The sequence below is a fragment of the Lycium barbarum genome, chromosome 10 (genome assembly GCF_019175385.1).
Source record: "Lycium barbarum isolate Lr01 chromosome 10, ASM1917538v2, whole genome shotgun sequence".
In the NCBI taxonomy this organism is placed as follows: Eukaryota; Viridiplantae; Streptophyta; class Magnoliopsida; order Solanales; family Solanaceae; genus Lycium; species Lycium barbarum.
The window spans coordinates 50379690-50451778 of record NC_083346.1 but is presented as its reverse complement, the minus strand read 5'-3'; the positions used below and the strand labels follow the sequence as shown (position 1 = coordinate 50451778).

The 72089-nt window shown below is 39.2% G+C and overlaps 1 pseudogene; it reads right to left on the bottom strand.

Moving 5' to 3' along the window:
- Nucleotides 1-43008: 43008 nt before the first annotated feature.
- On the bottom strand, nucleotides 43009-50709 carry LOC132615459 (serine carboxypeptidase-like 26; annotated as a pseudogene).
- Between the last annotated feature and the right edge of the window lie 21380 nt (nucleotides 50710-72089).

Below are 72089 nucleotides of genomic sequence, written 5' to 3'. Positions count from 1 at the left end.
ACGAGGATGCTGATAAGTTCATAATGGAAATGCATGAAAGGATTTATAAGATGGGCATTGTAGAGTCTCACGGTGTGGATTATGTGTCCTTTCAGTTTCGTGGCGACGTGAAGACTTGGTGGAGATATTATATTAAGGGTAGCCTATTGATGCACCTCCACTCACCTGGACCCAGTTCCATGAGGCCTTCTTGGGGAAGTACGTGCCGCGTACTTTGAGGGACGAGCATAGAGATGAGTTCTCCCATTTACAGCAGAGAGGGATGTCCGTATCAGAGTATGAGGCCAGATTTTTATTTTTTGCTAGGTATACGACCCAGTTGATTCCCATTGAGGCGGAGAGCGTTCGTAGATTTATTGGTGGACTTATGCTTCCACTCCATATTGCTTGTCTCTAGCTTGTGGCTATAGGTTCTTCTTTCCAGGCAGTCATTGATCATGCCGTGTGTGTTGAGTCTTCCAAGGCTCGTTCTTTGGGAGGATATAATGAGAAGAGGCCACATCTGCATGGTGATTTTAGTGGTTCCAATTATAGGGGCAGGGGATAGTCCGATAGGCCCTATCAGTCAGCCCCCAGCAACCCCGTTCAGTCCACATTGTAGGAATCTTCTGGTGGTCTTTCTAGACCCAGTGGTTATGGGGCTGGACAGTCTTATTGTGGATCTTACTCTAGACCAGCTGACCGAGGTTATCCCTTTATTTCATCATCTTCTGTGTACCAGCCTCAAGCTCACATGTCTTGCTATGTATGTGGTGACCTCGGTCACCTGATGAGAGACTGCTCCAGACCTAGACAGAGTGGGCCCCAGTAGGGTTTTTTATTTCAAACCCCGACGACTCCAACACCATCTAGTAGCCGGGATAGTTCTTCAACAAGAGACGGGGGTAGACACCAGTCAGGTAAGGGAGGTTCCCAGGTCCCCTGAGGTAAAGCGCAATCTGGCTAGAGTAGCTGTGGCGGGGCATATTACTATGCTTTTTCGGGTAGGGCCGAGGCCGAGGCTTCTGATGTTGTGATCTCAGGTACTATTTCTATTCATCATCGGCCGGCTTCTGTCTTGTTTGATCCCGGGTCGACTTTCCCTTATGTGTCTACTTATCATTTTATTGGTTGGGATTTGATTAGTGATCGTCTTGATATACCTATTCATGTGTCTACTCCGGTTGGAGATTCAGTTTGGGTTGATCGAGTCTATCGGTCTTGTTTAGTTACTTTTATGGGGTACGACATGTGGGTAGACTTAATGACTTTGAATATGGTAGATTTTGATATTATCCTAGGTATGACTTGGTTATCATCGTATCATGCGATCTTGGACTGTCATGCCAAGACAGTCACTTTAGGTATGCTTGGGATTCGTAGACTTGGGTTGAGGGGTACTCCGAGTCTCGCTCCGAAGAAGATCATCTCTTATCTCCGCAAGAAGAAGTTAGTCGACAAGGGGTGTTTGGCTTTCCCATTTTGGTGATACTAGCATTGTTTCTCCTCCCCTTGAGTCCGTGCCTATTGTGAGTGAGTTCGTGGAGGTCTTTCCTTCTGATTTGTCGGGTATGTCACCCGATTATGACATTGATTTCTGTATCGACCTATAGCCGGGCACGTGCCCTATTTCTATTCCTCCTTATAGATGGCACCTACTGAGATGAGAGAGTTGAAAGAGCAGTTGCAGGATCTTCTAAGCAAGGGGTTCATTAGAACGAGCGTCTCCCTTTGGGGCTCTCCCGTTTTGTTTGTGAAGAATAAGGATGGTACGATGAGGATATGTATAGATTATCGTTAGCTAAACAAGGTCACCATTCGTAATAAGTATCCGATTCCTTATATTGATGACTTGTTCGACCAACTTCAGGGTGCTTCGGTATTTTCGAAGATTGATTTGAGGTCAGGCTACCATCAGCTGAATATTCGGGCTGAGGATATTCCAAAAACGGCCTTCAAGACTCGTTATGGTCATTACGAGTTCCATGTGATGTCATTTGGGCTTACGAATGCCCAATAGCTTTCATGGAATTGATGAATGGTATTTTTAAGCTATATTTGGACTCCTTTATCGCAGTGTTTATTGATGATATCATTGTTTATTCAAAGAGTAGAGAGAAGCATGAGCGTTATTTGAGGATTGTCCTTGGTTTATTGAGAGAGAAAGAGTTTTATGCCAAGTTTTTGAAGTACGAGTTCTGGTTTGATTTGGTGGCGTTCTTGGGCCATGTTATGTCAAAGGACGGGATCATGGTTTATCCTAAGAAGATCGAGCCTGTTAGAGATTAGGCGAGGCACACTACCGTGACCAAGATCCGTAGCTTCGTGAGTTTGGACAGCTGCTACCGTCGATTCGTGAAGTGATTTGCTTCTATTGTTTCCCATTTGAGAAGATTGACTCAGAAGGAGGTTCTCTTTCAGTGGTCCGATGCTTGTGATAAGACCTTTCAAAAGCTCAAGACCCTATTGACAATCGCTCCGATATTGGCATTACTCGTAGAGGGTAAGGATTTTTCAGGTTATTGTGATGCGTCCCATGTTGGTTTGGACGCTGTATTGATGCATGAGGGCAAAGTCATTTCCTATGCTTCCTATCAGTTGAAGATCCATGAGAAGAACTACCCTACTCGTGATTTGGAGTTGGCATCGGTAGTCTTAGCTTTGAAGATTTGGAGGCACTATCTATATGGGGTCCATTGTGAGGTATTTACCAATCACCGCAGCCTTCAGCATGTGTTCAGTCAGAGAGATCTCAATTCTAGGCAGCGTAGGTGGATGGAGCTTCGGAAAAATTATGATATCCCTATACTTTACCATCCGGGTAAAACTAACGTGGTAGACGATGCCTTGAGTCGCAAGGCATTGAGTATGGGCAGTCTAGCTCGATTGGTTGCTTCTGGGCGTCCTTTAGCCATGAAGGTTCACACTCTAGCTGACAGTTTTGTGCGACTTGATGGTTCAGATCCGGGCAGAGTTTTAGCATATGTTGAGGCGAGGTCGTATCTCTTGGAGCAGATTAGGGCTCAGCAGTTTGACGATGCTTAGTTATGTAAGATTCGTGATAAAGTTTTTAGAGGTGAGGCCAAGGAGGCCATGCTTGATAGTGAGGGGATTCTGAGGATCAAGCGACACGTGTGCGTTCCTCGTGTGGGTGGTTTGATTCGATTGATATTGGAGGAGGCTCATAGCTCAGGATATTCTATTCATCCAAGGGTGACGAAGATGTACCGTGATTTGAGGCAGCACTACTAGTGGGGTCGGATGAAGAGAGGTATTTCAGATTTTGTAGCTAAGTATGGGCATTGTCAACAAGTCATGTATGAACACCAGCGACCTGGTGGGGTACTCTAGAGGATGCCTATTCCAGAGTGAAAGTGGGAGAGGATTGCCATAGATTTCATTGTTGGTCTTCCGAAGACCCTAGGCAAGTTTCACTCAGTTTGGGTTATTATTGATCGGTTGACTAAGTCTGCTCATTTCATCTCTATTCAGGTTACTTATAATGCAGACAAGTTGGCTAGGATTTACATCCGCGAGATTGTGCGATTGCATGGGGTTCCTATTTCCATCATCTCAGATCGAGGTCCCGAATTTACTTCCAACTTCTGGAGGTCATTGCAAGCAGAATTGGGTACTTAGTTGGACCTGAGTGTAAATTTTTATCCCCAGACTGATGGTCAGTCCGAGCGGACTATCCAGGTGCTCAAGGATATGTTGCGAGCATGTGGTGTTGACTTTGGTGGTCATCGAGACCAGTTCTTACCCTTGGCAGAGTTCGCGTACAACAATATCTAACATTCGAGTATTGATATGGCACCGTTCTAGGCTTTATATGGTAGGAGGTGTCGTTCTTCCATTGGGTAGTTTGATGCTTTTGAGGTTCGCCTGTGGGGTACAGATTTGATTAGAGAGTCCTTGGACAAGGTGAAGCTTATTCATGAAAACCTTCTGGCAGCTGAGAGTCGGCAAAAGATGTATGCGGATCGAAAGGTTCGGGATTTAGAGTTTATGGTGGGCGAGCAGGTTCTTCTGAAGATTTCACCCATGAAGGGCGTAATGCGATTTGGGAAGAGAGGCAAGTAGAGCCCAAGGTACATTGGCCCATTTGAGATTATTCGTCGATTTGGTGATGTTGCTTATAAGGTTGATTTGCCACTAGGCCTGTCATGTGTTCATCCATTTTTCCATGTTTCTATGCTGAAGAGGTATCATTCAGATGAAACTTATATTGTTCGTTGGGATTTTGTGTTACTTGATGAGAATCTATCCTACGAGGAGGAGCCTATTGCGATCTTGGATAGGCAGGTTAGAAAGTTGAGATCTAAGAAGATAGCCTTTTTTAAGGTTCAATGGAAGTATCGGCCTGCTGAGGTGGCCACATGGGAGGCCAAGTCAGATATGCGCGCTAGATATCCCCAGTTGTTTGCTGACTCAGATACTTTCTCCCATTTCCTTCATTGTCACTCGAGGATGAGCGAGTGTTTAATTGGTATCTGATGTAACGACCCATTTGGTCGTTATAGCGTTCCAGACCCTTTTACCCCCGTTTACCCTTCTCCGAGCCTTATGACTACGATTTGGACCCGCAGGGATTGCTGGTATAGTTCTCGAGATGATCGGGCTAGGTTTATGATGACTTGTGTGATATAGAGTTCAAAATTGAAAAGCATTAGACCAATAGTTGACTAGTCGATAAACGGATCCTTTTCGGGAGTCCATCGATTATGAGAGGTCTGAATGGTCATTTGTGACTTGGTAGGGTGTTCGGTTAGGTTCTCAAGGCACTAGGGAGCATTTTGGGCTATTGGTTGGAAAGTTGGTCTTTGGCCATTAGGTGTTGACCAGGTCAAATAGACCTCTGTTGGGAATTTTGAGACCACGAGTGAGTCCCTAGCATGTTTTTATATGTGTATGCATGTTTGGTTTGTATCTATGAAGACTCGGGTGATTGTCGGATTTCGGGGTTTGACTTATGAAAAACCATATTTTTCTGGTGTTTGGTGTCCACTGTAGCAGCACCAAGCCCGCCATAGCGGGTCTTGGCTGCTATAGCGGGTAATCGATGTTTGGGATTGGGTGCTACAGCGGACTGATATCTGTTGTAGCGGATGCGCTGCAGCGAGTGTGGTTTCGCTAGTGCAAGCCCGCTGTAGCGGACTCGTGACCGCTGCAGCGGAATTACGGGTGTTCCAAAATCATTAAAGGGTTTGATAAAACCCTTAAACCCCTATCATTTCATTCATCACTTCTAAGCATATTTGGGGCAAATTGAGGAGCTCTTGGCTAAATTTTCATTGTGACTTTGAGTATTTGGATGCGCAATGAAAGGGCAAGGCAAAGGTTTGATTGTTCTTGGCTCCTGCTCGGCTACCCAGTACGTTACGGTTTACATTATGGTTAGACTTCGATTAGCGAGGCATATGTAGAGTTAGTGATTGTTGAAGAAAGCATGTTACGCCTTCGGGTATGAAGTTGGGATAGATTACATAGGTTGGTATTGTTGTTTGATTGTGGCTTGTTACCTTGTTGTTATCTATTGGCTTGTTTCCCCGTTTTTGATACTAGACTCGATATTGATAGATCCTCGTGATATGTGTCCATGTGTGGAACTGTTGACATCCTTAAATTCTCGTGATATGTGTCCATGTGTGGCACCGTTGATATTGATAGGTTCTTGTGATAGGTGTCCATGTGTGGCACAATTTGGCATTGGTATACTCTTGTTGACATTGATATCATACATGCATTCATACTTATACATTGGGATCGGGTTGCGTGCCGCAACACATATATTGGATCGAGTTGCATGTTCCGCAACATATATTGGACCGATTGTACGTTCCGCAATAGCTATTGGATCGAGCTGTGCGCCACAGCAAGTACATGGACTTCGCGAGTCCCTCATTGGTCATGACTAGCAGGCGTGGAGGTATTCGCCATGAGCGTGTGTGTATCATTGCATTGCATTCTTATTTACATATTCCTACTGTTGGATTTGGATTTGATACTTGTACTTGTAATGATATTCGGACTTGGTGATCTATACTTGTGGAGGTATGTGGAATTGGTATTCTCTACTTATGGTGACATTTGACCTTGGTATTTAGTGATTGTGATTCCGTTCTTGGACAGTGTTGTTTTACTTGTTGTGAGCATGTCTACCTTTCAGTCTCTTATTTATATATATAGCTAACTGTTGTCGTCCTATGATGCCTACTCAGTACGTGTTGTTGTACTGATTCTACCTTGCTGCATTCTTTTATGAGTGAAGAGTACGGGGCTGGATCTACTTCTTCCCCTCGAAACTGACTCCCGAGGCATTGCTGACGAGCATCTAGGGTGAGCACATGGTCAAATCCGCAGCCTGGATGTCTCCTCCTATTTTACTTGTCTTATTCGGTACTTCTGAGACAGTATTTCATTTCGAGATTGTATTCATACTTTTAGTTATGTAATGGCTCTTGTACGGCCTAGACCAGATTTTTGGATTGATGTAATATTTTCGCACTTATTTACTTATCTATTTAAGACTTGCTAGATATTTATGTTGGTTGGGTTATTTTATTGTTGATTGAATGTTGATTAAGGGGCGTTTTTGCCTTCCTGGTGGGAAAAAGGTAGGTGCCCGCACGTTCCCCGATTTGGGGCATGACATCATCAGGTGAAGATCTGAGTAAAGGATATTCTGAAGACAGCCTTCAAGACCCGTTATGGTCATTATGAGTTTCTGGTTATGTCGCTCAGGCTTACCAATGCCCCCGCAGCGTTCATAGATTTGATGAATGGGATCTTCAAGCCGTATTTGGATTCATTCATGATTGGGTTTATTGATGACATCTTGGATTATTCTCAAAGTAAGGAAAAGCATGAGAAGTGCTTGAGGATTGTGCTTGGTTTATTGAAGGAAAAGAAGTTGTATGCCAAGTTTTCTATGTTTGAGTTTTGGCTTAGTTCTGTGGCATTTCTGGGCCATGTTGTGTCTAAGGAGGGGATTATGGTTGATCCCAAGAAGATCGAGGTTGTTAGGGATTGGGCGAGGTCTACCTCAGTTACTGAGATTCATAGTTTCGTAGGCCTTGTGAGCTATTAGCGTCAGTTTGTGAAAGGGTTTTCTTCGATCGCTTCGCATTTGACCCAGTTGACTCAGAAGAATATTCCTTTCCAGTGGTCCGACGAATGTGAAGAGAGCTTCAAAAAGCTCAAGGCTTTATTGACTTCAGCCTCGATTTTGGCATTACCCGTGGAGGGTAAGGACTTCATCGTATATTATGTTGCGTCTCGCATCGATTTAGGTTGTGTTTTGATGCAAGAGGGCAAGGTAATCTCATATGTTTCGAGGCAATTGAAGGTTCATGAGAAGAACTACCCCACTCATGACTTAGAATTGGCGGCGATAGTCTTCGCGTTGAAGATTTGGCAGCATTATTTGTCTGGGGTCTATTGTGAGGTGTTTACCGATCATCGCAGTCTTCGGCATATGTTCAATCAGAGGGATCTCAATTCAAGGCAGTGTAGATAGATGGAGTTGCTTAAGGATTATGATATCACCATTCTTTACTATCCGGGCAAGGCAATGTAGTAGTTGATGCGTTGACCCGAAAGGCGATGAGTATGGTGTCACGACCCAAACCGATGGGCCATGACTAGTGCCCGAGCTGGAACTCGTATACGAACCTACTAGATATAATCCGACTGAAACCAAGGAAAATATGGAAATTTGTAAAAGCATGCTATAGACTCACAATGCCATATATCAGAATGAACATGTCTTCTGAGGAGTTACAGCTAACCAAATATGCAAGCCGACAAGGTTGCCACTATATACAGAAGTATCCAAAATGAACTACATCGGTATAGCTGACCAAAACATATATGCAACCTACACATGTCTACAGACCTCTAAGAGTATGACAGTGAAGTATGACGGGATAGGGCCGTACCCCCGGATATGCATAAGTCTATATCAAAAGGATCTGTACTAAAATGACTCAAGTTCCGGAACGATGGAGCTCCCTAAGCAGCTGAGCAGAAGTCCTAGGCTAGAGGATCACCAAACTGAGTCTCTGTACCTGCGGGCATGAAACGCAGCCCCCGAAGAAAGGGGGCCAATACGGAAAATGTACTGAATATGTAAAGCATGAAGCACAGCAGTGAAGATCATGACTAAGTGAAAAGATGACAGGAGATGAGTATGATAATTAAGGGATACCAATGCATCTGTACCTTATGTGGTGAATCATGCATATATATACTCTGTATACCGTACCTGGCCCATTATGGTACTCAGTTGTATAAATATATACCGTACTCGACCCTTTAGTAAGGGACTCTGTTATGTAAATATATACCGTACCTGGCCCTTTAGTAAGGGACTCGGTTATGTAAATATATACCGTACCCGACCCTTTAGTAAGGGACTCGGTTATATAAATATATTTCGTACCCGGCCCTTTAGTAAAGCACTCGGTGAAATGATGCAATGAAAATGTATACAAATGCCAAGCCTTTCATTAGTAACTCATAATATGGTATGAAGACTCTTTTGTGAATGCACAACCATGTTATTCAGGATATCCTTTGAAAAAGTCATTATCGAGGTGAGAACACTTAGTATTAGGGGCCATCATGTACAAGATGAATCATCATTTGGGATTTGAGAGAATAGGTAGGATGAACTAACACTTAGGAGACCAAATACAACTATCATGTCAAGTACTACTGAGAACTAGAGTTCATTGGAGTCACATGTGTTCGTCGCTTGTTCACTTTATGTAATTCATGCCAAAGAAGGAAGAAGGGATAGCTTTACATACTTTTCCGGTCACCTTACTCTAATTACCGCATTGTCTTTCCAAGCTCGTCAATATATATTTAAGAAAAATAATACAACTGTTTGGACCGTTATCATACGCTTACCTTAAGCCCTTAAATTAATCCCTTTTAAATTCTGCGTGATGTGGCTATTAACTGGTACGAGTCCTGGGTATTATCTAGGGCCGAGGATGCTCCTCCAGCAGTATGGGACGAGTTCGTGCAAGCCTTTTTGGGTCATTTTCTGCCTCCGGAGATGAGGCGGGCCAGAGTTGATAGATTCCTACACTTGAGACAGGATGGCAGAAGTGTTCGAGAGTATAGTCTCGAATTTGATTCATTGGCTAGGTACGCGCCCGCTATTATAGCTGACATGGCAGACAGGGTCCATCGTTACGTAATGGGGTTGGATAATTACTTGATTGATGGTTGTATGGCAATGGCTTCTCAGCCCGGTATGGACATCGCTCGAGTGCAGGCATATGCACAGGGGGTTGAGGGTCGACAGAGAGGGCGTCGATTTGATAGGGATCAGGATAGGGGTCAGCAGAAGAGAGTTAGATCAGCTGGGTATTCTGGTGAGTTTTGGGCCAAATTTGATTGGCTCTAGCCTTGAGTGGGACACTTGTCACTCTTAGGGGCTGCTTATATAAGTGAAAAAGCTGCACTAAGGAACCATTTATCATCTTCAACATTACAAGAAAAGAAAAAAACCCTAGAGATAGAGAGAGGTGCTCACGGCAATGTGGAAGAAAAAATCAAGTTCACCAAGCTTGATTCAAATTAATTTTTCCATGGTGTTCTAAATCAAATGAAGGTATATGGTGATGTGAATTGGTCCTTGAGGGCAGCAAGGGTGGTCTTTAATTGAAGCCATTAAATTCAGAAAATTAAGGAGCCAATTTGCTAAGGTAAGAGTTGATCATTTTCTATATGTTTTAGGATGAATTTGCATGTGTTGTGGATGGTTTGAACGTGTTATGGTGTGTAGAAATGAAAGAGAATCATGAAATTATGTATCTTGATGTTGAAGCATGGTTGATGGTCACGAAATTATGTATCTTGATGTTGAAACATAGTAGTAACTTGGTAACATGAATTGTACGAATGTTGGAATGTTGTTGAAATGTTGTGGAATGCCGTAGGACTGTTTTTCTTAAAATTTAAATGAGCCGTGTGTTGTAGGCTTTAATGGAATCATGCTTAATCTTCTTGTACATGTATTGGAAATGGATTGAATGTGTTGTAAGTATGGATAAATGGATGAAAATCATGAAGATGTTGTAGTTGTGTTGAAGCCGTGTAAGGGGGCTGTTTTAGAGGAATTTGTGGACTGTTTTGTGTCACATTTTGATTGTTGTTGTTATGGACATTGTGGTGTATTGTATGCGTGTTGAATATGTGAATTGAGGTGTTAAAGAAATGAATTATGTTGAAGTATACAAGCAGTCCAAAACAGTGGATTGTTTTAGTGCTAGAGGTGAAATTGTATGTGTTGGGTGTTGATTCTTGTTATGAACGTTTAGTGGAAGTGAAGCATAATAATTAAAGTTGAAATTGAGATGAATTGTGGGCTGTTGTAAGAATGGAAATGATGCTAAAACAGTTCCAAGAATCATGAAAGTAATGTCATTAAACATGTTGTTGTCGTTGTAAGGTTTTAGTGTCGACAATGTAGCTATTTGCGTACGAATTTGGTGATATATTTATCGTGTGACTGCTGGTCGTATTTTACTGAAATTATGTGAAATGAAGACATGAAATAATGTGTAAGAATCATATGTGGTTTGCTTGGTATGTTCGTAAACGTTTGCAAGAATTCCGGGCACCTTTATGTTGTTGGTTAGGGACTGTTTTGGGCGTGTTGATTGGTTAGGGACTGTTTTGGGCGTGTTGTGGTTAGGAACTGTTTTGGACATGTTGTCTTCTTTAAATTGGAAAGACTAATGATAGTTAAGAATATATATTGTATTTACGTTGTTTGGGTTGTTCTAAAGTTGTTATACGAAAACGTTAAGGCTACGGATTATTAGGAGTAACTTGAGAATGTAGTAGCCGTATGTGAATCGTTATGGAATGTTGTGAATGTGGGCTATTTGGAATGTTATGTGGGCTGTCCGGATTGGTATTGAACATATGATTATTGATGTTGGGGTGGTTGTATGTAGTTGATTTGAATGCGAACGAAACGTCGTCTAAATGTTTGAAAGGGATTGTTGACGTTAAAGTACGTATTGAATTCCCTCGTAGACTAATTGTAGCTCTTGATATCTTGATATAGGATAAGTGTTTTTGGGCAGCAAGTACAAGTTATAATACGACTAAACGCTAAAGGTATGTAAAGCCTATTCCTTCTTTCTTTTGGCATGTCCTAGACGTAAGTATGAAACGATATGAACCTTGGGGTAAATTCTATTCTCTAGTTCCATGTATGACTTATGATTCTATATTTTATTAAGGTTGTTGTCATGTGCCTACAATATGAGTGACTAATGAATAATGCATGAAAGTTCCTATTCTTAAAGAATTGCACAACTAGAGACATACTTGACTTTTAAAAGCTACATCATGTTAAAGTGATACATGTACATGAAATCTGAAACGTTTCTTGTAATAGTTTGTTATGAGACTTAAAATGAACTGAATATGAATATTATTTTGACACTTTAGAGCTGGTTAGTTGCTTATCCATTGAGTCTAAAAAGATGAATTGCATATATGTGGTTGCTCATTATTCTGCTCGTGCTTACCGCTATATCCTTCACTGAGTCCCGGGCCAGGACACGTTTTCATGCGCATGTTTACTACATTATTCACCGAGTCCCTCATTAAAGGGCCGGGACACATTATATATATATATATGATGATATGATGATATGATAATGTGATGATATTACGATATGGAGATGGCGGCCAGGAGGGCATATATTCCTTATTACCGAGTCCCTCATTAAAGGGCCGGGACACGTACATGTTTATGTTTATGATTCTATGATTATAATTACCGAGTCCCTCATTAAAGGGCCGGGACACGATATATATGTTATATACAGAATGATTATGCAGCTTTGATTACAAAACTCTATAATGACATTGATATGAGAATTATATAGATGGAATATGTTCAAAGGCAAGTTTTATGAAAATTCTGGTTGTTGCATTGAGTCCTACATACCTTGTCTCAATATAAGTCTATTATTATGTTTCAAGCTTTACATGCTTAGTACATATTCCGTACTGACCCCCTTTCTTCGGGGGGCTGCGTTCATGCCCGCAGGTACAGACGCTCGTTTTGGAGATCCGCCGGCTTAGGATACCTATTCAGCTATTTTGGACTACTCCTTTGTTCCGGAGCCTAGCTTGTGGTATAACTTCCTTTGTTGTATATATAAGTGTTTATTCGGGTACGGCGGGGCCCTGTCCCGCCATATGATAAGGTCATTACTCTTAGAGGTCTGTGGACATCGGGGTGGGTCTGTTTGTAGTTGTTGATGCGTTTTACGTCTATGACTTATGTTTGGGGCGTACCCATTCGTAATGGCAACCTTGTCGGCTTGCATATGTATGTATGTTTGTTATTTCGTATATCGTGGCAGCCTTGTCGGCTTGCGTAGGAATATATATATATATATGTTGTTGTTTAAAAAGTGCAACTCCTCAGGAGACAGGTGCCTAAGACAAACAAAACTTGACAGCTTAAAGATAATGTCCTATTTTTTTTTTAGGTACAAATGAGATCATGACATGCTAATTGCAAATGACTACAGTTAATAGATAATATGAGTGTCCAACTCGGGCACTAGTCACGGCCTACGGGGTTGGGTCGTGACACTATATCACTCTACTCTTAGAAGTACTAGGAGATCTCAGTTCTTGATGATCCTATACCCCTTGTTATGATTGCTCCTTCTGTTCATGGGTCCTGAGTTTTATATCATGATTATGTTAGTTCACATTCATGCATTGCATTCATTTACATATATGAATATTGACCCGTGACCAGAAGGCGTTATATACGCGTATATTATGTGTATATATATATGGGGTATGGGGAAATGGGCGAGGCGTTATATATGCATTACCACCTGATCAGCTGGTGCACAGTGATGATGAAGGGGCTTCCGGAAGGGGCCATTATACTATTATGCCCGAAGGGGCCATTATGTTATTATGCCCGAAGGGGCCTATATGGGATATGGATCGGGCCATACGTTCCTCGGCATTTTGACCTATGCATATCATACGCCAGCAGAGGCAATTTCAGTAAGAAGACATATAGATGTATTCATACAGATATGTTCAGATAGTCAGACATACAGATGCATTCATACAAATGTATTCAGTCAGTCAGTTTAGTTTATAATTTTTAGATTTTCTTCATGACTCCGGTGTATGTTACTCTTCTACTTTACATACTCAGTACATTATCCGTACTGACTCCCTTATTGTACGGGGAGGGGGGGCTGCGTTCATGCCCGCAGGTTCAGATAGCCAATAAGACAGATCGCATCCTTAGGCTGCTTCTTCAACTTGATAGTGGAGCACTCCTCTCTTATCGGAGTTGCTGTCTAGACCGGGCATGTGTCCTGATGTTATGGGTACGGTGGAGGCCCTGTCCCATCCACAGCATGTCCAGTATGTCAGTAGAGGCTCATAGACGCTTGTACTCAGTCAGATAGTATGGCCCGCTCAGCACATGTTTGGTTATCTAGTTTTATCGGGTAGCCTTGTCGGCTTGTACCCCGGTTCAGTTTAGTGGTGCATGTATATATATCTTTTGAGGGCTGTGACCCTCCAGTTTATGACATCTATCAGTCAATAGATCATGTTGTGAGTGCCCTCAGGTGGCCCAGAATAAGCATGAGCAAATATGTCATGTACGTTTAGTGCCCTCTAGGAGGTCAGCTTCTGGGTGTCCATCATAGTCCTCCGATTGGGCTGTGACATATCTCCCCTGTTTATATGTCTAGCCCGAAATTACAATTCAGTAACCAACAACAACAACAACATGACCAACATCAACCATGTTATTCTCAATACCAAATACTCCATAAAACCTCCCATTTAATATTTATCCTGTTCTTCTGCCAACAAAATTGTTATACGGCTATTTCATAAATTCTATTTCCGTAAATAAACCAAAATTAATACTACTAATACGAGATTCATACCTCTATCTTGCTAACACGATAATAGTCTTCAGTGTTCGCCTAGAATCCAAACCAAATCCACTGCAAAACGATATCATAGTCACAACTACGCGCTATCCGAACCTAAACTAATATTCTGCCACTTGAAAAATCACTCAATTTTTGATATCCTCACACCCTCATCTATTTTATGAGTTTTCTTGGGAAAAATCTGGTAAAAAAAGTGGTTTTACCCTTTATATAGGGGGTCAAATTTCGGTCGGGTCACTGTAAAAGAACTGTAGCAGGTCGGTTACTGTAGTAGTTACTGTAGCACGCGTTTCTGCTTTGTCAGTCGAACTTGTAACGTCCATAATTCTCTACTCCGATGTCTTATTGACCAGCGGTTTGTGGCGTTGTAAATTAGACTCGACGACTTCATTTTAGGTTTTTGAAACACCTTAAAACACTTCATATGCTAAGAGATATCCTTCCCTCAAGTTGGACCAAAATTTTACACGAAACTTTACCCATCCTTTCTCCAAAGTCATACTACTCCATTTCTTCCACTCATTTCCTTATAAAACCCTCCGGTATACCTTATGTACATCCTTCACTCATTAAATATACTTAATAATGCTTGCTCCTTACATTCCAAAGTGGTGTTACTTAACCATAACTCAACATACTTATGTTTCAAATTTGCTATGTTCTTCTTCGAAGATACGGGGTGCAACATATGGGTAGCTTAGCCCATTTAGTTGTTTAGGAACATCCTTTAGCCATAGAGGTTCAGACTTTAGCTAATAGCTTTGTGAGATGGTATATTTCGTAACCTGGCAAGGTTCTGTCTTGTGTTGAGGCGAGGTCGTCTCTCTTGGAGCAGATTAAGGCCTAGCAGTTTGATGATGTGAAGTTGTGTAAAAGTCAAGATAATGTGTTGAGTGGCGAGGCCCATTTGAGGCAGCACTATTGGTGGAGTACTATGAAGAGGGACATCGCAGATTTCATCTCTCAGTGTTTGAATTTCTAGCAAGTTAAGTATGAGCACCAGAGACCAGGTGGTGTGCTTCAGAGGATGCCCATTCCCGAGTAGAAGTGGGAAAGGATTGCTATGGATTTCGTGGTTTGTCTTCCGAAGACCTTGGGCAAGTTCGATTCGATTTGGGTTATTATGGGTAGGTTGACAAGTCTGCGCACTTCATTCCGGTTTAATTGACTTACAATGTAGAGATGTTAGCGCGGATTTACATTAGAAAGATCGTCTGATTGCATGGGATGCCCATTTCCATCATCTCAGATAAAGCCAATCAGTTTACTTCTCATTTCTGGAGGAACTTGCAGTAGGAGTTGGGTATTCAGTTAGATGTTAGCACCGCGTTTCATCCACATACCGATGGTCAGTCCGAGAGGACTATACAGGTGTTTGAGGACATATTGAGGTCTTGTGTTATCGACTTTGGTGGTCATTAGGACCAGTTTTTGCAGTTGGCAGAGTTTACGCACAACAACAGTTATCACTCGAGTATTAACATGGCATTGTTCGAGGCTTTTCTGGTAGGAGATGTCGTTCTCCGATTGAATGGTTTGATGCTTTCGAGGTTAGGCCTTGGGGTACGAATTTGTTGAGAGAGTCATTGGACAAGGTGAAGCTGATTCGGGAAAATCTTCTGGCAGCTCAGAGTAGGCAAAAGGAGTATGCGGACCGGAAGGTTCGTGATCTAGATTTTATGGTTGGCGACCAGGTTCTGTTGAAGGTTTTACCCATGAAGTGTGTAATTCCATTTGGGAGAAGGGCAAGTTGAGTCCAAGGTTTATTGGTCCCTTCAAGATTCTCCGTCGTGCTGGTGAGGTGGTTTACGAGTTGGCTTTGCCACCGGGTCTATCAGGTTTTCATCCAGTATTCCATGTTTCCATGTTAAAGAAGTACTAATCAGACGATTCTTATATCATTCAGTAGGATTCGGTGTTGTTTGATCATAATTTGTCCTTCGAGGAATAGCCGATAGCGATTTTGGATCGACAGGTGAGGAAGTTGAGGTCTAAGGAGATTACTTCAGTCAAGGTGCAATGGTAGAACCCTCCAGCTGAGGAGGCTACTTGGGAGACCGAGGTCGATATGCGAGAGAGATATCCCCAGCTTCTTATCGACTCAGGTACCTTTCCCTTCGTTTCCTTTCTTCTCCATTCGAGGACGAACAGTTGGTTAATTGGTATATGATGTAACGACCCGTTTGGTCGTTACGTGTGTTTTGATCCTTTTACCCCTGTTGATGCTCCCCCTATCCCCGTTAGCGTGATTTTAACCTGCGAGGATGGGCGACACAGTTCCCGAGGTCATCAAGTGAGATTTGATAGGATTTGAGGAAGTTAGGACCTTAAAGTGAAAAACGTTTGACCAATAGTAAACTTTTGGGTAAACATATCTTTTTAAAAAATTTGTCGATTCCATGAGGTCTAGAGGGTCGATTAGGACTTGGTTTGATGGTTGGTTTGGTTCCCGAGGCATTCGGGAGCATTTTATACCTTGGGTTGGAAACTTAGTCTTGGCCTTTTGGGGGTTGATCGAATCAAGGTGACCTCCGTTGGGAATTCCAAGGCCATGGTTGAATTCGTAGCATGTTTTTACTTGTGTCTGCATGTTCAGTTTGTGCCCGGGAGATCTCGGGTGGATATCGGTATTTAGGGTGGAACTTGGTGGAAACCAGATTTTCTAGTTTATGGTGTCTCGCCTCTCTGGGAGTATGTCCGGATTTGCTGGTCTGTCCACGCGGTACCTGGCTTGCAGATGCGAGAAAGGACGCATTTAATGAAACTCGCCTCAGTGGACGGTTATCCGTAGAGGCGGAAGCGCGAAGCGGAACCTTAAGCGTGGAAGCGAGGATCGCTAAACAGATTCCCCTTTTATTTCCCAATTCAAACCATTCTTCATTCATTCACCAAATTGAAACCCTAAGAGGTTCTACAGGTGATTTATAGAGCTTAGGGGTGATTTCTTCATTGGGTAAGTTCCCTTTTACTTCTTTGTGGTTATTTTATTTATTTAGAAAAGAATCCATGGTGGTTTTTAGGTGTTAATTGGGGAAGATGGGTTTACAAACCCTATTGTGAATTGTTGAGTCTTAAGCTGTCAAAATGGGTTTATTTGGTTAATCTTGCCTAATATAATCATGGAACCTTGTGAATACTAGACTCTAAGCTTGAATCTCAATTTTGACTAAGAATTAGATTATGGTAAGTTAGGGTTTCATTCCAATTTGGGGGTTTTCGATCTAATAGGGGAATTGATGGTTAATTGAGTCTAATTAGCAATTGGGGAATATTATTAAACTTCTAAAATGTTGGATTACCGATTTTAATCTCGAAATTCCTATTTTGCCCTTGTGGGCCTGATTTTCCTTCAATTAAAGAGTTGTTTTGATTCGGTTAGTAATATAGCTTATTGGATATCGTTAGTCTCTATTTCTCATATAGAATGTGTTGTTGAATAGACTTCGATCTTTCGGAAGCTCTTGGGAAGGGAAAGGCTCAAGTTGGATAGTTCATGGCACCTGCTCGGCATCGAGGTAGGTTATGGTTTACCTTTCCGTTAGACTCCAACTAGTGAAACATATGTAGGAGTTAGATTGATGGGGCAAGCATGCTAGGATTTCGGGTATGAAGTTGGGATGTAATTCTATTAGGTTGGTTGTTGTTGTTTGTGGGCTTGTCGCCTTATTGTTGTGGTTTGGGCTTGTCGCCTTATTTGCTATGTGCTGACTTGTGTATGCATTCATCTCTTCTGTTTATGTCACTTATTATCGAACAGGGGAAGAATCATGACAATTAGGGCTGAACTATGATGTGTGCTTATGATAAGACACGAATGAGACTTGATTTCAAGTTGTTTTTTTATTATGATATCTTGCATTGCATACACTCTCATTTGATGTGATGCATTGATATGAACTGTGACTTGGTACTGATTATGATAAGTGAGATAAAGGAACATCTGAGGTCTTTGCCGGATTGTATATGAAAGAGATGAGAATTTGTGATCCGAGGTTGTTACCAGAGCGGAGTTTGATATACCCGCTGCCCGAGGTTTCTTATCGGGACGAGAGAGTACATGGACTTTGTGGGTCCCTCATAGGTCATGACTATTAAGACGTCGAGATTTTCGTCCTTAGCATGTATGTACAGGTTTGAGGTTTTGGCCAAGGCATTACATTGCATATGCATTTCACTCTCACGTCCATTATTCATTGATGAGTTGTACTTGGTATTGATATTGAGATGATTTCATTATTGATTGGCTCGTTAACGTACTTGTTTGCTTTCATGTCTACTTTTTTATTCTTTCTTCATTTATGTGAACTAATTTTTGTCGGCCTATAATACCTACCAGTACATAGTGTTTGTACTAATGCTACCTTGCAATACTCTTTTCTTAGTGCAGAGTTTGCTACAGGTTCCACTTCAACATCTTGTGAGTGATCTTTCCGTGGCTTGAGTACAAGTTTCCAAGGTGAGCCATGTTCCTGATCAGCGGCTCGAAAAACTCTTCTTTATGATATCTGTCTATTATTTCGAGACAGTATTCAGACTTTGTTATTTGACATTTTAGAACTTATGTACTGTACTTAGACCAGATTTAGAGGCATTTATAGTATTATTCTACACTTAGTAGTATTTATATATATTGAGACTGCTTCTATACTTCTGTTTCTTATTGATATGCTTAGAATGAATGTTGAATAAGGGAAAGGTTTGCATGTCACACCCCGACCTTACTAGGGTGTGATGGGCACCCGACCCTTACTTAGGGCCGAGCGAACCCTCAGAGTCTCGCTTCACATAAAATCGCGTCAAACTATTTAAATCAAATAAGATAAAATACATAGTAATTTTTTTTTTCCGAAGTATTTTTTTTTTCTCGTACTCTTCTAATCAAACAATTCTATAATCATACAAACATCAATACATAGCGCAAACTGACATATCGGCTGATGGAGCCGCTTACAGACTGACAACCAATACCCACGACGCTGTCTCCAAAGTCTCTAACATAAATCAGAAATCGTCACACACGTACTCAGACTCGGCAACGCTCCAGGAAAATGTGGAGCCCGCCAATCCCGCTGGAACGTCTTCTGTGATCACTTCAGCTCATCTGGGAGTACCTGCGCGGCATGAAACGCAGCCCCCGAAGACAGGGGGTCAGTACGGAAAATGTACTGAGCATGTAAGGCATGCAATACAGACAACAGAACCGTAACAAAGAAAGACAGGACCAAAAGGAAGGTACATTACTCAAAATGACAGACGCTAATTTTTTTTTTTGACGCACATCATACATACCTGCCTCAAATATCAGAAGGGGTACAGAAGGTAAACAAATCGACCAGGATACCATAATGCGCATTTTACAATCACAGATCGCATGTCCGAAGAGGTGCAGAAACACAGAGGGCACTGGAGATGTCACACGTCAGACGGAGTACAGAACGTACAGGTTATTCGGGTGAGGTCATATAACGGACGGAATACAGAATGTACCGAATGTTCAGATACTGACATATATCGGATGAAATACAAAATGTACAGAAGGCCCAATTGATATCACATGTCGGACAGCATACAGAATGCGCAGAATGCTCAGATGATGTCATATATCACATAGGCGTCTAACATGTTCCGGCCCTCCCGTGAGGGACTCGGTGGATGGACTCATTAATGCATGTCAAAATCATAGATCACATATGCGTACAACGTGTCCCGGCCCTCTGATAAGGGACTCGGTGAATAGGATCATGTATAACAAAATTATATGTCATATATGCAAATAGCGTGTCCCGGCCCTTTGTTAAGGGACTCGGTAGTATGGAACCATGTATGTCAGAATCATGTACCAAGCATACATAGCGTGTCCCGGCCCTTTACTGCGGGTCTCGGTGAATAATCATCGGATGCCGTCCTGGCCGCCATCCCCATATCATCATAAACACATACAGATAATGTGTCCCGGCCCGCAAGTAAGAGGGACTCGGTGAACAATGCAGTAGATTGCGCACGAGAACATGTCCTGGCCCGGGACTCAGTGAATCAGAATCATACCGTAGAGTACGCACGAGAACATAACATGCCCTGGCCCGGGACTCAGTGAAAGATACATTGAGCCATGCACGAGCAGAGTCGTGAGAAACCATATGCATATAAGTCCATACTCGATGAATACATGCACTTACCGACATTCGAAGGCTCAGAAATGAGTTTCAGACTTTTCCGAGATAGTATCGGAAAGTTATGAGCGTTTGTAATACAGAAATCTCTTCGGACTGTTTACGCGACCCGAGATCATACATGAAGGACATCAAGGCTTATAGAGCATACTCATATTAGAGTACTCGGATCGGACGACTCATATCCAAAAATACATGGCAAAATACTTATACCAAAATATTTTGATCAAAATATTTATGTCAGATCGAATGCTTATACCAGAATATTTAGATCAAAATATTTATGTCAGAACATATATATCAGAATATTTATTCTCAAATACTTATATCAGAATACTTGTATTAGAATGTTTCCATCGAAATGCTCATATCAAAACATTCAAATCAGATAATTCGTATCGGAGGGTTTATGTCAGAATAGTCGAACCAGAATACTCATATCTGAGTTACCAAATACTTATAACAAACTCGGAACATTAGCCAAAGGCTTCCATTAATTAGTGTACAGAAACGAGACAAACAGAACAATGTACAAAGGTCTCGGGGATTGTGGGCCCACCTCAGGACAAAAGAGGTGGCGTATCCAATTTACATATTTTACACTTCGTAATATCATTCGTGATAGTTTTAAGGTAGTCGGGTACCATTTGTTCAAGTTCTAGGTGTTTAGGCAACTTTTCCAACCATAGGCAACATAATTGATTCAATTCCACTGAAAGAAAAAGGGGCAATTTCGGACGTGGATTCCGAAGAGCAGAGTTGTCCCCGAGGTCCAAATTCAAGCCTAGTATATCTAGGACATGCCAAGAGAAAGAAAGGGTAAGCCTTACATACCTTTTCCGCTTCTTAAGCTTCTCCAAATTTGAATCCCGTTTTCTCCAAAACCTTCAAATGGTCATGTTTACCAAATGTAAATCACAAGCTTTAAGAATTCAATCTTAACCAATCCTTATCTTGATTTTTCAAATGAATTCACTTATATTCTGCCGAAATTTCGGCAGCATTTCCCCTGTAAGCACACCATCCCGAGAATATGGCTCAGCCCAAATCAACAACAACCATACCAACAACAATATAAACAACGTCAAAAAAACCGACTAGAAACGCATTCTAGCGCAAATAGTTTTATTTTCCAAATAATGCAACAACTCCAAATCCAACTTTACATTTCCAACCCAATATCAATATGTTCATGTTCGCATACTAATTTAAGATCATTCAAACATAAACTAAAAGCATTGCAAGCTGTATATCCAATATTCGACAATTCCATCAATTTCCATATTCCATCCAAAAATTCTCATACATGCAACGAAACCATTCTAACACATTTTCTACTTACTAATTCATCACCAACAACAACAATCCACACCTTAACAACTTCATGATCTTAATATTATAAAATTGCATTAATATGACATAATTCTCTACATTCCATTTTCATGCCAACTTTACCCATATAATCTTCATTTACATTGTAACGATCACAACAACACAATTAGCATGTTAAACAGAATAAATCCATCACTAGTTCATCACTACATACCGCACGGCTAACATGAAATTTTCCAACTTCATCTAATTTTCGTTCAATTTTCATTTCCAATACAAATTCCACCATAACCACAACCAAAATGCAACATAAAATTCAATTCATCTCACCCATACAACATAGCTCATACACGGCCACATTCATGCATTCACATTCACCATGAAACTTCCATATTCTCATAATTTCTACTCATTTCTACATTTCACAACATAACCAAATCTTCATAACCCACAAAAAGAGAATGAAATCATACCTTTTCTTCCAAAGTTCTTCACTAGGCCAAGGTGTCAAATTGAAGAAACAAGGGCTCTTCCTTTCGAAATAATTACACCACGTTGTAGAGGAGGCTTGAATAAGTAGAAATACAACAAGAACATAATTTTTGGGGACAAAATTTGAAGAGACAATAATTGAAGACCATGGCCGAATGGCCATGGTTGTTATTCTCCTTCTTTCTTTCTTTCACCTTTCTCTAATGTTCTTGAACTTTCCAAATAAGCATGGATGAATTCTTTTCATCCATGTGCTATTTTTATTAAGGGGGTCATGTGCATGGCACATGCCCCTTATTATTATTTTTTTTTCTTTTCTCCTTCTCTTTTTTTTTTCATGAGCAAATAATTTACCCATTCCAATTTTGCCCTTGGCCTTTCCCAATATTTTCATACTACCAATATTCATAAGTAATATTCCTAACGACTCGTACCTTAAAATAATTCTTGAAATGATCTTGTCCTTAACTTGCCACAACTTTCTCGAATTATCCGAATGTATGGAATACGGGATATAACATCGCCACCAGGGGGTTAGCGTGGGTGCCCGCTCAACTCACTAGTTGGGTCTTGACAATTAGATAGAGAATGTGATGTATGCCAACGGGCAAAGCAAACGAGAACTGTTTTTTCCTTTAAGTGATAATATTGCTTCGGGTACTTTTGAGATGATTCATTGTGATTTCTGGGGACCATAACCCCTTCCTCTTGTGGTGCTTCATATTTTTTACTATTGTGGATGATCGTTGACGAACCGTGTGGATCTTTCTCTTAGTTGATAAGAAAGAAGTGTCCCAAACCTTGAAGAATTTCTTCGCTTTTGTGGACAGGCAGTTTGAAAAAAGGGTGAAGATAGTTAGAAGTGATAACGGAACTGAGTTCACGTGTATGAAGACTTACTTCTTCGAACATGGAATTCTGTTTCAAACATTTTGCACAAGGACACCTCAGCAGAGTGGAAGAGTTGAATGAAAACACCGTCACATTATTAATATGGCATGAGCATTGAGATTTTAGGGTCATCTTCCCATCAAATTCTGGGGAGAATGTGTTTTGATTGCAGGGTATTTAATCAATAGAACGACGTCTTCAGTTTTGAATGGAAAAAACCCCTATGAAATTCTGTATGGGCTGGCGCCCCGGTATGATCACTTAAGGGTGATAGGGTCACTATACTACGCACACACAAAGGGAAGAACGAGGGACAAGTTTGAGAGTCGGAGTCGTAGGTGTAGGTGTGTCTTCTTGGGATACCCTTACGGAAAGAAGGGTTGGGGATTATATGACTTGGAGAACGACGAATATTTGGTCTCAAGAGATGTGGATTTCTATGACACTTAGTTCCCCTTCGCTGTAACATCGGGCAACTTGACCGACAGCATAGAAGTAATACCGAACGGAGGAGAATCTCTGGAACAAAGTTCTGTTAATGTGGACGAAACGGATGGAGAAATAAACCAACACAACTTTTGTCACGACCCAAACTGATGGGCCGTAACAAGTGCCCGACCACTACTGGCCAAGCACTCACGACCCAAACCGATGGGCCGTAACAAGTGCCCGACCACTACTGGCCAAGCACTCCTGTGCTTGCATTTACTTCTCACTGACTGTCCTGGGCCCATATACAATCTGTAACTGTGCTATAATATCTCCCGAACAATCAACATAAAAGATACCGTATCGGGAATCCACAACCAACACATACATATAAACACAAATGCTCAGAGTAACAGCGCAAACCGATTGGCCACCTCATATATATTGTACAACAAATAAGTGCTGACGAGGTTTCATAACAACACGACTACATATCACTGTCTACAGACCTCTATGGAGTACAAACTGTGGAAGGGACAGGACAAGGCCCTGCCGTACCCATATATGTACATAACAGAATAGTATACCGAGGACTGCAGCTCCGGATCAATGGAGCGTACTAACTGCTGCTGAAGGGAGATCCTACTGCTGCAAATCGTCAGACTGGCTACCTAATCCTGCGGGCATGAACGCAGCGTCCACAAGAAAGGACGTCAGTACGAGTAATGTACCAAGTATATAAGGCATGAATAGTAACATAATAAGGGATGTAAAGTATGAATAATAACATAATGGAAATATGGAGCATATCGTGAGATAAGAGAGTAACCTGTACATATGAGTGCCTCTTAGGGCTGGTGCCGTGCATGCTTAGCTTTCTTTTGAAAAACATATTTCTTGTTCATATATATAGAACATAGAGCATATCATATTGCCGAACAACGTCGGCTCCGATTCATGTAACCACATATGTCCCGTGTCTGGGCATCCCGCATCCGGGATGATATCGTGTCATATTATACCAACTAATCAGGTGGTTACGCGTATATAACGCTCACCCATTTTTCCATATTCCCCATGTACATATACATATATCATATAAGCAGCATGCAGGAGAGCCCAAAGAAAGTCGTGTATCTATCGGAGTGACATAAGGTCGGTAACCTCCGATTATACTATGGAATAATCATGGTCGTCATGTCTCACCTTGAATGGACGATTATTATAAGGTGAGACTATCCATGAAGAATAGAATTAAGAGAAGACATAAAACAAGATCGTAAATCTCATAAGGCATCAATTCATATACTTTGGAATCTTTAAAAATAGTCGTCATCCATGAATAAAATTGGGAAATAAAGAAATAGCTCAACATTCTTATATCGTCATTGAAAATGTAGCCTTGGGACCTTTAAACATAGAATCCTCATCATCATAATCATCATAGGAAAATATTCCCACCTTTTTGGGCATCATTGTCATCAAGGTAAAACATGTCCATTATCTGTGACATAAGAGCTTACGAAATCATAAACCTCTATTTTGGAAAGATACGCACATTTGAAAAACATTGACGGGTTATCGGGAAAGTAATCATGCCATGGGACCATAGACTTCTAACTTTTGAAAACAGGAAGCTACGGAAGCATTCATGAAATCGTAACATAGGAATCATGCCTTTGAAAAAAATGGACGAGCCTTAACATACTTGTTCCACCTCCTATTAGCTACGATTATGCGTCCGAGCTCATAAGTCTACATTTAAGAGGATTTATACTAACGTTAGCCTCTTCATCATACACTTATTCCATGTTTCAAACCGAACTATTCTATATTCTGCAGAAAATCGGGCAGCATCTCCCCCGTTTATATGCCTAGCCCGAATTCTCAATTCTACAACTAACAACAATCACAACAATACCAACATTAACCATAATATTTCCAACTCCAAAATACTTCATAAACACCCCATATGGTGTTTGTCCCATATTTCCATCACAAAATAATATTATAACAATTTTACAGCGCATTCTCCGTAAATAAACTAAGATTAATGTTAATAGCAAGAGATTCATACCTTTCTATTGATAAGAATGCTATATCTTCACTCCTCGACCTTGAGCTTAAGCCACAGCGCATTAATACACAATTATTTAGTTGCAACTATACGTCGTCTGGACCGGAATTTGGGAATTATACCTAGTTTCGGGCTAAAAAGTTGGTGGTGGAAAGTTGGAGAGTATTCTGGAAGTTTTGGGTGTGTTTTGGACGAAATTATGGGGGCCTCCCCCTTTTATAGAACGGTCCAGGTTCTGCCTGGACCGACTTCAGCGCTTTGGGCGCGTTCGCGCTGGCTTATTTTTTCTGACTGTACCTACGTTCAGTAAAAAGGTCATAACTCTTGATCCCGATATCGTGTGAGGGCCCACAACCTATGGTCGAAAAGCTAATTCAATTATATACAACCTTAATTCTTTGTGTTATTCCAAATTACAAACTTATAATATCGTTTTGTCCCCTCCAAGTCAGATTATCCAAAAATGTTTCCTTTAATCGTCCTTTTGGAGGGCTTATGCCCATATTTGGCTTAAGGTTCCTTCTTAGGACTTGCTCACTTTCCATGTACTACTCATATATCTCTTCATATGTCCCTTATAAAACTCCGGTATGTGGGCCCCACTTAGCTTGCAGCAACGAGGGCTTTTCGTCAACTAACATATGAACTAATTCACAGCATATGGTCTCCCAATGCCATACATAGGTTATTATTACATTCTTATAATATAACCTTCATCCGGAATCTGGGCCTCAAAATTGTCCAGCGCGTTCGCGCTGTGTTGGCCCTTGGCCTTCTGTGCGTTCGCGCCTCTCCCTGGCGCGTTCGCGCAGGCCATTTTCCTGGTCTTCCAGCCCAACTTGTAATGTCCATATCTCCTTAATTCACTGGTTTTCCAATCCTCCTATAACCTATTACGCGAACTCGGACTCTTATAATCGTAACACGAGCACCTATAATCTTGTATCTTCTCGACAGTAACACCGATGTTTGCAATTGAGTAGCTAATACCTCACGAATCTCAACGTACAGAAGTTACGGGGTGTAACATCCTTCCCCCCTTAGAAACATTCGTCCTTGAATGTTGCAGTATTGCCAACTCACAACACCATCTTTGATTCCTTAGAACCGTTATTCTTCCCTTAGGGTCCGATTACTGTTTGCTTAGACTATAACTTGGCTTAGTTTCTTCTCATCCTCCTTTAACTCTTTCATTGCTTTCAGTCAGTTTCTTTCACTTCTTTATCCTCATGTACATGGTCGGAAATTAACTAGCACCTTGCTCTCATTTTGTCTCTAGTATTGTAGTCTTGCTTATCGTGCTATAAATATTCATCGGCCTGTAAGTATCCTCGTTTTCTCGCTCCTTGTTTCCCTACTAGTGGGTAATTACCTTACTCATATATAGCGCACTCTTTGCGTTTATCTCTTCAGTACCATCTCGGGCTGTCCTTTTTATACCTGCTGATCTTGGATATACACTACATTGACTCCTTGTAGTTCATTGGTTAGCTTCATTAGTCCTTACGTCCTTGTCACCATCTCTCTTAATCCTACATTCTAAGTATTTGTTCAATCATGACTTTGTCGCTAATGAGTATAATGGTTATGTTCCTTTCCAAGGCCAGTTATATAAATATCCAAAATACGTATATACATAATGGTTCTTCACCCTTTACTATCTTTCACAGTGCATTTACACTTATGGAAATCTTATAATTCGAGCTCAACCTAAATCCCTGGGGCTCCTGCCACAACTTTTTCTTTAGCTTCCTGCTCCCAAATCTCGCGATTCAACCCAAAAGCATAGGATTACGACAATTCCTACTCCATTACGACCCTTTTACAACATATATATCTAGCTTTGATTTCATTGTACCAGTGATCACTTTGTCAGTCGTCATTCCTTGTTAACTTTCTGATGTGGCTTTTTGCAATTATAGTTGGGCATAGCTTCACGTTGACGGTTCATGCAATTCCATAGCACATGATCTCATGTTCAATATAATTAGGGATCCATGAAGTTTTTCTAATATCCGGTGAAATCTTTTATTTTCATTCGTAGGAGCAGCGTTCTTTCTTTCCTTCAAAATTTTCCAAACTACCAATCGTTGTTCCTTTTATTATAATAATCGTTGTCATCCGAAGTGTCCTTTGGGTTCGTCATCCTCTCCATTATCCTTTGTGTACTTGGCTCGTAGACCTTTCTTGTTCTCTTTATTACCCTTTAGAACACGTCGCTGCATACTTAGGTACTGCGCAATTTTGATCGATACGGGGGATTCAAACCATGGTCTAGAAATATCGTAGCTCATGTCGGAATGAAGCATTTTCTTAAGGTGTCTTCCATACTTTCTCCCTATGTCTGCCTCATGGTACATTTATTTTTCATTCGTTTCTGTCTCTTTCTGGTACCTTCCTGATATGCCGATATGCCTCAAACTTTGGCCTTGAGCTAATAATTTTCTTCTTCTGGAGCTTGAGAACGTCATAAGTCCTTTCAGGTCTAATATATTCTTCCCCCCTTATTAAGAAGGTCCTTATATGCCAATAGCCTTCAAATATCCATCGTCTTCGATAATTATCTGCCGTCCTTCACGATCTTCTTACGGTCGGGGTTCTGTCATCGTATGGTCTAACTTGTCTATCTTCTTGCTAGTTACAGTCTTGTATCCAATCAGAATACTTATAAGGGTTGGATCCATTTCTGATGCCTTCTTTTTCGTCTTTTCACACCTCTGTCTTTTTATGACTAACGGTTTTTCGGACCTACAAGTTAATGGGGACATCGAGATTCACCACGTCCTTTATGAAGTCTTCGATTAGACCTAACTCCTTGTTTTTCTATTCCCGACTTTGCTTATAACATATCTAGAATTCTTCTTATCTTGAGTTCTTCTTCCATTTATGTCTATATCATCATCATTTTTTTCATTTTTCATTTTTTTTCAACAGTTCCATACCCTTCCATCAACTACTAGTCCTTTCGCCTTCTTAGCTCACTTACTCATAATCCTTCTTAACTACGCGTTTGTGTTGCAGCTGTGTATCCAAGTTTTTCGAGTGTTCTGCTACTTTTTCTCTTAGCACAGAATTCTTACAGTTTACACCCTCTCTGTCCTCGTTCATCAAACCTTTATTTCTATCCTTGTTCATCGAACCTTTATCTATCTTTATGATGCTACGGCCGAGCGGTCTCCCATGCACGTTCCTTATATTTCATTCTATTTCCTCTATGATCAAATCTCTCGGTCCTCACATGAATTCTCATTCCATGCCATTAATTTTCTAATTAATTGTGTCGACTCATCATCCTTGTTCTTTCCTCGATGAGTAATCGGTTTCCTACCGCCAATTCATTAAAGTATCCTTCTTACTCTCATGGTTAAATATTTCCAGTTACTTTCCTCCTAAATACTCTCTTTTTCCTTCGATCAGCCCATTGGTATACCTTTCCTACTTTCATCCTTAGCCTTCCTTGGGTTTCTTCCTCCCGGAGCACCTTTCTTCTCTTGTTATTTGTAGTATCGGCTCTGGAGTCCGTGAAATACTACTTTAAACGCGCAAAGCCATTTTATTCTTAACTCGTCTTTTTAGGAAAGCTTTTCTATATCCGAGGAAACCATATCAATATGACTACACATTTATCCCTTTGTATACCTCTCAAGAGCTGAAAATCTCTTAGTATCGTTGCAAGGCCTAATCATTATTTCTCTTACTTCACATTCCTTGTCGTGGTCACTATCCTTTTAGCCCCACTTATCGAATTCGGTTCTCGAGCCCCACCATTCCTCTTTTGTTCCATACTACCACACTTTATCCCCTTCACATGCCTACCTTCGAATTTTTTTCCAAAAAGTCTCGTGCTTTGCCCGTCATCCCTCTTGGAGGCTTCACTCACTCATGTTTCTTACTTTTCACTTTTTCCGACATTGGATCTCCTTACCTTCCTTATACTCACTTTCCCCTTTTTCCAGATGTCATTACCTTAGGACTTTGCAGTTCTAGCCTGTGGTGACGATAACATCAGCCTACCTGGTAACATTCTTTTGTCACTTGAACTTTATCACCCTGTTCGATCAATGCCTTCAATATACCGCAACGCCGGTTACTGGGATACACATACCCGTTGATATAGTCACATATGGGATATCATACGCATTCATATATATGTATTCTAACGCCTCGCTTACAAAGTATTTCCAAACGCTACTTAAACCCATCCTAGTCCTAGAGTTGTGATGCACCTTTTTTTTTCTCTTCACCAGTCTAGTCCGCCTCGTCCTACGCGACCTCTTAAGGTTTCCAACCACTCTGCATACTCTAATTTCCCTTAGGCTACTCTAGCTTCTCATTTGTCTCTCGTGTCTGAATTTATAGGACTTTTAGTACACTTCCCAGGGGGTCACCCATCCTAACATTTCTCTCACCCCCAGCAAGCTTAACCTTGAAACTCTGATGAAATCCGGGGCGTTAATGCTGGTATAATCACATCCACCTCACCGTATGGCCTTCATCACATAATCTAGATCAAGTTGAAATCTTAACAGATTCTAAAACATTCTCGTAACGTGTCTCCCTCCTTTAACAATTACTATTTTAGCCTTTTTAATCCCCAATATTAACCTTTCACCTATGTGTATGACTACCTTTCATCCTAGATTTTCAGATGCCCAGTAGTGCCGAACACACCTTCGCCGCCGTTACTTATAAATACTCGGTTATCAGCCTCTTTGGATTTCCGCTCGCCACTCTTATATAATAATCTACAGCAGAACTCATCTGTCGACTTTCCCTGAATCCCCCAATAGACCTTGCTCCCACTAAACCTCGAATGTAACCCATTTTAATCCTTCGGACTGCTAATCGTCTTTCTCACAATCATTCTTCATGCCATGCCAAATCCATAACTCCTCTAAAACAACGCATCCCACTTATTGTCTGTTTACGATATTTCCTTTCCACGCTTCCTCCTGGTAGGTGTACCTAACTAAATGACCTGATTTTGAAGAATTCTGGCAGAGTTTCCTTTACAATTCTCACTACCCAAAACCTGCATGCAGCAATTACCAGCAATGCCTCACAAGGTATATATATATATATATATATATATATATATATATATATATATACGACATATCCCAGCCACCCAGGGCTCCCAATTTCGGGTAAAAGAACAAAAATATCAAAAATTACCTCTGTGACTTCCCATATCGTCACTCACCTTCTCCCGTCGATACTGTGCTTCTGCTGAGATCAAAGGTTAGTATAAGGAATCTCATTTCCTATGACTTGGCTCTATCGCACGATCTAAGACAGAAAGAAGGTCAATAATTCCTAGATGCCCTGCAGCCTCCTGTTCATAAGTGTGGCTGGCATCACACCTATAAACAGGACTCTACCGGACACGGTCTGTAAATAATCCCTAGGACGAACTGCTCTCATACCACTTTTGTCATGACCCAAACCGATGGGTCGTAACAAGTGCCCGACCACTACTGGCCAAGCACTCCTGTGCTTGCATTCACTTCTCACTGACTGTCCTGGGCCCATATACAATCTGTAACGGTGCTATACTGTCTCCCGAACAATCAACATAAAAGATACCGCATCGGGAATCCACGGCCAACACATACATATAAACACAAATGTTCAAAGTAATAACGCAAACTGATTGGCCACCTCATATATAATGTACAACAAATAAGTGCTGACGAGGTTGCGTAACAACACGACTACATATCACTGTCTACAGATGTTACACCTCGAACTTTGGGATTGCTGAGCGGTGAAGGGACTAAAGCGAGTTAAGACATACCTGAAGCTCCCACAAGTGAGAAGGGACTATCAATAATCTTAATTAAGATTCCAAAGAAGTTAACAGCAAGAAAGAACAGTTCGCCGAATGAACTCCGGCACAGCTCAGCGGAAGGGGAGTTCGACGGCCGTCCTTTGTATCGTCGAACTGGTCGACGCTTCGTCGATCGTACCGTAAAATTAAAATGGGGCGAAGACCACTCGACGGAAGTATCGACGCTCTGTCGTTCACATCGACGGGCCGTCGATTGCTCCGTGCATCTCGATCGGGACTGATTTCATGAAATAATATAAGACCCTCCCCTCATTTTATTTCATTCATTTTCATTCTCTCCACACCCAAGAACTCTCTAGAACCTTCCCCACCATTCATCCACAAGAAATCAAAGGAAAGCCATGATCAACTACACCAAATCCATGGAATCAAGTTTGAGAAACCCATTAAAAGTTCACCTAAGCCAAGAAAACTCAAGAAGAGTGAGTTAGGGTTTTGAAGAAAGAAGAGGAGTTCCACTCAAAAGCTGTTCATCCATCATTAGGTAAGTTTTCTGACTCTTCTTCAATGGTTTGAGAGATTAAATGATGAAATACTTGAATTGTAGAAAGACATTGCAAATGGGTCATAAATGGGTGAATAGTGCAATGGTTGAATGGTAGTTGGATTGAATCAGGAGTGTTGATGTGTTGTGATTGTGAATACGTTATAAATGACGTTTGTATCATGAAATAAGTATTATATACGCGAAAACACAATAATGAATCATAAGAATAAATGTGGGGAAAATGAAGAAAAAGTGGTGGATTGTGGTTAATGTACATAAATGATGATTGTTGGTTATTATATTGTGAGTATTGTTGTGAATGTTTGGGAGTTGGAAATTGGTCATGGGAAGAGTAGTAGAAACAAAGGGGATGCTGCCCAATTTTCTCTAGAAATGGTGACGCGTTCTCTTAGTCGATTAACTAACGATAATACGAATTCTCTGATGAAGGTAGCAACGCGACATTGAAGAAGGACAAGTGGACGATAGCTTAACTAAACGACAAAGGTATGTGAGGCTAGTCCTTTCCTTCTATGGCATGAATCTTGTAGCATGATTTCCCTCCTCCTTCATGAATTCTTCGAGTGTCGGAAAGCCTATGACCTTAATTTGCTACACAAGGAAATGAGTTAGAGTACGTAAATGCTAGATGTTCACAATATGATGTTTCCAAAATGTTAATGAATGCTCTAGTGTGAGTCTTATCTCTTCTTTCAAAAAAAAAAAAACAACATGAATCCTTTAAGTTTTCCATAGTTCTCCTATAAGATGAAGCCCATGAGTCTTCCAATATAATGTAACGCATAAGAGTATGGAAATGATAGTAACGAGCTAAAGTATAGTGATTTGGGTAGCGGTGGCATGACATTCCTATAACGGTAATGACGTTGTTATTGCCAATACTCGCCTTATGCTTTATTCCCTTCAAGGCGAGGCACGGTATTCATGAACGTCCATAATAAGATCGGGGGTTTACGACCTTACGTCACCCCGTCATAGCATGATTGTCCCTAAAGCCTAAAGCATGCTCTTAATGCTAATGTATGACATGTTTATAAGCTGGTTAATGATGTTAGCTTGTAACGCAACTATGTTATGTACAAAATGCTAAGAAATGATAAGATGATTCTATGTTATGAGATGTGTGAATGTGATATGTAATGATTGATTTTGTGATGATATGATTCCACCGCGCCTATTTGGCCGTGCATGTCACCGCGAATGCGGGCTGCGTATGATTCCACCGCGCCTATTTGGCCGGGCATGTCACCGCGAATGCGGGCTGCTATGTTACACCGAGCCTAGAGGGCCGGGCATGATCACCACTAGTTGGCGGCATATGAGGGTTACCCAGACGCGGGTAACGATGCAGATTATGATGTGACGATACAGGTAATGGTGTATGTGATGATACAGGTAATGATGTATGTGATGGCATATGCGTTATGATGATACGTGTATTATAATGATGTAAATTGTGAGATATACATATATACATAGGAAAGTATGTTGTGCATGACATTCAGGCAGGTTATAATTTCTCTTATGATACATGATGCTCCTACGATATTGTTCATTTCCTTCTTGCCTTGCATACTCAGTACAATGTTCGTACTGACGTCCGTTTTTCTTTGGACGCTGTGTTCATGCCCACAGGTAGACGGGAAAGAGACCTTACTCCGGACTCTTAGAAGCTGTTAGCTGACTGAAAGCACTTCTTTGTCTCGGAGGTGCTTATGATAATGTTTTTGGGTATATTGGTGTATGTCACTCCATAAAGGCTCATAGATACTCAGTGTGGGTTATGTGGTTTCACGATGTAAGGACCATGTATATGTATATGTATATTAACGTATGTTTTGCATAAAACTATTATGTTTTGTAACGAAAAGCAATTTTCCTTGTAAAATGAGCACGAATTGATAAATGATCGCTGAATGAGTCTAGGAAGTGATAGTACGAGCGGTGCTCGGTGGTTGGCCCCGGGTACCCGTCGTGGCCCCTAAACGGGTCGTGACAACAGACCTCTATGGAGTACAAACTGTAGAAGGGACAGGACAAGGCCCTTCCGTACCCATATATGTACATAACAGAATAGTATACCGAGGACTGCAACTCCGGATCAATGGAGCGTACTGACTGCTGCTGAAGGGAGATCATACTGCTGCAAATCGTCTGACTGGGTACTTGATCCTGCGGGAATGAACGCAGCGTCCACAGGAAGGGACGTCAGTACGAGTAATGTACCGAGTATGTAAGGCATGAATAGTAACATAATAAGGGATGTAAAGTATGAATAATAACAGAATGGAAATATGGAGCATATCGTGAGATAAGAGAGTAACCTGTACATATGAATGCCTCTTACGGCGGGTGCCGTGCATGATTAGCTTTCTTTTGAAAAACATATTTCTTGTTCATATATAAAGAACATAGAACATATCATATTGCCGAACAACGTCGACTCCGATTCATGTAACCACATATGTCCCGCGTCCGGGCATCCCACGTCCGGGATGATATCATGTCATATTATACCAACTGATCAGGTGGTTACGCGTATATAACGCTCACCCCTTTTTCCCATATTCCCCATGTACATATACATATATCATATAAGCAGCTTGCAGGAGAGCCCAAAGAAAGTCGTGTATCTATCGGAGTGACATAAGGTCGGTAACCTCCGATTATACTCTGGAATAATCATGGTCGTCATGTCTCACCTTGAAGGGACGATTATTATAAGGTGAGACTATCCATGAAGAATAGCATTAAGAGAAGACATAAAACAAGATCGTAAATCTCATAAGGCATCAATTCATATACTTTGGAATCTTTAAAAATAGTCGTCATCCATGAATAAAATTGGGAAATAAAGAAATAGCTCAACATTCTTATATCGTCATTGAAAATGTAGCCTTGGTACCTTTAAACATAGAATCCTCATCATGATAATCATCATAGGAAAATATTCCAACCTTTTTGGGCATCATTGTCATCAAGGTAAAACATGTCCATTATCTGTGACATAAGAGCTTACGAAATCATAAACCTCTATTTTGGAAAGATACGGACATTTGAAAAACATTGACGGGTTATCGGTAAAGTAATCATGCCATGGGACCATAGACTTCTAACTTTTGAAAACAGGAAGCTACGGAAGCATTCATGAAATCGTAACATAGGAATCATGCCTTTGAAAAAAAGGGACGAGCCTTAACATACCTGTTCCACCTCCTATTAGCTACGCTTATGCGTCTGAGCTCATAAGTCTACATTTAAGAGGATTTATACTAACGTTAGCCTCTTCATCATACACTTATTCCAAGTTTCAAACCGAACTATTCTATATTCTGCAGAAAATCGGGCAGCATCTCCCCGGTTTATATGCTTAGCCCGAATTCTCAATTCTACAACTAACAACAATCACAACAATACCAACATTAACCATAATATTTCCAACTCCAAAATACTTCATAAACACCCCATATGGTGTTTGTCCCATATTTCCATCACAGAATAATATTATAACAATTTTACAGCGCATTCTCCGTAAATAAACTAAGATTAATGTTAATAGCAAGAGATTCATACCTTTCTATTGATAAGAATGCTATATCTTCACTCCTCCACCTTGAGCTTAAGCCACAGCGCATTAATACACAATTTTTTAGTTGCAACTATACGCCGTCTGGACCGGAATTTGGGAATTATACCTAGTTTCGGGCTAAAAAGTTGGTGGTGGAAAGTTGGAGAGTATTCTGGAAGGTTTGGGGATGTTTGGGTGTGTTTTGGACGAAAATATGGGGGCGTCCCCCTTTTATAGAACGGTCCAGGTTCTGCCTGGACCGACTTCAGCGCCTTGGGCGCGTTCGCGCTGGCTTATTTTTTCTGACTGTACCTTCGTTCAGTAAAAAGGTCATAACTCTTGATCCCGATATCGTGTGAGGGCCCACGACCTATGGTTGGATAGCTAATTCAATTATCTACAACTGTAATTCTTTGTGTTTTTCCAAATTCAAAACTTATAATATCGTGTTTTCCCCTCCAAGTCAGATTATCCGAAATTTTTTCCTTTAATCGTCCTTTTGGAGGGCTTATGCCCATATTTGGCTTAAGGGTCCTTCTTAGGACTTGCTCAATTTTCCATGTACTACTCATATATCTCTTTATATGTCCCTTATAAAACTCCGGTATGTGGGCCCCACTTAGTGTCACGACCCAGCTAGGGGCCGCGACGGGTGCCTGGGGCTAACCACCGAGCACCGCTCGTACTATTACTTCTTAGACTCGTTCAACAATCATTTATCGATTTCATGCTCTTTTTACAAAAGAAACTGCTTTTCATTACAAAACATAATGCTTTTATACAATAACATATATCAATATATTTACATAATATCCACGTCGTGACACCACATAACCCACATTGAGTATCTACGAGCCTCTATTGGATTGCACATACAACTGTACACAAAAGATTCATCATGAGCACCTCCGGAACAAGGGAGTGCTTTCAGTCAGCTAACAGCTTCTAAGAGTCCGGAGCAAGATCTCCTCCCTGTCTACCTGTGGGCATGAACACAACGTCCAAAGAAAACAGACGTCAGTACAAACATTGTACTGAGTATGTAAGGCAAGAATGAAATGAACAATGTCATAGAAGCATCATGAATCATAAGAAAAGATATAACCTACTTGAGTGTTATAAGCAACATACTTTTTACATACATCATATTTTACATCATCATAGTATATGTTTTGTCATATCCCATATATCATCACATTCATCATCACATACATCATCACATACTTCATCACGTACATCATCACATCGTACTCCGCATCATTACCCGCGTCCGGGTAATCCTCATATGCCGCCCACTAGTGGTGATCATGCCCGGCCCTCTAGGCTCGATGTAAACATAGCAGCCCGCATTAGCGGTGACATGCCTGGCCATATAGGCGCGGTGGAATCATACGCAGCCTGCATTCGCGGTGACATGCCCGGCCAAATAGGCACGATGGAATCTTATCATCACAAAATCAATCATAACACATCACTATTACACATCTCATAACATAGCATCATCTTATCATTTCTTGGTATCTTATACATATCATCACCGTATTACAAACTAGCATTTTTAATCATCTTATAGACATATCATATATTAGCATTAAGAGCATACGTTAAGCTTTAAGGGCAACCACACTATGTCGGGGTGACGTAAGGTCGTGAACCCCCGATTATATTATGAATGTTTATGAGTATCGTCCTTCGCCTTGAAGGAAATAGAGCATAAGACGAGTGTTAACAAAGATAACATTATTAGCCTTATAGGAACATCATGCCACAATTTCTTGAATCGCTATACTCTAGCTCATTATCATCACCATCATATTCATATGTAATTCAATATATTGAAGGACTCATAGGCTTCGTTTTGTAGAAGGATTATATAAGACTTGAAGGATTCATGCCTTTTGAAACAAAAGATACTCACATACCTTTGTCGTTTAACTATGCTATCATTTGCTTGTTTTTCTTTGATTTCACGTCTCTACCTTCAAGAGAGAATTCGTACCATCGTTAGTCAATCGACGAGAAGAACGCGCTACTATTTCTAGGGAAAATTGGGCAGCATTTCCTTTGTTTCTACTACTTTTCCCATGTTTCATTTCAACTACCAAACATTCACAACAACACTCACAATATCGTATCAACAATCGTCATTTATCTACATTTACCACATTCCACCATTTTTCTCCAATTTCTCCACATATATGGGTTTTAGCTCATCATCACATTTTATCATACATCACACCTATTTCATGGTCTACATGTCATTTATAACATATTTATACTCCCAACTCATCAACATTCATAATTCAATCCAACTATCATTCAACTATGGCACTATTCACATTTTATGACCCATTTACCACACTCTTCTATAATCCAAGTGTTTCAACATATAAATACCTCAATCATCATGAGAAAGTCATAAACCTTACCTTAGATGTGGTAGGAATGAGCCTTGAGTAGCAATACTCTTCTATACCAAAAACCCTACTTCACTTCCTTTGCAATTTCTTGGTGTAGATGAACTTTGATGAGTTTCACACTCTTGATTTCATGGATTTAGTGTTGTTGATCTTGATTTTCCTTCGCTTCTCTTGTGGATGAAAATTAGAGAGTATTCTGGATGTTTCTTGAAGTGTGGAGTGAAAATGAAATGAATGGAATGAAAAAGAGTCCCTTATACTTAACTTAAAATCTGATTTTTATGAACAGTAGTCGAAGTGCACAGTGGCCGTAAACCCAGTTTACGGGCCGTATTCTGGTTTACGGTCTGTCTGTCACGATCGTATTTAAGCATAACAGAACCAGAAAGGTTTGCTGGAGGTCATGGTGGTTTACGGTCACAGTTTACGGGCCGTATTTCGATTTACGGGTCGTATTTTGATTTACGGTCTGTATTCTGAGTCGTATTTAACCATTTAGACATTTGGCAGAAAGTTGAAGTTTTGGAATGTTAAAAGACGATAGCAGTTTACGGTCCGTAAACCACTTTACGGGTCGTATTCTATTTTACGACCAACTGGGCTGAAGTACAAATCTGCAACTTTCGCATTTTCAAAACTCATAAATAGTCATCCCCTTCTTAGTAAAACATCGTACACTCATACTCTTCGTTGGTCTATTCATTGTACGTTCACGGAGAAATTTCCGAGGTGTAACACTTAGCTTGCAGCAACAAGGGCTTTTCGTCAAGTAACATATGAACTAATTCACACCATATGGTCTCCCAATGCCATACATAGGTTATTATTACATTCTTATAATATAACCTTCATCCGGAATCTGGGCCTCAAAATTGTCCAGCGCGTTCGCGCTGTGTTGGCCCTTGGCCTTCTGCGCGTTCACGCCTCTCCCTGGCGCGTTCGCGCAGGCCATTTTCCTGGTCTGCCAGCCCAACTTGTAATGTCCATATCTCTTTAATTCACTGGTTTTCCAATCCTTCTATAACCTATTATGCGAACTCGGACTCTTATAATCGTAACACGAGCACCTATAATCTTGTATCTTCTCGACAGTAACACCGATGTTTGCAATTGAGTAGCTAATACCTGACGAATCTCAACGTACATAAGTTACGGGGTGTAACAACTTTGAAGAAGACAAGACTGATAATATAGGTACGAACAAAACTCAGATGGACAAGAGTATGGACACCGAATACCGAACCTACGGATCAGTCGAATTTAGACCGGACAGAGGCCGGTTTGGATAGAGATAACATGGAGGAAGTACAATCGGAAGGTATCCGTACCAACGAAATGTACCTAGACAAGCAATTGGGTCGAGGTAAACATCAAAAGCATGAATCGGTTCACTGAACCTTTTCGGAAACAAAGTCTGTCAACTCGTCCTCCCGATCCTCAGCAATCCTCAGGTGCACCTTATCCTTTAGCTAACTATGTATCCTGTGATAATTTTTCCTAACAACACAAAAGGTTCCTAGCAATAATTACCACAGGAACTGAACCAAAAACCTTCTCTGAGGCAATGAAAAAGAAACATTGGAAAATAGCCATGCAGCAAGAGATCCAAGCGTTGAAGGATAACAGAACATGGACGCTAGAAACTTTACCACCAGATAAGAAAGCACTCGGATGTGGATGGGTGTACAAAATCATGTACAACTCTGACGGTACAATCGAGCGATATAAAGCTTGTTTGGTCATCTTCAGAAACAAATAGGAGGAAGGAATTGACTATAACAAAACTTTTGCTCCGGTTGCTAAGGTAGGAACAATTCGGACCTTCCTGGTTGTTGCGGCTGTGTGAAATTTGTAGTTGCATCAGATGGATGTGAAAAATGTTTTCTTACACGGCGAGCTTACGGTGGAAGTTTATATGAAATTGCCATCGGGATTCTGTGTTCCTAATCCGAGGCAAGTATGTCGACTTTGAAAATATTTGAATGGTTTGGAGCAAGCTCCAAGGTGTTGGTTTGCAAAATTTTCCAGTTCTTTGACGAAATATGAGTTCAAACAGTCGTACTCGGATTATTCTCTATTCACTATGCAACGGGGAGGTCTGTAGCTTAAAGTCATAGTCTATACGGATGAATTGGTTATCTCCGGAAATGACCATAGTGCTATTGAACGATGTAACGACCCAACTCCGTAGGCCGCGACTAGTGTCCGTGCTGGACACCCAAACGTACCCAATAACCCAGACTAGCATATCAGCAGAATATTTTTAAATGTAAAAGTCAATTGGCGTTAGTAATCATCATAAATGAACCGACATAGTACATGGGAGCCGATAAGGCTGTCACAGATCATATCATCCCAAAACATATACAAAACCCACACAAGTATGTCTACAGACCTCTACAGATTATAACAGAATCATAAGACGGGACAGGGCCCCGTCATACCCCTGAATAGCATACATATATACAATAGCAGCAAACTGTACCAACATATAGGCTCTGGACAAAAGAGCACTCCCAAAATGGCAGAATAGATGTCCTAGGCAGGCGGGTCAGCAAATCTGTCGTCTGTACCTGCGCGGCATGAAAACGCAGCCCCCGAAGGAAGGGGGTCAGTACGAAATATGTACTGAGTATGTAAAGCACGGAACGTAGTAAACAAAGTCATAATCGAAGCAGAAGATACAGAAAATGAACTGAATATCCAGATTAGCAAAATGCTGATCATATAGCATAAATAGTATTCGCTGAAAACATATGTCGTACCTGGTCCCATTACGGAACAAGATCATAACCGAAACAGAACTTACAGAGAAGTGAGTGTAACATTCGAAGTATCAAATGCATATTTTCAAAACATGAGGAGTGTGTACAGAAACATATACCATATCATATCCGACCCCTGCCAAAGGACTCGGCAAACAGAACGTGGCCACCCCCCGACGCTGGTGCCACCACACATAAGGAGCAGAATAGGGGATAACCCCGTAACATAACATATCATATCAGATGGCCATATCAGATCATATCATATCAGAATGTGTATACTAATACCCTACCGGGTGAGACCTCAAAATGGGTCCTTTCCTTATCAAAGGTTGTATCTCTGTACCATACCGGAATAGAATCCTCGAACTGGTGCTGTTTTACCTCTTCCATAATGGATGATTCACCAACTTCTCGGACAAAAATTTCAATATCTTCTAAATCGACCAAACGGACTCCAAGGCTAGCTGACTAATGAGTTTTACAAACCAATTCTTTGTTTCTGAATGTACGCCGGTCAAGCCGTCCATAGATTGACGACTAAGTGTGTATGCCACAACGTTAGCTTTTCTAGGGTGGTACAAAATATTAACATCATAATCTTTCAATAATTCGAACCATCTTCTCTGCCGCGAATTCAGCTCCTTTTTCTTGAAATATATATACTGGGGGCTCTTAGGGTCCATATAGATATCAACGCGGACCCCATGTAAGTAATGCCGCCATATCTTTTCTTTCTAACCTACAACTTGATTTTCTCCGTACGAGACCTTAACAGAATCACAATTATATAGTACACAACCTTATCCGATAGCTCGCACTCAAGTAATATACTTAATGTTGTTGTTTATATCTTAGTAATCACCTTCTTCCTTCATACCCATTCTTTATCTGTCGTTCTATTTTCTCGATAATCAAATAATTCGATATTCACATGATTCATCATTTCATGCCATAACTTTTCCTTTGCCCTGCGCTATTTCATTTTAGTTCTCTTTCGCAATTAACTTCGTGCTTTGCCCGTCGACTCTTTTAGAGGCTCCGCTTAATTACGTTTCTTACGGTTCACTTTTTTTTTGACATTTTGATCTCATTACCTTCCACTCAATTATTCTCTTTTCTTTCCAAACATCGTTGTATTAGAATCTTCCAATCTCAACCGGTAGCAAAATAAATATCAGTCTACTTCGTAACATCAATACAATACCTTTCCCCTTTTCTCGTAAATTCTGTCCAGTTAATGTTTTCCATATATTACAACACTGGCTATTAGGGTTCACCAATCAATCGACATATCATAAATTGGGGGGGGGGGGGGGGGGGGGGGGCTACACATACGTATATATATATCACTGCCATTTTTTTTACAATACATCTTCAATCACTCGTTCAAATTTACTCTAATTTCAGAGCTGCGCTGCTTTTTCTTCCCTTTTAGCAATCTAATCCGTCTCAGCTCGTGTGACCCCTATAAAGTTTCTTACCTTTCCACATATCCTAATTCCCTTTAGGTTACCCCGAATTTCCTATTCGTCTCTTATATCTATGTTTGCGAAAATATTTGTACATTTCCCAGGGGGTCACCCATCCCAGAATTGCTCTGGCCCTGACACGCTTAACCTTACAACTTTAATGCATTTAAGCACGTTAAGGCCGGTATAAGTACACCAATTGCCCCGCACGTCCTCTGTCACGCAATTTAAGACAAGTCGGGGTCTTGACAGCTTTTCAGAACGTTCTCGTAGCGGGTCCCACCCCGACCAAGCGAGAATTCTTTTATTTTTCTGACTATGTCGTCTTCAATATTTACCTCCATGTATATATATTATATATATTTGAGTCGTGAGCGAACCACTCAATTCCCGACTGCTTGTCATACACTTTGTATCCTTTCAATTAGAGGAAACTTGATCGTTGGACATTTTTGCCCTTCCACATATTTCTCCCTTCACATGGGCTGTGCTAAAGCAAAAGGGGGTTGGAACATATTTCTAGTCCATTTAAATAAATTCCGAATTTGATACTCATATATACTTTCTCGAGATAAAATTTTCCAAATAAGGGTAATGCTTCTTACAAATGACATGGAGGGTATCTCTTAAACTTTAATCCAACACAGTAGGTTTGCCCTATCGGTATCGACCCTCAAGACATGTTAAGAATTTATATCTCATTTTCCTCTTCATATTCCTAGAAAGATTTGGGCAGAGGTTCCTCTGTATTTCTTACTATCCCAAAACCTGTACACAGGAAATACCAACCATGCCTCACAGGGCCAACACATATACGTATATACATATCATATCATATCGCATCATAGCCACACGGGGCTAACAATTTCAAATAAAAGTATAAAGATGTCGAGGCTTACCTCACATGCCCAACTCAAACTGCACCTACTACACTTTCCTGTTTATTTTTTTCTTTCCAATCTTCAGCTTCATGTTTCAATCGTATTTCAAACACCTTACCCAGCATACATCTTTCATACCATTACTTACCTGTGTACTGTGTAGCTTCCAATATCATCAGTCATTGTCTTACGTCGATACCGTTCTCCAGCTGAAATCAGAGGTTAGTAAAAAAAAGGAATTCATTTCCTACAGCTGGCTCTATCGCACGATCTAAGATTCAAAGAAAGGTAACACCCTAAATGTCTTGTAGCCTCCTGTTTATAGATGTGGTGCACAACACACCGATAAACAAGACTCTACTAGACACGGTCTGTAGACACTCCGAGGACGAACCGCTCTGATACCACTTTTGTAACGACCCAACTCCGTAGGCCGCGACTAGTGTCCGTGCTGGACACCCAAACGTACCCAATAACCCAGACTAGCATATCAGCAGAATATTTTTAAATGTAAAAGTCAATTGGCGTTAGTAATCATCATAAATGAACCGACATAGTACATGGGAGCCGATAAGGCTGTCACAGATCATATCATCCCAAAACATATACAAAACCCACACAAGTATGTCTACAGACCTCTACAGATTATAACAGAATCATAAGACGGGACAGGGCCCCGTCATACCCCTGAATAGCATACATATATACAATAGCAGCAGACTGTACCAACATATAGGCTCTGGACAAAAGAGCACTCCCAAAATGGCAGAATAGATGTCCTAGGCAGGCGGGTCAGCAAATCTGTCGTCTGTACCTGCGCGGCATGAAAACGCAGCCCCCGAAGGAAGGGGGTCAGTACGAAATATGTACTGAGTATGTAAAGCACGGAACGTAGTAAACAAAGTCATAATCGAAGCAGAAGATACAGAAAATGAACTGAATATCCAGATTAGCAAAATGTTGATCATATAGCATAAATAGTATTCGCTGAAAACATATGTCGTACCTGGTCCCATTACGGAACAAGATCATAACCGAAACAGAACTTACAGAGAAGTGAGTGTAACATTCGAAGTATCAAATGCATATTTTCAAAACATGAGGAGTGTGTACAGAAACATATACCATATCATATCCGACCCCTGCCAAAGGACTCGGCAAACAGAACGTGGCCACCCCCCGACGCTGGTGCCACCACACATATGGAGCAGAATAGGGGATAACCCCGTAACATAACATATCATATCAGATGGCCATATCAGATCATATCATATCAGAATGTGTGTACATGGCACAGCATACTCCACAACCCATGTACATATATACCTTCCCCCTCACATCGAGGCACGGCGAACAATGCAGTGGAATACGCTTGACAACATATCCTGGCCCGGGCTTAGTGGGGGAAACATTGAGGCATCCACGAATGCAGTAGTGAGAAACTAAATGCAATAAAAATACCATATATTTCCAGAGACTCAATGAGGCATATCGGATGACAAATCAAACCAATGAAATCGGACAGAATCATAGTAAGTGTATGTCGTATGTCATAATGAGTTACGGAAGAATAATCCTTCAGGGATCATTTTCATATTCCAAAATAGTTTACCAGACTCGAGGGAATCATTAAAACAATTTTCCTTAGTAGTTAAAAGGATAGTTAAAACGTTTCATTTTATATTGTTCGAAAATAAGGCAATAGTACACTAAAAGGCAAAGCGGGAATAGTGGGAGACTAAATGAGACACAAAATATCATACCTTTACAGAGATTCAATAAAGTATTTAGAATAAATATCATTGGTAGTTAGAAGAGTAGTTAAGGCGTTTCCTTTAGAACCGCTTGAAATTAAGTTATAACACAAAAAGGGTAAAGTCGGAAATAGTGGGCCCACCTCGGGACAACCGAAGCGGTGGGCTCAAATTACGTATATTAAGCTTATGGGGTCACCTACGGAGGTCCTAGGGACATTTCATAACTTTCTAGACAATTTGCGGAAGTTTACACAATTCTTTAACAAAGCATACTTATAGGGTTCAATTCCAGTGAATGAAAAAGGGACAATTTGAAACGCGGATTCCGAAAGACAGAATATTTCCCGAGGCTCGAATCCGATCCTAGTACATCTAGGACATGCCAAAAGAAGAATTGGGATAGCTTTACATACCTTTTATGCTTTTTACGCCTTTCCAAGTTCACTTCCCGTTTCGTCCAAAATCTACAAATGGTCACATTTACCAAATGTTAACCCTAAGACTTTAGGACTTAAATATCAAATCAACACTTTTCTACAGAAATTTGGGCAGCATTTCCCCTATACATATAGCATCCCCGAGAATTCAACTCGGCCAAAACAATCAACAACAACCCAATAACAACACTAACAACAACAACAATAACTACAAGACACAATATGGCACAACTAGTTCCCTTTCTAACATAGTGCGATACTTCCATTTCAACTTCAAATTTCCAAACAAATCTCAAGGGTTTCACATTCATCATTAATCAAGATCATCACAATATAATTTGGAAGCATTTCATATCAATTCCACAAAATATTCACAACATATACACAATATACAAGCTTTCCACCAAAGTCATAATTCCACCAAAACTTCTAATCTTTAACAAACATTTTCATAACATGTTTCTATCTTCCAACTTCATCAACAATCATCATACTTTACACCTTACGACTTCATTTCCACAATATCATAAAATCATATTAGAATGACATAACCTTTTACATTCCATTTCAATGCCAACTTAAATCATATTACCTTCCTTTACATTATAAGGATCACAACAACACAACCAACATATTAAACAAAATTAATTCATTCCCATTCTAATCTCCATATACCACACGGCCAATACCTATATTTCCAACTTCAACCAAATTCATTCTACTTTCATTCTCAATATGAATTCCATCATACTCACAACTAGAATACAACATAAATTTAACTCACCATACGTATATAACATACATACACACACGGCTACATGCCAACTTACATACCCACTTTGCAAACTTCCATATTTCCATACTTTTTACTCATTTCTACATACTACAACACAAACAAACCTTCATAACATAATAACATAGAATGAATTCTTACCTTTTTCTCCAATCTTCTTCACTTAACCAAAGTGCGGAAACGATGAAACGGATGAACCATCTTCCGAAATAATCATACCACGTTGTAGAGGGTACTTGAATTGGTAGGAATACTACAAGAAAACAATTTTTGGAACAAGATTTAAGGTACTCAATTTCCATGGGTCTTGGCCGAAATGGCCCTTTGTTTTTGTTCTTCATCTTTTGTGTTTCTTGAAAATTCTAATGGATAAGTGATAATATATGGCCCCTTTCATCTATTTTAACACATGGAAAATTCATTAATTTTTTTGTGGGTTTGGGCCATGGATTTGGCCGGCCACCCTCTTAAACATGGGCCTCATTTTTTTTTTCTTTTCATTTTTCTTGGGCCAAACCGGTTGGTCCCGAGTTGGGCATAGCCCACTGATCTTTCGACCGTAAAACGTCCATATCTCCTTGTACCGACTTCACCTAGGAACCCACGACCTATGGTTGGAAAGCTAATTCAATTATCTATAACTTCTATCTCTTGGTATTTTTCCAAATTCCAAACTTATAATACCGTTTTTGCCCCTCCAAGTTAGGTCACCCGGAAACGTTTTCTTAAAAATATTCGTTTGGAGGGCTTCCACTTTGATTTGGCCCAAGGGTCCTTCATGAGTTGTGTTTAACTTTACATATGTGATTCATATAGCTTGTCACATGTTCCAAAAAAAAAAATCTTGACGTGTGGGCCCCACCTCAGCTTACAAATAATCCGACGTTCAAAAATACGGGATATAACAGATTCAAAGACTATCTCCGCACCTATTTTCACATGAAGGATTTGGGCCCTCTGAAGTATTTTCTGGGAGTTGAAGTAGCACACGGACCAACCGGGTTATTTCTCTGTTAATGGAAATATGCCCTGAATATAATCTCTGAGGCCGAATTATTGGGATCTAAACAATTAATACTCCCATGGAATAGAATCATGGTTTGGCGTTGGCCGGAGGAGCCAATTTGGGTGATCTAGAACCATACCAGCAGTTGGTCGATCGATTGATATACCTCAGTTTTATGCGACCCGAGTAGTCATATTGTGTGCATGTTCTATCCCAATTCATGCAGCAACCGAAGGAAGCACACTGGAATGCGGCTATCCGTGTGGTGCGTTACTTCAAGAAGAACCTATGACAAGGCATAGTAATGAGAAAAGATTGTGATCTCCAGTTGTATGGATGGTGTGATTCGTACTGGTCAGGATGTCCGTTGACTCAAAAATCACTTACATTTTGGTTTATCTTCCCTCGAGAATTCACCCGTGTCATGGAAAACCAAGAAGCAGCATATTGTCTCCCCCTCATCAGTGGAGGCTAAGTACCGATCTATGGGAATGACCGTTTGTGAATTGAAATAGTTAAAGGAAATTTTGCATAGTTTGGGCGTTGAACACAAGTCTTCGGTTAAAATGTATTGTGACAGTCAAGCAACTTTGTATATTGCATGAAATCTGGTGTTTCATGAACGGACTAAACACATAGAAGTGGATTGTCACTTTGTTCGGGATGCAATCAAATTCAGTATAATATTCGCCAGTCATGTGTCAACCAACAAACAATTGACAGATGTGTTTACAAAAGCTTTGGGAAAACTGCAGCACGAATATTTACTTGGCAAACTAGCATTCGAGACCCTCATGCTCCAACTTAAGGGGGGGGGGGGGGGTATTGAGAGTATATATAATAGTTTATTTATGGTACTATTGTAAATATTGTAATATAGGAATTATAGTTATATTAGAATAGGGTTGCCTTATTAAACTATGATTAGGATTCAGGATTCAAGGAGGCAACTTGCCTCTATATAAGGAGGTCATTATGATGAATACAAAGTAGAAAAAATTCTCCTATTATTCTTCTCTCTAAATTCTCGTCCCAATCTTGCTTTTAACAATATTGTATGTAAATCTAGTAATGTTACATATTGTTACCCAAAAAAAAATGTTACTTCCTCCGTCTCAATTTATGTAATATAGTTTGATTGGGCACGGAGTTTAAGAAATAAAGGAATACTTTTGAATCTTGTAGTCTAAAATAAGCCAAAGATATTTATGTGGTTATAGATCATCTCGTTAAGCGTAAAAGGTAAAGTTTAAAGTTAAATTATTGTCGAATAAGGAAATGTATCATTCTTTTTGGGAAAGACTAAAAAGGAAAGTGTATCACATAAATTAGGACAGAGGAAGTACTTATTATTCGTAAGAATATGACAAACAAATTTGTATTAGAATAAAAAAACTTTAAAATTCAGAGAAATAATTTTTAATTACTAATCGAAGACTAACTCTATCATTTTGTGACTAACATCCCCTCGTTAGATAAATTAATTAACTAAACTTATTATATTTCGCTGAATGAGGGAAATTTTCAAAGTCTCGAAAAAAGATTGGGCAATTTGCACGATTTCCCTTATTTGGGGAGGTTTTTAATTTTTGCCTTTCGCCTAAAATACTCCGAGGTTCTGGGTTCGAATCCCCGCTCAGTAAAAAAATCAATTGCAAGGCAAGTTTTGTTGCAATATTAGGCCTATTCGGGCAAAAGTTAGGCCTTAAGACATAACTTTCGTAGAATTTCAGCAGAGTAAATATATATTTTTTTTTTGCCTAAGGCAGAATTTTAAGGCAAATTCTACCTTATAAGGCAGGCTTTTCACGAAGCCTTGCCTTGAGAATTTCTTTTTTTTTTTACTGGGTGTGGTTGGAACCCAGAACCTCGGGGTATTTTCAACCACTTTTTAAGCCAAGGACAAAAAGGAAAGACCAGCAATTTGAGGGGAAAAAAATTAAAGACCAGCGCCTTTGAAGGGTAATCCGTGCAAAAAAAAAAAAAAAGATTCATTCTATGCCTAACCAAATACTTATAAGATAAAAGCCACGTGTGCGAGTTAAATGTTGTTTTTTTCTGAAAAGATGAAGAAAAACAAGATGAGTGCGTCATTTACCAGGAACCCTTTAAAAAAAACAAAAAAAACCAGGAACCCTTTGAAATTTATTACTGGATTTTTGACACTCTTGTTGCCTCTGAAAATGATTCTTGATGGTTCGGGATATAGTGGCCTACAAATACATTAGGAAGTTCAAAATATTAAAGGAAAATTAGCCGATCGAGTAAAATGGTTTAGGATGAGACATTAATTTCAAGGAACAAGGAAATAACATTCAATACCAGGCAATTATAGTCTAAGTCTATTTTAAAATAAATAAATTAGCCTCATAAATAATAAGATATTGTGAAAGTAAAGAATACCAGCATAACTTTCTCCTGCAATGTAAAATGGCCTTTGCTTGTATTGTGGAAACCTTTCATACCATCTTTTTAGAAAAGTGTAGGCATCTCTAGCTGCATTTTTTTCCCACAAAGTATAAATTCCAATAAGATTTTAATAATGCAAACAAAAGTTAGTCAACACTTGAAAGTATGTGGTGGGAATGTGACCTGTTCTCTGATCTCCTGTGATCATATCAGATGAAGTGTTTGAATAGGAGAAGCCAACCCCAGCTGGAGAATCAAGGAATAGTAAGTTGGCCTCTGCATACACACAATTTCACCTAATTAATTAGCACTAGATTATGAAGATTCCTTCAAAAATGGGTATCGTATCACCCAATTTATCGAAAATTATTTTAGTACATAGGAGTATTTATTTAAGTTACGAGTCAAAAATGTTGAATTTAGTGGAACGCTTATGGAACACATATTGCATCCACCTTTGCCTAACATGTTTGAGATAGTCGCACCAATTCTAAACAAGGTTAATAAGTGTCAGAGGCGGATTCAAGATTTTAAGTTTATGAATTTTGGATTATAACTATTTTTTTATTAATGGGTTTGAATAGATTATTTATGCATATTAAGCGAATTTGTTAACACAAATACAGTATATAGGCAGAATCTACTAGATTCTGCTGAACTCGTAACTTCAACTCAATGATAAATCCCCTCTTGTCAATAATTCAACTTACGCTTGTAAAGTGAAATTTATTTTTCTTCATTTCTGTTTTTTGGTTGGAAAAGTTTCTCTTTTACACCTTCATCGAAAAATTACACTGTTTAGTTAGATTAAAATTATACATATGACTCCCTTATTTTCTACTGAAAGAGAGTTGTTGGCACATAAAGAAACAAGCTTACCCAAGTTCCAAGCATATGGACTCAACGTTGAGTGTCTTGCCATCAGTACTTACCCGAAAAGGGCCAATCTGTTCAGAGGCTCCATATGCAATGGACGAACAACCAGGCCCACCATTGAGCCACAAAACAAGAGGGTTTGAGTTGGGCTTCTTCATAGATGGGCTTTCAATTAACCAATAGAATAAGGCCCAGCCCGCTGTCGCGTTAACCGTGATGTAGCCAGAGTATTGAAAGAAGGTGACATTTTCCGACTCTCCAGGAAGCTTTACTATCCTATCTTTCTCTTGTTGTTTCAGAACTCTGGTGGTGGCAACCACTGTGACAGCAACAAAGGCAAGCCATAATGTAGCAAAGCCCAAAATATGATTGAGAGAGTAAGAAATGTGATACATCTTGTCTCTCATGTTCATCTAAGTCAATCTAAACTTTGCTTGGAGTCTTCAATACATATACAGGATGAGATAGATGTAATTATTTGGTTTCAATTTTAGAATAGGACCTAAGAAGTCTTCTCCCAACTATATACTACTATTCTATAAAAGATTGAGAAAGATGATCACTGGGTGCATTTGTTATATAATGAACGGTAGCTCAAAAAAGAAAAAAATGGTGTTACTTGATTAAGGAGCAAAGTAAACCTCCTTGACCATCATTTCTACCAGTTTAACATGTTCTCATTAATTTATTATTTCCTTCATTTATATATTACTCTCTGTTCTAATTTAAGTGTCTTAATTTGATTGAACACGAAATTTAAGGAATTAAAAGAGATTTTTGAATCTTGTGGTTTTAAATTAAACATGTGTATAATGTACTAAATGTTTATTGAATCTTGTAGTTCTAAACTTGTCATGTATGGTGTTTAAATTATCAATTTACTAAATATAGAAAGAGATACTCTTTTTAAGACAAACTAAAAATATTAAAATAAAAAACTTAAATAGGGACGGAGGTAAAATTCTATAAAAGATTGAGAACGATGGTCACTATTCACTGGATGGTTCAAATCACGAGCATTTTACTACTTTATACAAGAGCCGGTTTCGTGGTCCGTCGTCCATAAAAATTCGTTCGTCGTCCATAAAAAAAAAAAAAAAAAAAAAAAAGTGGGCCCCATACTAAACACCAATCGTCCATATAAAAAAAAAGTAGACCTCATATTAACAAAATCAAGCAATATAAAAAAAAAAGTGAATTTCATATTAAAAAAACAAACAATGTAAAAAAAAAAAAGTGCATCCCATATTAAAAAATCAAACAATATTCATGTAATTTCTAAAGTATCCCATTAAATCAATAATGATGGATTCATTGCCACATGCGTATCAACTCATTAGTGGGAGCAAATGAAATTATTGTGCAGCAAAAAACATAGACCCCACATTATTACTTTTCTTTAAAAGGTTAAGTAGCCAAATCATTTTTTTTATATTAGTCTGAGATCTAATTTAGTTATTAAACTGTTGCATTTGCTATTCCGCCACGCTATTTATTTGTTATATTTACTAAAATAAATATACTTATAATACTTATATTTTAAAATAAGATAAAATTTAATTACTTTTTCATTTTTATTCTTATTCTTATTCTAATAAATGTGAAAAGAGATTAATGTCGTAAAAGAAAAAATAATATCAAATGGAGATTAAATAATGAATAAGGTAAATTAGTCAAATTCGAATTCGAATTGACGTTTCCTTAAACAACCATGCAAAAGACAACATGACAAGTAAAATGAGCTAAACCGAGAATATTTACCAAAAATAAAAAAAACACTAGTTCTTCGTTTAAATAGAAAATCAAATTTCTACTTTGTTTCGTTGTAAACATGTAAAATTAATTTAACAATTTGAATTAGAATTATCCAAATCAAAATTTGATAAAAAATAATAAGTGTTTTACACCTTTAAATTAATCGAATTAAAATTGAAAGTATTAACTAATGCTTAAATATTGCTATTGTTTTATCTCAAAGAGAAGAAAATAGTTTCCTTTTAAACAAGTCTTCTCTTTTAAAAAGTATTAATAAATTTTTGTAGACTTTGTATTCATAGCAAAATAATATAATAAAGTTTTGGATACGGAGCACAAACTACAATGTTATATTAATCATGTTTTGAACATAGTATATATATATATATATATATATATATATATATATATATATATATATATATATATATATATATAAACAGTGCAAACTAATAATGTAAAAAAAAATAAAAAATGGGCACCCCATATTAAAAAATCAAACAATATTCATGTAATTTCAAAAGTATCCTATTAAGTCAATAATGATGGATTCATTGCCACATGCGTATCAACCCATTAGTGGGAGCAAATGAAATTATTGTATAGCAAAAAACATGAAGCTCATATTATTGCTTTTCTTCAAAAGGTTAAGTAGTCAAACCATACAATTTTCTTTCCTTTTTTATATTAGCCTGAAATCTAATCTAGATATTGAACTGTTGTATTTGCTATTACTCCATGTCATTTATTTGTTATGTTTACTAAAATAAATATACTTAAAATACTTATATTTTAAAATAAGATAAAATTTAATTACTTTTTCATTTTTATTCTTACTCTAATAAATGTGAAAAGAGATTAATGTCGTAAAAAAAAAAAAATCAAATGGAGATCAAATAATGAATAAGGTGAACTAGTCAAATTATAATTCTAATTGACGTTTCATTAAAAAACCATGCAAAAGACAACATGACTAGTAAAATGAGTTAAACCGAGAATATTTTAAAAAATAGTATTTCTTCGTTTAAATAGAAAATCAATTTCTACTTTGTTTCGTTTTAAACATGTAAAATTAATTTAATAATTTGAATTAGAATTATCCAAATCAAAATTTGATAAAAAATAAAAAGTATTTTAGACCTTTAAATTAATCGAATTAAAATTGAAAGTATCAACTGATGCTTAAATATTGTTTTTGTTTTATCTCAAAGAGAGGAAAATAGTTTTCTTTTTTAAACAAGTCTTCTCTTTTAAAAAATACTAATAAATTTTTGTTGACTTTGTATTCGTAGCAAACACTAATATAATAAAGTTTTAGATATAGAGTACAAACTACAATATTATATTAATCGTGTTTTGAACATAGTATATATATCTATATGCATAAAACAATATAAACCTATGTATGTTTATTATCAATATAAAATATACATATATTATCATTATCCAAACACAACTGCATATACATAGATACACTATAATCCAAAGTATTGGGCCCGTGGGCATAGGCCGTCTAGTGTTATATATAATGGGTTGTAGCTTAAAAAAGAAAAAATGGTGTTACTTGATTAAGGAGCAAAGCAGACCTCGTTGACCATCATTTCATCGGTTTAACATGTTCGTATTAATTTATTAGTCCCTCTTTCCATTTTTATGTGTTATGTATTGACATGACACTCCTATTAAAGAGTCAAAAATAAAATGACAATTTTACTATATCCATCCTTTGAATATAATAAATGTAATGTTTTGGAAAATGCACCGAGAGGTGACTATAGTAAATAATAAGGATAAATTAGGAACTAAGTGTTAAATTTTTAAATTTTGTCTTGGTTTTCTAAACTGTTCTAGTAAAAGCGGAATCCATTTTTAGTATAGAAGACAAGTAAAAACGGATAGGGAGATTATTACTTTCCTTTTTTTCCCTTTTAATTATTGTATAAGATTTAACTAGAATTGATAAATAATGGATTGCAATATACAGTACCTCCCAAATACTCCTAAATAAAGATGGGAAGCGGCAAAAAGTTTGCTACGTCTACAGGTAAGCAAATGATCTGGCAAGCCTAAAGACGGGATTTCATTTTTCTGAATCGCCTCTCATTTTTATTTTACTCAAACTTGCAAGGAGTGAAAAATGGAACTGTAATTATCAGATTCATTCAGTTCCAACCTGTAATAATACTACAGACTAGTTTCATTTCAATAATTTAGCTTTTCATTACCAAAAAAGAAAAAAACTAGCACCAGTCATTTGTTTAGCGACTCCTCAAGTATACAGTACAATATGTTATATAATGAGTTTTAAACAGCATTATATTACTCCCTCGGTCCCAATCTATGCGAGAGTGTTTAACTTCGCACGAAGTTAAAGAATAAAAGGAAGACTTCGAAATTTGCGGTCCAAAATAAATCATAGATATTTGTGTGGATAGAAAGCATTTCATTAAGAATAAAATGGTGTCACGACCCAAATTACGGAACCGTGAATGCACTAACTCCCCCTAGTCAGTAAGCCATCCGCGACCCAAATAAAAGCAAATTAAGTAAGGAATAATGCGGAATAAACATACAAGTCCACTTTTTAAGTCATTAAAGCTTTATAGACATAAAATACGGAATAAGTAAATACATCCATCAAGACTGGTGTCATTAGTACAAGAACTTGCTAAGATAATAAGACCAAGTTTGGGTGTGCAACCCGAATATTGTCTAGGAATGAAAAAGATAGAGAAATAAAGTAGAAGGGGAATTCGGTACTACCAATCATCTTGTAGCTCCCCGAAATCCTTCAATCAGCTCCTCAACGAGCTGGATAGTTGTAAGGCCCACTCAAACTGGGAACGGAACCTGCACACAAAAAGGTGCGGCAAGTTTAGATTGAGTACAGGAACTAATGTGTATGCAGCAGCATCGTCGACCGATCCTATCTTAAAACGGAGACGAGGGTTGGGCTTCTGAATACTACTTCGACACCTAACTGCCGTTAGTTCACCATAATAATAATGATTGTTATGATTCACTTTTACGCGATGTATAAAAGTTACTTCACAGTTGTGGGCTCTTTTTGGATTTATTTATTTTTAGAGTCGCCACCTAATTTATTAAGGGAAATTAGGAAAATCAAATTAAAAGGGTTTAGTCAAATAAGAGGTAAATCATTTTTAAACTAGAGTTCTGGTAAGGGTTCCCGTGATTCCTAGGGGAAGGTGTTAGACATGCCGATAATAAGAATCCGCAGAATGCGGTTGACCTTTGAGTTTCAAAAGTGTGATTTGTGTTTATTTACTTAAAATGAGTTTAAAACTTGTATATAAAGTCATGGCATATAATAAGAATGGTTTCAATAAAATCCATTTCATTTCCTTTTAAAAACAAATTGAGTTTTTTTTATTTTTTAAATACGAATAAGTTTTCAAGCTTGATTATTTTTTTCACTTTCCGGACCAAAAACACACTTAAGGTTTTCCTTTAGTAAAGTTCAACTTAATTTGATCCTAAGTGTTATAATCAATTTGTCCTTATAAGTTTATGAAATATATGTCATTTGAAATATGCAATGAGATTATATAACTCTTGTCAAAAATTGTCTCTTTTGTTTATAAGTTATGAAAAGATCACATTTTTGTCCTTTTAGTTTTAGGTGAAGGTCAACCACACTCTTTGTTATTGAATCCCTTTCCCTAAACTTTGTGTTCAAGTAAAACTCCTTTGTTTTATCCATTTTAAAGTGGGCTTGGCCCCAAAACGAGGCTTTATTCTTGGAAACCATTTAAGTTACTTAAGACTATTTGAAATCCTTTCCAATAAAAGAATCTTTCTTTTAAAATCCTTTTTTCTTTAATCCTTTTGAGAATTCCTAAGTTTTAAAGAAGAGTTGACTTTTTCAAAATAATAAGGAAGAAAGCAAAATTATTTCCTCTGTCTCACTTTGAAAGAATATCATTCTTTATCTTTTCATTGGGTCCGAGTTTAAAACCTAATATTTAACCTCCAATAATTTTATTTAATTATTTGGTGTTCTTGAATCACAAGCGGAGTGAAATATTGTTACACCCCATATCTTCGAAGAAGCACTTATCATATTGAAACATAAGTACGTTGAGTTATGGTTCAGTAAAACCACTTTGGAATATAAGGAGCAAGCATTATTAAGTATATTTAATGAGTATGATGTACAGAAGGTATACCGGAAGGTTTTATAAGGAAATGAGTGGAAGAAATGGAGTAGTACGACTTTGGAGAAAGAATGGGTAAAGTTTTGTGTAAAACTTTTGGTTCAACTTGAGGGAAGGATATCTCTTAGCAAATGAAGTGCTTTAAGGTGTTTCAAAAGCCTAAAATGAAATTCGTCGAGTCTAGTTTCCAACGCAACAGACTGCTCGTTAATAGGAGATCGGAGTAGAGAATTATGGACGTTACAAGTTCGGCTGACAAAGCAGAAACGCGTGCTACAGTAACCGCTACAGTGACCCCGACACGAATTTGAACCTTATAAAAGGGGAAAAAACCCATTTTTTTCACCAAAAAAAAACAGATTGAGAGCAGCAACACTAAGGGAAATTTTGTCATAAAAAAAGTGAGGGTTTGAGTGATTTTCAAGTGGCGAAGCGTTAATCAAGCCCGGATAATGCATGGTTATGATTCTAGAATTGTCTTGCGTTGGATTTGGCTTGGATTCAAGGTGGAATCTTGAAGATATTATCGTTTGGACAAGAAAAAGGTATGAATCTTTCTCTTTTTGTATTATTTAAGGCTTATTCTAGGAGACAAAGTCGTTAAATAATTGTGTAGTATGTTGGTTAGTTATGAAAGTTGGAAAACAGCGTGTGTGGCCGTTTTATGGTACATATTGGTGTTGGAAATGATGTTATTGATGTTGGTATTGTTGTTGTTGTTGTTGGTTGCTGAATTGAGATTTCGAGCTAAGCATATAAACAGGGGAGATGCTGCCCGATTTTCGGCAGGATATAAAATAGTTTGATTTGAAAACTTAGTACAAGTAAACAACAATGAGTCTAACGATAGTGTGAATCTTCTTAAATGTAGACTTGCGAGCTCGGATGAATAAGTGTAGATAATTGAAGGCTGAACTGGTAAGTTAAGGTTCGTCCCTTTCTTTCAATAGCATGATTCTTATGTTATGATCCCATACATGTTTCCATAACCACCTTGTTTCCAAGAGCTAGAAGTTTATGACTCTTAAAGCTTCTTATGATGTTAAAGATGAGAATGTTTTTATGAGGATTACGATGATGATGATTTTATGTTTAAAAGTCTCAAGTTATGATTTCAACGATGATATCAAAATGTTGAGCTATTTCATGATTTTCTCGATTTTATTCATTGTTGTTGATCTCACCTTATGAATTGTTCCTTGGAGGTGAGATATAGCGATAATGGTTGTTCCATAATATGAATCGGAGGTTACCGACCTTACTTCACTCCGATAAAGTTGTAGCTTTCATATGAGCATTCATGCATACTATTTACATTATGTATATGAATATTATATTTATGGATCGGGCCGTACGTTCCTTGGCGCTAACATATTATACTTATGGATCGGGTCGTACATTCTTCGGTGCTAATATATTATATTTATGGATCGGGCCGTACGTTCCTCGGCACTAACATATTATATTTATGGATCGGGCCGTATGTTCCTCGGCACTAACATGTTATACATATGGATCGGGCCGTACTTTCCTCGACGCTAAAATATTATACTTATGGATTGGGTCGTACGTTCCTCGGCGCTAACATATTATATTTATGGATCGGGCCGTACGTTCCTCGGCACTAACATGTTATACTTATGGATCGGGCTGTACGTTCCTCGGCACTAACATATTATACTTATGGATCGGGCCGTACATTCCTCGGCGCTAACATATTATACTTATGGATCGGGTCGTACGTTCCTCGGCGCTAACATATTATAATTATAGATCGGGCCATACGTTCCTCGGTACTAACATATATGGATCGGGCTGCACGTTCCGCAGCACTACACTTATGGATAGGGCTGTACGTTCCACAGCACTAACATTTATGGATCGGGTTGCACGTTCCGCAACACTAACACTTATATTATATATATACATATATATATATATGTATGTGCTTACTTACATATGATCTCTAAGATTCAAGCATTACATATTGTACGTTCCCAGATGACAGGTTATCTTTATCTCATATTATGTTCCATATTTCTTGTTATGTTGTTATTTACGCCTTACATACTTAGTACTCTGTTCGTACTGACGTCCCTTCCTGTGGACGCTGCGTTCATGCCCGCAGGTTCAGATAGCCAGTCGAGTAAGCCAGACCCGTAGTATCACAACCCAACCTGTAGGCCGTGACTAGTGCCCGAGCTGGACACTCTTATGTACCTGTTAACTATAATCATCCACAACTAGCATAATACAGACTTATCAATACCAAGGCAAGACGTCGTCTCAAAACTGTTGCATTATTTAGACGTATCACAACAACCTGTCTCCTGGGGAGTTACAACTTTTAACAGACATTATAGTACATAAGCCGACAAGGCTTTCATAATATATAAGGGAACATCCCCGCCATACACGAGCCGACAAGGCTATCATAACACATTACTTCTCAAAACATATATATATATATATATATATATATATATATATATATATATATATATATATATATATATATCTACGCAAGCCGACAAGGCTGCCACTACGAATGGGAACGTCTCAAAACATAAGCCATATAGACACAACTGAACAACATCGATACACAACCCACACATATGTCTACAGACCTCTAAGAGTAACAACAGTATCATATGATGGGACACTGCCCCGCCGTACCCCTGGATAAAATACATATACACCACAAGAGATTCTGTACCAAAATCTTGGCTCCGGAACAAGGGAGCTCTCCAAGATAGCTGAATAGGACTCCTAAGCTGGCGGGTTACCAACGTGAGCATCTGTACCTGCGGGCATGAACGCAGCCCCCCGAAGAAAGGGGGTCAGTACGAAATATGTACTGAGCATGTAAAGCATAAATACGATAAACAGGATCACACTGAAGTAGGAGTACAGTTAACCAGTACAATAACCAGAAAACCACAAGGCTTACCTTTGAATCGTAAATCATGGTGTCAATATCAGATTTAACTCGTTAGGAAACTTAATGCCACAATTAGATAATCATCCTGTTCATATGCATATGTATAATGTGTCCCGGCTCTCTAGTGAGGGACTCGGTAAGTAAAATCATATCATCATCATGTATATATATATAACGTGTCCCGGCCCTCTAGTGAGGGACTCGGTGAATAAGATCATCATATGCCATCCTTGCCGCCATCCCCGTATCATCATATCATCATGTCATCATATCATCATATACATATACATATAACGTGTCCCGGCCCTCTAGTGAGGGACTCGGTGAATAATGCAGTGGATTTGTGCACGAAAACATGTCCTGGCCCTGGACTCAGTGAAAGATGTAACAGTAAGCACGAGCAGAGTAATAAGTAACCATATGTACCCAAACCATCTTTGAGACTCAATAGATAAGTAGACTAATTAATTCTCGAGTGTCAGGATGATAGCCATATTAAGTTCTCTCTAAATGTCATTACGAACTATATAAAGGAAAGTCTCAGGGATCATAGACATGTATCAAATCAATACGAGACAGCTTATGAAAGTTAAGGACATTATTCATTATAGAATCCTTTAGGAATAGGAACTTTTATGCATCATTTACTATTCAATCATATAAAAGACTCGAGGGCAATAGCTCGACAATCCTGAGAGTTCTAACACCAAGAAGTGAATAAGAATCATAACTCATACTCGGAACTTGTGAATAGAATTACCCCACAGCTCATATCATATCATACTTACATCTAGGACATGCCAAAAGAAAGAAGGGATAGGCTTTACATACCTTTAGCGTTTACTCGCAACACAACACGTATACGCTTCCCAATAGTGTCTCAACCTATATTAAGACGTCAAGAACTACGATTAAACTACGAAGAGATTCAAAACGTATTCTAACGTTAGTAACTTCTTTCTAAACAATTTGACGACATCTCCTTTACATTCAAATCAACCACATACAGTCAAGCCAACACCAATGCTCACACGTTCAAGTGACAACCCGAGACCATTCGAACAAGACTCGAGGACACTTTGGACAACCCGCACAATATTCAAAACAGCCCAACCAATTTACCAAACAACCCGCAATCTCCAAGCTAGAGAAGAACAACAACAACACATTCTTTTCTTCCAATTTCACAAATCCTACCAACAATCACACGTCTAACAACATCATTTATACAAATGCAAGAAACTATATTAACATTATTTTAGCTTCTACAACAGCCCACAAACAATTACAACTTCAACCTGAACTATTAAACTTCATCCTTACCATAACGTTCATACAACAACAACCAAAACTTCAAGTAAAATTTGTTCACCATTTCTACACAAATCAGCCCCTACACGGCTTCAACACCTACATACATAGCTTCATGAATTCCATCCATATCTATCAATCACAACCTTTTCAAACCACCCTTAATACATGTAAAAGAAGATTAAACCTTACCTTAACAAAGTTGGCTAAAAATACACCTTAGCCGTGAGCTTCCTTCACTCTTCCTTCTCCAATTGTGATTGAAAATTGAAAAATTTAATGGTGTAGGGGAGGGCTGGCCGTGCTCACCGTGGACTGCCATGGCTGGCCGTGAGTCCACCACCTTATGCCATAACCATGGCCGCCCATTTCTATTTCTTTCTAGCCTAGCTTTTTCTTTCTTTTCTTTTGTCTAGTCGATTAAGTTGAAATGAAGTAAATGAATGACTTATGAGTCATTTAAGGGACTTATATAGGCAGCCCCTCCATGGGACACGTGTCCCTCCTCTTGACACGTGTCTCCCTCCTCTTTCCTCCAATCAAAGTCCGCCACGTGTGGTGGGGTCCACTTTCAATTATCAATTTGATTAATCATTAATCCCTACTTAATGATATAATCGCAATTTATAAATTCCTAATCTCCAATAATAATATTTCTATGCTAATGGAAATTGCAAACAAGTCGTGCCATGTTTATATCGGGGATTAAAAGTCCTTGTCTCATATCAAAAAATAATCTTGTTCTTGGATTTATGTCGATTGGATTACGAATAATCCGTCGTATAAAAATACGAGGTATAACATTCTTCCCCCTTTAGAACATTTGTCCTCGAATGTTGAACTGATTCTGAACTTCCAATACTTCCTCAAGTATCCTCTTAGTTAATTATGTCCTTCACATACCTCTCCTGTTTGTCAACTCGTTTTAATCCTTTATAATCGCACCCCAGGTCCTTACATAGCTGTTCCTATAATATCTTCCTTTTCTATTGCTTCCCGAGGTAATAATTCCATGCCTTTGTCTTTACTTTTCCAGTTATTTTGTAGTTGATTATCAACTATATTCCGAGCTGTTCTGCTGAAGTGTTATTGTCTTTCTGATCTGTATGCTGCTCAGTTGTACCGTCATAGATTGATTCGGGCCTGTACTCATGGTGCATATAGTTACGATTCGACTCTTTCTTTTCGATTGTTATTCCCTTAAAATAACGTATCGTTCATTTCACTTCACTTCCCTGTCTTTAAACAAGATCTCGTAACGCGTAGACGTCTCTCATCGGTTCATTATACTTTAATACTCCTGGAGCACTGCAAGCTTCTGGTAAACTGTAGACCTTTCACAGGTCCTACGAGTAAAATGAAACTTCCCAGAGGGAAACATTTTGTACTCCAGTACCTTTACTTTACTCTATTGTTATAGTCCGTATTCTGGAATTTTCAACATCATGTGTCACTTTCTGACTTCGCATGAAATGTCCTCGCACTATTATTTGCCTTTACTTCTTGATCTCAATCTTTAGGGTTGGCTATCACATAACGCTAGGGTCTCCTTATACTATAATCTTATGTCACCTCGTAATCAGTAACCTGCTTGTTCCGATCGTTTCGGTTGAATCACTTCATAATTTCCTTTACTCTAACTGGCCATACCTTAGGCACATCCCTCGTGTCGTTTCTCTATTTTTTTGACTCAAATTCTTCCATTGCCTCCTTACTCAAATTTGGTCATATCCCTTCTATTACATATCTTATTGCAACTTTTACGCAAGTATGTGTGGGTGCCCAATCCCAGGAAATACTTTAGCGTTGCCGCGTTAGTCTTTATACAGACCCCACATGCTCCTCTTATCTTTTGCAGTTGATGTCAAGGCTTAACTATGGCTTTTATTCTCAGTACTAGTTTCATCTCTGTAGTTTTTCTTCAAACCTTATTAAACCTTTCCTTGATGTACTCAAACTGTTGCAATCGCATTGTTGTTACCGAGTTCTTACCCTTCTTGTCAAGTTCTTACTTGGTTGCATCTGTAGTATACAAATAGTCGTAGGTCGCATAACTATTCTTGTACGATTCGTACAAAGTATATCTATTCTCAGTTAAAGTCTTTTCCCTGGTTTATTCTGCTCTGCTTATCTTATTGTACTATTACTTGTTGTCTATTTCGTCATGATCTTTCCCCTCCTTCTATTTTCTATTGGGTTTTCTCATACCCTAATATAGGAGAGATTCCCTATTCTTCTTCCTTTGCTATTTATGTGCCGTAATATCGTTAGCCAATAACTCCGTTGTCAACATCTTGACCTTTAATCTCGTATAGCCTTGCTATTCCTGATCATACCCTTTTACGTTACTCGTTACCATTTTCTGGTCATATTCTTCTCTTTTTATAAGAACCCATCTTCTGATGCCATATTATCCCAGGTCCTTACCAATAATTGTCGGCACTGCCTCAAATACTATCTTGACTACTGTTTGTCTATCGCTGGCTCAGGTTTTACCAACTCATTTCAACATGAGATTTCACTTGAGGTTTGAGTATCCATATAGGGTATATCATAACGTCAATTGTTTCCATCAGTACTTACTTTACTTTCTCCCGCTTCCCCCCTTTGGGGTTGTAATTATATCATTATCTATTCATCTTCCGCTCTATGCCTCCATTTCCAATTTTGAAATTCCTATGATTCTTTGTCCAATACCTTTGGTATACTGCGCCATATCCATGTCTTCCTTTATGTCAGTTATAACTGTCACGACCCATCTAGGGGCCGCGACGGGTACCCGGGGCTAACCGCCGAGCACCGCTCGCTCTATTACCCTCCTTACCCGATTAATGCCTTATCATCACATTTATGCATAAAACATGGAAAAAGATCATAACTTATATGTAAACATAAACACTTGTGTATATAGAAAGGTTTGGTACACCAACATAATGAGTGCACGTATACATGAAAGATGTGAGACCATGATACCCACACTACGCATCTACGAGCCTCTACTGACATACTATACAATGGACGGAACAAGACTCCGTCATGCCCAAAATATATATATACATATGTACCAAAAGAGAAATCATAAGCACCTCCGAACAATGGAGTGCTCTCGGCAGCTGACAGCTCCTAAGTATCTGGATCAAGCTCGCCTCCCTATCTACCTGTGGGCATGAACACAACGTCCAAAGAAGGGACGTCAGTACGAATATTGTACTGAGCATGAGAGGCATGAATAGTGAAGAAAGGCATTAATAATATAATGAGAGCATCAACATAAGGCATATGGATCTGACCGATAATCATAAATGGAATAATGCATGCTGTCTTACTCATACTTATCATCGTAACATGTATGCATCATCTGCAAGCTGCCCGCCCATGTCGGGACGGTGTGATAATCAATAATATAAGCCCGCGTCCAGGCCTCCCGCGTCCGGGGTACCATCTCATGCCGCCCACTAGTGGTGTCTGCCCACGCCCGAAGGTCGTGGTGTATCCGTATCGCCGCCCGCCGAAGCAGTGTCTGCCCGGCCAACTAGGCCCGGTATGCAATGCTCATGCCATGCTTATCATAAAATATTCATAATAATGTACTTATTGTAAAATATTTATCTTATCATAACACATGCATAAGGTTTGAGAACAACTTTACTCTATCGGGGTGACGTAAGGTCGTGACCCCCCCCCCCCGATTACTTTATGGAGCAATTACGAACATTCTGCCTCACCTTGAAAGGACTACTACATTAGGTGAGTGTAGGCAAGGACTAACATCATCATATAGTATAACTTATCTCATATAGACATTTAAGTTTTTGGAATGTTGGAGCTCATGGAAAGATGGTAATTCGGACTATAAGATTCATGCCATTGGAAAGAAAGGACTAGCCTCACATATCTTGCCGTTTAGCTAAGTTGTTGTCCACTTATTCTCCTTCGATACCACGTCGTCACCTTCATGAGAGAATTCGTATTACATTAGTTAATCGACTATAAGAACGCATCGTTATCCCTAGAGAAAATTAGGCGGCATTTCCTTTGAGTTTAACACTTATATCATGACCTATACACCATTTGTAACGTATTCAAAATCATAACACGTCAACTTCCATGATTCCATCCAACTATCATCCCATAATGACACTATTTACTCAATCATGACCCATTCCTATGTTCTTCTACATTTTAAGTATCTAAGCCTTCCATTACCTCAAGCAACATGAATTTACCATGGAACTTACCTTGGATGATGGTTGAACAAGTCTTAAGTTGAATTGCTTCACTTAGACAAAACCCTAGTTTCACCTTCTTTTGAATTTCTTGACTTAGACAATACTTTGATGTGTTCTTATACTTGCTTTCATGAATTTAGTGTTGTTGGTCTTAGTCTTCCCTTAATTCTCTTGAACTTTGTAGATGAAGTGTTTGGAGAGTTCTAGAAGTCTCTTGAGTTGTATGGATGAATAATGAAATGTAATGAAGCCTAAGTCCCTTTTAATAATCACAAAACTGATCTTTAATGAAAAATTGTCGGGATGAATAGTGGTCGTAAACCACAGTTTACGGACCGTATTGTGGTGTACGGTCCGTCCTCTGCGATCTTCTTTAAGCATTTCAAAAACAGAAAGTTTGGCTGAGGGACATGGCAGTTTACGACCGAGGTTTACGGTCCGTAAACCAGTTTACGGGCCGTCCTCCAAGTCATTTTTAGCCATTTCAACACTTTGACAGAGCTTGAAATTTTTGGACAGCTGGAGGACGATTGCACTATACGGTCCGTAAATCACTTTACGGGCCGTATAGTGCCCTTTACGACCACTGTGCTGAAATTTTTTCGCCACCTTCTTATTTCCAAAAATTCATAATTAGCCATTCCCGACTTAATAAAACATCATACACTCAAGCCCTTCATTGTTCTACTCATCACACAAGTACGGAAAAATTTCCGACGTGTAACAATAACTTAGATTACCTGTGTATGAGACCTAACACAATCACGAGGAGATGAGAACACTCGATATATAGTGCAAAATCCCATTTGATGATTGGTATTTGAGTAATGTAATTAAGATAGCAATTTGTTCGAAGCCTCATTCCATTCATCCCAATCAGTAATTGGGTAGTGCTTATCGTTGTTTCAAATTCTCCCTTCAGTAGCACTTATATTCTAATGATAAGTATCTCAAGCTTCCTCATAACACTATCTTTATCCCGACGGATATCGTCTGTTCCTTCTAATAAATTTACAATACATCCGTCATTTTGCGAATCCACAATCCTTGTCCTTTAAGGATTTCACTTTTTCCGAGGTAAAGTCACATGTACGTGGCACCTTTTTTTTTTTTTTTTTTATGCCTCCCGCTTTTTCATTCTTCTTGTATACCCAACGCTAACTTCTAACTTGCTCAAAATCATACCAAATTCGTCTTACTAATGGTCTTGTCTTGTCACCTTCTTGTCGTACTACACCTTAAGTTCATAATCATATATTTGCCTCGCGTCCCATACTCATACTCAATCAGTTACGTCTGTCTTGAGTGCTTCCTTTAGTATTCCTTTCATTTCTCCAAGCTATGCCCATCTTATCCTCTGTGCATGAAGAATCTCATGCTACCTCTGTATTCTTCCGAAGACACTACTTTTACATAATCCCTTTTTTTTTCCGTTTTCAAAACATATTCCGCTTATTTCTATTTGTCCTTACCATACCAGTCATTTCTGGCATTCATTCTTGTCTCGTTGCTCATCTTTCTTTAAATTGGTCTTTCACAGTTCTGTCACTTGTATTACTCGTTTCCCAAGCTATACATGTCATAACGTATCACTATACTGCAACGCTACTCACTTTCTTTTTATCTCCCTCTTTCTTTTAAGTTCTCTTCTTCCTGTACTCGGTTTCGCTTCCGTTACCATTTGACTTTGACTCTGAACTTTCCCTACAGAATTTTGTGAGTATTTCTTATTCGTTTTACATTTGCCTTTCTGTTTCACAGTAATCATATCGTATCCTTTCCCTTGCTAGGATTTACTCATTTTTATAGCAATCCCCATGATATTCACATTACATCCTATTCGTAATCCATCTTATAACATAACACTTTGTAATCTTATTCGCGATTCTTACTACGTTTTTAATTACATTCTGCGGACTAGGCGTACTTGAACTTTCACCCTTTCTGATCGATTTTACCCTTAGTATCTCACAAGCTGTCTTACTACTATCTTCATAACTTGTCATAATTCTCCTTTATTTGTACTTCTATCTCAATCATACCATTACTTCCTTTAACTGTAAACTCGTTGTAAGTTATCCCTTAGGGTCGCAATCTCTTCCGAGTCGTCCTAGCATTTTATCAACAACACGTGGAACACATGATTCATAGCAGCTCATAAGTTGAGTTTTCCTTCCACGAATTTCATCTCCAATTAGTTGACTATTAATAAGGTGTCACCATGAAGAATTTTCCAACCACCACCAGAAGAACACTAGAATCCGACAAGCACCACAGAACTTCTTAGTGCTTGATTCACATAGTTTAATTCCAGGTTGATTCTTGAGTCATGAGCGAATCATTTAATTCACAAACTGTTCGTTGTAGGCTTTGTACTCTTCCAATAGCGGATCTTAATTACTAGAAGGTGTTGCCCTTCATTCTAAGCTCTTTTGTTTTAGGCAAAAATGTGGCTAGAAGGTATTCTGGTCCATTTAAATGAATTCCAAATTCTGCTGCTTGTATACGCTTCTTCAAAACAAAGTATCCCAATAAGAATGATGCCTCTTATGCATAAGGTGAGGGTATATATATATATATATATATATATATTTTATTTATTTCTTTAGTCCAACATGATAGCCTTACCGTATTGGTGTCACCCTTCCATAACCTATTATGAACTTATATCTCATTCTTTTCTTTTTCCTAATTCTGGGAAAATTTGGGCAGAGTCTCCTCTGTAATTCTTACTATCCCAGAACCTGCACGCAGGAAATACCAACAATGCCTCACAGGCCAACATATATACACACATATCATATCGTATCATAGCCACACAGGGGCTCCCAATTCCAAATAAAAGTTACAAAGGTGTCGGGACTTACCTGTCATATCGCACCTCAGGACATACCTGATCCTTTAACGACCTTTCCTGTTATATCTTCGTATCTACCTTCTCTTTCATCCTTCAACTTTATATTTCGATCGTATTCAATTATTCTTACCTTACCCGACATACCTCTTTCGCACCATTTCTTACCTGCGTGCTGTGTAGCTTCCAATGTCATCGGTCGCTTTCATCTGTTGATGTCGTTCTTTAGCTGAAATGAAATGTAAGTATAAGGAATTCCATTCCCTATGTCTGGGCTCTATCGCACGATCTTAGATATGAAAGAAAGGTAACATCCTAAATGCCCTGTAGCTTCATGTTTATAGATGTGGTGCACAACACACCGATAAACAAGATTCTACTAGACACGGTCTGTAGACACTCCAAGGACGAACTGCATGATGCCACTTTTGTCACGACCCAACCCCGTAGGCCGTGACTAGTGCCCGAGCTGGACACTCGTATGTACCTGTTAACTATAATCATCCACAACTAGCATAATACAGACTTATCAATACCAAGGCAAGACGTCGTCTCAAAACTGTCGCATTATTTAGACGTATCACAACAACCTGTCTCCTAAGGAGTTACAACTTTTAACAGACATTATAGTACATAAGCCGACAAGGCTTTCATAATATATAAGGGAACATCCCCGCCATACAAGAGCCGACAAGGCTATCATACCCCCGAAGAAAGGGGGTCAGTACGGAATATGTACTGAGCATGTAAAGCATAAATACGATAAACAGGATCACACTGAAGTAGGAGTACAGATAACCAGTACAATAACCAGAAAACCACAAGGCTTACCTTTGAATCGTAAATCATGGTGTCAATATCAGATTTAACTCGTTAGGAAACTTAACGCCACAATTAGATAATCATCCTGTTCATATGCATATCTATAACGTGTCCCGGCCCTCTAGTGAGGGACTCGGTAAGTAAAATCATATCATCATCATGTATATATATATAACGTGTCCCGACCCTCTAGTGAGGGACTCGGTGAATAAGATCATCATATGCCATCCTGGCAGCCATCCCCGTATCATCATATCATCATATACAGATACATATAACGTGTCCCGGCCCTCTAGTGAGGGACTCGATTAATAATGCAGTGGATCTGTGCACGAAAACATGTCCTGGCCCGGGACTCAGTGAAAGATGTAACAGTAAGCACGAGCAGAGTAATAAGTAACCATATGGACCCAAACCATCTTTGAGACTCAATAGATAAGTAGACTAATTAATTCTCGAGTGTCAGGATGATAGCCATATTAAGTTCTCTCTAAATGTCATTACAAACTATATAAAGGAAAGTCTCAGGGATCATAGACATACATCAAATCAATACGAGACAGCTTATGAAAGTTAAGGACATTATTCATTATAGAATCCTTTGGGAATAGGAACTTTTATGCATCATTTACTATTCAATCATATAAAAGACTCGAGGGCAATAGCTCGACAATCCTGAGAGTTCTAACATCAAGAAGTGAATAAGAATCATAACTCATACTCGGAACTTGTGAATAGAATTACCCCAAAGCTCATATCATATCTTATTTACATCTAGGACATGCCAAAAGAAAGAAGGGATATGCTTTACATACCTTTAGCGTTTACTCACAACACAACACGTATACGCTGCCCAATAGTGTCTCAACCTATATTAAGACGTCAAGAACTACGATTAAACTACGAAGAGATTCAAAACGTATTCTAACGTTAGTAACTTCTTTCTAAACAATTTGACGACATCTCCTTTACATTCAAATCAACCACATACAGTCAAGCCAACACCAATGCTCACACGTTCTAGTGCCAACCCGAGACCATTCGAACAAGACTCGAGGACACTTTGGACAACCCACACAATATTCAAAACAGCCCAACCAATTTACCAAACAACCCGCAATCTCCAAGCTAGAGAAGAACAACAACAACACATTCTTTTCTTCCAATTTCACAAATCCTACCAATAATCACACGTCTAACAACATCATTTATACAAATGCAAGAAACTATTTTAACATTATTTTGGCTTCTACAACAGCCCACAAACAATTACAACTTCAACCTGAACCATTAAACTTCATCCTTACCATAACGTTCATACAACAACAACCAAAACTTCAAGTAAAATTTGTTCACCATTTCTACACAAATCAGCCCCTACACGGCTTCAACACCTACATACATAGCTTCATGAATTCCATCCATATCTATCAATTACAACCTGTTCAAACCACCCTTAATACATGTAAAAGAAGATTAAATCTTACCTTAACAAAGTTGGCTAAAAATGCACCTCAGCCGTGAGCTTCCTTCACTCTTCCTCCTCCAATTGTGATTGAAAATTGAACAATTTAATGGTGTATGGGAGGGCTGGCCATGCTCACCGTGGACTGCCATGGCAGGCCGTGAGTCCACCACCTTATGCCATAACCATGGCCGCCCCTTTCTCTTTCTTTCTAGCCTAGCTTTTTCTTTCTTTTCTTTTGTCTAGTGGATTAAGTTGAAATGAAGTAAATGAATGACTTATGAGTCATTTATGGGACTTATATAGGCAGCCCCTCCATGGGACACATGTCCCTCCTCTTGACACGTGTCCCCCCTCCTCTTTCCTCCAATCAAAGTCCACCACGTGTGGTGGGGTCCACTTTCAATAATCAATTTGATTAATCATTAATCCCTTGATATAATCGCAATTTATAAATTCCTAATCTCCAATAATAATATTTCTATGCTAATGGAAATTGCAAACAAGTCGTGCCATGTTTATATCGGGGATTAAAAGTCCTTGTCTCATATCCAAAAATAATCTTGTTCTTGGATTTATGTCGATTGGCTTTCGAATAATCCGTCGTATAAAAATACGGGGTATAACACGTAGGACCTCTTTCTAGTTCCAGCCTGCAAGCTCCATTCGGACCGGAGCTACAACCCTTTGGTATGCTATTATGATATGTACATATATGGGTATGACAGGGCCTTGTCCTGTCCTTTCTACAGTTATACTCCATAGATGTCTGTAGACAGTTGTGTACAGTTGGAACACCGTGCAGTCCTGTTATATATTATTTTGTGTACAGTACGTGTAGTGGCCAAGTCGGCCCTTATTATTGCCTTTTGTATGTATGGCTGTGATTACGTATCTACAGGCATGATTTATAAGCTTTGTGGTAGAGCTCATTATACGAACGCTATAGCGGATGGTATCGCTCAGACATCAGTTAAAGATGGGCCACCAGTTTATCTAGTATAGAGCAGAGGCGAGTTAGGGGTGCTCGACCAGTATTAGACGGGTACTCATCACGGCTCATCGGTTTGGGTCGTGACAAAAGTGGTATCAGAGTAGTTCGTCCTAGGGATTGTCTATAGATCGTGTCCGGTGGAGTCCTGTTTATGGGTGTGAAGACGGCCATACTTATAAACAGGAGGTTGCGGGGCATTTAGGAATCATTGACCTTTCTTTCTATCTCAGATCGCGCGATAGAGCCAGAGTCTAGGAAAGATCGCTTCCAACCACTTTTTCCTATAGGTAAGTGCAGACTAACAAAAGATGAAGAGATCAACCTAGACAGTCAGGGAGCTAAGAAGACCCTAGAGTAGATTCAGGACCACATGCTCTAGGATCGAGCAGGATGAGCCTTAGCTATTCCATCGAGACTGATCCCTCTGAGGACCCAGCGACGATTCCTCCAGAGTTTCTGACTTCCACAGAGGAGGATCCGTTGGAGGACAGTTACGACACAGACCCGTCTGAGGGTTCGTATGGGACATCGGAGGAGGAGATTCCCGAGGTCGTACCAGCTGCTCCTATGGTAGAGCACTACGTCAGACCAGCTACCCCGGTGAGTGTTACTGATTACTCTAGCCCTCTATCCTGGCTGTCAGTAAACTAGGAGCTACCGGATTATCCGTATCCTTTTAATTCGGGGGGAGATGACGAAGGCCAGACTAGCAGATGGTGGGAAGATAATGATGAAGAGCACACTTTACTTTATATCCCACCATATCAGGCTAAGGACCGATCGGCTACAGGTATATGAGTCTTTTATTGAAATTTCCTATGTGTGTGCATTTACTGTAGGTTATTACTTAATAGGGGCGAGCGGAAATCCTAAAGGGACCAATAATCAAAGTATTTATAAGTAACTATGATCAAGGTGTTTTCGCCACCATTGGGAATCTTGAAATTTGGGATGAAAGGTAGTCATGCATGCAGATTGAAGGTGATTATTGAGGATTTCAAAGGCCAAATTAGCATTTTCTTAGTCGGAAGCGTAAAAGATCCCTTTTAATCCGGAGGGATATGCATTACGAGAATTTATTGAGATTCGTTAGAACTTCAACTTGTTATAGGTCATGCGATAAAGGTCACGCAGTAGGGTTGATGCGATCGTACCAGCACAAACGTACCGAATCCTATTAGCACTCCAAGGTTAAGCGTGCTGGGGTGAGAGTAATACTAGGATGGGTGACCCCCTGAGAAGTATACTAAGAGTCCTACAAATTCAGACGTAAGAGACGGATGAGAAGCTAAAGTAACCTAAGGGAAATTGGAGTGTGCAGAGTGGTTGGAAACCCTAAAAGATCGCAAAGGATGAGGTGGACTAGACCGGCAAAGAGAAAGAAGGTGCATCACAGCTCTAGAATTAGGATAAGTTCGAATAGTATTTGGAAATAC